General features: G+C 50.3%; 2 protein-coding genes across 2 annotated transcripts; one reads left to right on the top strand and one right to left on the bottom strand.

Moving 5' to 3' along the window:
* Positions 1 to 23622: 23622 nt before the first annotated feature.
* Positions 23623 to 35757, top strand: LOC104353413 (dual specificity testis-specific protein kinase 1-like). The gene is made up of 8 exons (XM_086475880.1): positions 23623 to 23814; positions 29029 to 29150; positions 29309 to 29357; positions 30105 to 30254; positions 32234 to 32407; positions 32982 to 33065; positions 34098 to 34184; positions 35656 to 35757. The coding sequence occupies exons 1-8, from the start codon at positions 23626 to 23628 to the stop codon at positions 35755 to 35757; spliced, it is 957 nt and encodes a 318-aa protein (XP_086332006.1). The 5' UTR covers positions 23623 to 23625.
* A 6864-nt stretch (positions 35758 to 42621) lies between these two features.
* LOC104353412 (ficolin-2) lies at positions 42622 to 51497 on the bottom strand. Its single transcript, XM_086475525.1, has 9 exons — positions 51419 to 51497; positions 50484 to 50597; positions 49855 to 49908; positions 48013 to 48048; positions 46628 to 46663; positions 45011 to 45138; positions 44451 to 44580; positions 43764 to 43898; positions 42622 to 42869 (listed from the first exon to the last, which is right to left on the bottom strand). The coding sequence occupies exons 1-9, from the start codon at positions 51495 to 51497 to the stop codon at positions 42622 to 42624; spliced, it is 960 nt and encodes a 319-aa protein (XP_086331651.1).
* Between the last annotated feature and the right edge of the window lie 15459 nt (positions 51498 to 66956).

Genomic DNA, 66956 nt, shown 5'->3' with positions numbered 1-66956 from the left:
AAGGGACAACCCGTCTGCCCCTGCTCAGGCTAGCCAGCAGGGATGTTATCGGCCCTCAAGGATGTTCAAGGACGAGGTCCTGGAGGCAGCTGCGAATGGCTGTGCGTGGCCAGCACAGCTGTGCAGCAACCTGGTGGGAAGGGGACGCGTCGGTGTGGGACAGGGCTCAGCGGCAACCTCAGGCTTGTTTAAAGGACCAAAGTAAGCCACAGTGCCTGCAGGGTGACACATCAACCAGATTTTTCCTCCTCTGGGTTGTGAGAAGGGTTTGTGCACACAATTTCTCAAGCTGTAAACTGGCAGGACCCAATCTTGTGGTGCTCTATTCAGTGTCGACAATCTCCTGGTTGCCCCATGTTGTTGCATGTTGGCAAGAGGAGCCACAGCAGATATTTTGGCGGACATGGGCAGTCCCTGTGCTGACTAGGGGCTCTCTTCAAGGTTTTCTTCCAGTTGGGTATGCTTCTGTGCTGTTCTTGGCGTCTAAGAAGGTGCAAGCTCCTACCAGAGCCTCTACCATGGCTAGACCTTGAGGCAGTTGTTCTGGGATGTGGACTCTTAAATGCCTGCTTAAGGCTGCAGCACCTCCTGCACTGGGAGCACCAACGGGGTCTCACTTCCCCATGTGCTGTCTGTTTTCACAAAACCAAGCACCTCTGAGGTCTTGGCCCTTCTGTCAAATGTGGCTGAAATGACAAGTGAGCTCCAAAACTGTCCAAGGCAGGACAAACAGGTGGAGGCAGTGTGACTGCACAAGTCTTTTCTAGAAGATACCTCCCAAGGAGCACAAAGGGAACAAATATCTTGCGCTGCATTGAATGACCTACAGAGCAATGTCAGGCTCTGCTTTGGAGGACAGTGTTTCCACGAGTTTGAGTCTGAAAAAGGTGCTTAGACCCATCTCAAGTCTCTCTCTGTTCCTCACTCTGTTGTCCTGGTCTGCAGGCCCAGCTGGGGGTCCCTTACCCAGGGGCAAAGTGGCTCTCCCAAGATCAGGGCATTCACTGCAATGCACCTTGGCCCCCATCCCTCCTCTCAGAGGCATTTTCCACATGCTGGACCTTTTCTGCTGGGCTCTTTTGCACCTGCCAGAGGCTCCTTTTCAGGCTGATACTTTGGGACCAAATTCTGGCTGTGGCTCTCACCCCTGTGGTTCTGTCAGTGATCTTTCAACATCCACCTGCAGAGACCTCCAGCGTTTGGGACAGGCAGCCGTCACCCCTCAAGTTCCTGATGGGGCAGTATGGCTGCTGGCTGGCTTGGAAATGCCCAGAACTACTTGGCGTCCTGGGCTGGGCTTCAGATGAGAGGCTTAGCTGCCTGCTCAGCTCTTCCAGGGACACCCTTTGACCTTCATTTATTTACTTCAGTGATAGCAAGCACACAGAAAAGAACATCCGTGACAACGTCCCAGGGTCTTTGATAATCCTGTAGTGATTGTAAGCAGGGGCAGAGGGAGGTGTTGCAAGCCTCCATCAGAGCACAGAGTTGCTGCCTGATCGTGCTGCCGCAGACACGCTGGAGCCCCTGCTCCTGCCCGCTGTGCCTGGGGGCCATGGACATGCTGGCCTGGGGGGAGCTAGGGGCACCAGCAAGGCTGGGAGAGATGGTGGCATTGTTTAAGGCCTTGCTAGAGGAGAAAAGCACTTGAACAAGAGAAGAAAATTCTTGCGAGAAGAAACATAAGTGGCACTTACACCTGGGTCTTCTTGTGGTGGTCTTCAGAGTCATGGAGGTGCTTCTCAGTCATCCACACTGTGAAGTTTGTTGCTGGCACTGTGTCCCCTTGAAAGTGGTGTTCCCAGTGGGTTGCCTTCTGGCGTTTGTTTGCCTTAATGGTGTGGACACTGGGGCCACTGAGCCATCCAGCTGGTGTTGATGGGGCTGCTTGTGCATGTTCAGCTGGATTTGGCCTCAGCCCGGGGACAGCACCTCTCTGCTTCGACACCTGCTGATGACCTCTTGATAGCTCGCAGCTTCCCTGCTAGGGCTGCTCTGGGTGCTGCTTGTTGCAAGGGATATGATCCGTGCTTGCAGGTGAGGCAGGACGGCGCAGCAGGGTGCTCTGGAGAGCGTAGCTGGCCACAAGCTTGGCTGGGTGCATCGCACAGGTCCGCAGCCTGTGGAGGGGAGTGTGTGTGCTGAGAAACACGAAAGGGGAGAAGGGAGCTGGGGTTCTCCTCTTACCTTAGCACTGAATGTGTTGCTCTTGATGGACATTGGAGAAGGAGCAGACAGGAGGGAGGGCAGGGAAAGCAGGATAGCTGGCTGGGCAGCAAGCCGGGCCAGCCATACCTGAAGCAGAGACTGCACTGCAGCAAGGAGAGACGTGCCTTGGGCTGACCACCAAAGAAACCGGGGGTGCATCTGCATCCTAATGTGAGCTTTTGGTCACAGGACCACGAATGGGCTCGCCTGGCCAACCCATTTGACTTGCTGAGATTGGTGACACATCTGCCCTGTGAATGCAGTTGGGTTTAGTCCTGTTAATACCTTTCCCAATTTCTGCTAAAGGAAATGGAGCCACGGAGCTGTGGGCACCCAGAGCACAGCCTGAGTGACAGCCCTGGGCTGTCAGTCTGCTGATGAGCAAACCTGCTTGTTCCCACTGCATTTGAGGTGTTGGTTGTAAGGAAGATGTGCCTGACATGGGAGGAGTTCGTAGCCCCAAGTTGTAGCCCGACTTGTGAGTACAGCTGCACCGGGGAGCTCTGCAGGTCTCTGCTGCCCTCAGTCTCGGTGCAGTAACTGCCCAGGCAGCTGCTCCGCAGTGGAAGGACACTTCTGAAGATGCTTTCTCATTGTACAGCTGCATCTTAGCAACCGTGTTTACAAGAGAGCAGTAAATGGGCAGTAAAAGTCAGGTATCTAGGAGCCATTAAGAGCCTTAACAGCTAGTGATGACTAAATGCTGTCTTTCCGTAGTTGAAAGCGGCTTTGAAACTGCATCTTGTGCTGTGATTGGCAGAACCGACCTTTCACATGGTGAACTTGATCCCTGGACAGCCCAGAGAGAAGGGATTTCTGTTGCTTCCCGTGTTGGCCGTTGTCACATAGGAGTACAAGGGGCTTTGAAACACCATGTCTGGGGCCTTGGGTAGATGTGGGCAAAACTTGCTCTCTGTAGAAGCTGGATGTTGCTCTCCACATGTCGGTGCCCTGTGCCAGCTCTGATAGAAGGCATCTACGGTGCTTCAAGAGAAGAGGATCTGTGACACCGCTAAAATTAAGTTTTCTGTTGTATCCAACCAGCCATCTTTGCTCCACCTGATTTTGTTCTTATTGAAGGTTAATCCCCTCTGCAGAGGGGATTTAAGGACTCTCACCCAAGAGAGCCTGTGTGGCTGCTCCAAGCATCTCCCATGCAGCCTGCATCGCTGCCTGGGTAAATGCTGCTCCTGGCTCCGTGCACCTCCAGCAGCGGCAGCATGGGGCATCCCCGGGGAACCGGCAGGGCCGGCGAGGAGGCAGGGGGCTAGCTGCCCCTTCTTGCCTGCGCCTCTCCCTGGCCCCTGCTGTTCGGTGGGGACAGGAGCGCTGTGGAGGGGATGGAGGGCTGAGCACATGCCTTGGTCACGCATTGCTGTCCTAGGAGCCCTGTCCTGCTCTGGAGCACACCAGTGTCACTGGCGGAGCACAGAGGTTTGGCTGTGGCTGCCCGGCCTCTCTTATCACCAGCTGCATTCCTCAAGTCCCAGCTGCCTCCTGCTCCTGCATGATCCAGATTTTTGTTGTCTCGTTCTCATCAAATAACCTAAATGAGTCCCGGGTGCTCTTGTAGTGGGGTTGCTGCAGCCCCCAGGGCACCCTCACCCCGTGTCGCAGCAGCATTTAGATCGATGCAGAAATGTTGTGGTGCCCGTCGCACAAGTGAGGGGGTTGCCCTGCTCCTGCCCCGTCGGTCCATGGAGAGCTGGAGCGCACGGTGGCGGGTGCCTTATCCCGGGGATGAACGGGTGGGAGAGCAGAGCGGAGGCAGAGCTGGAGGAGAGACGAGAAGACTTGGCCCACCGGCAGAGAAGGTGCTTCATTTCCTCAGGCTGGGGTCGCACCAGCTCTTCTGGCTTCGTGCAGGTCCCGGTGCCAGGATCTGTCGGCATTTAAGGGTCTGGGGTCTGACAGCGGTGTCCTTGGCGGGGCGGGCAGGGGCAGGTGCGGCGTCGGCACCGCCTCTGCTCTGAGGGAGCCGGCGTGCTGCCGGGGCAGGGCAGGGCGGTCTGACTCCGAGAGGGGCGCGGCCGTGGCGGGTCGCCTTTGCTGTGCTTCCTGGAGAGGCTGGGCGTGGGGGGCGCCGTGGGACAGGGGCGCAGCTGCCCCGGGGGCCGCGGCCCTTTGTCCCGGGAGGGCTGCGGGGGTGGGGAGGGAGTGTCCCGGGGAGACGATGCCCGCCGGGGAGGGGGGCCGCTGCACAGCGCGGGGGGCGGTGCATCGCCGGGGCGGGCGGGGCCGGGCCGGGCTGCGCGGGCTCACGCCGGGGCTGCGGCGAGCGGAGCGGAGCCGAGGGCAGCGCGTCCTGCAGGACCAGGGCCCAGCGGGGCCGAGCCGCAGCAGGTGGGTGTCCCTGCCGGGAAGCTTCGGGCCGGGCGGGACCCAGGGCACCCCCGCCCCGCTCCCCCAGCGCCCTCGGCTCCTTTCTCTTGCTCAGGAGCCGGGCCGGGGCAAACGGCACCGCCCGCAGCCGCCGCCCGCGGTACCCGGGCAGGCAGCGGGGGAGCCCCGGCGCGCCGGGAGCCTCCGGCACCGAGACCCTGCGGCTCGCAGAGCACCGGAGCGAGCTGCAGGGCGACGGGGCTTATTCATTGAGCGCTGCCGGATGCCCTGCGCCCTCCTTCAAGGGATGGAAACCGAGCTGATCCCGAGGGCTGATGCCGAGAGCGATGCCGAGGAGGAGCAGCTCCAGGAAGGAGCGGTTCGGTGGTTCTCCTGGCCTGGGCTGGTCCTGAGTGGAGCCGGAGGTTGGTTTCCCAGCTGCTGCCCGTGGGAGCTGCTCGGTGGTCCATGGAGGCGGATGTCTCTAGCACTGACCCTGGTTTCAATTCGGAGAAGGGCTCTGGGCTTTTTGGAAGACGGCAAGAAAAAAGCAGATCCCAAGGAGGGATAATAGAGTTTGTGCTTGGTGTGGAGTTCCTGGGCAGTTGCTCTCTGTCACCCTTCCCTATGTCCAATCGAGTACTTTGCCTTTGGTGCTGCTCTGATGCTGTACACATGCTAGCTCAGATCGGTTTGCTGAAGGAGAGACGTGTTTTCAGCCCAGTCTCTGCTTTGCAGAAAAGGTCCCTCTTCCCCTGCCCTTTTTCGGTACACCCGGCCTGGAGACACGGATCTGCCCCAGAGCAGCCCTAGGAGCAGGGCCCTGCCGTGGCAAGGAATGGCTGAGGGCAGCTCAGGCAGGATTCTCCCACACTTGTGGCCCAGTAGCTCCAGAGTCTCTTTCTTCCCCTTCCCGGACAAGTTCAGCAATTCCAGTACAGAAACAGTACCCCACACACTCGAGCTGCAGGACCCTGCCTTCAGCTTCCATCCCAAATGTATCTTGTTTTTCCTTAAAAAAAAACCCAAACCACTCAGACAACAGGGAGAACTTGAGTTGGAGGCTATGCAAAACCCACATGCAAAGTGTAGGTAAAGCTGTGGGGTAAACAAACAGTGAAAAGCCAGCACAGAGTAGGGAAAGGATGGCTGTTATCATGCGGGGTCAGTCACAGCATGGCACCAGCCTGCAAGGGGCCGAACAGACGCCAGTTGGAGCCAAAGTGTTTGAAGCAGAGCTACCTGCATGTGGATGGTTATAAATTACAAGGCGAGAGTTACAGTGCTCCTGTCCCCGAACAGAAAAGGAATATAAACCAAGCTGGACCCAAGCAGTGAGGCTGAGGGATGCACCAGGCTGGGGTGTCAGCCCCGCACAGGATGGGCCCGTCAGCGTGGGGAAGACCAGGCAGCACTGAGAGCCCTGCAGAGACCTCGCTGGGGGGTCCTCACCTGCCCCACGGGCCTTCCACACACACGAGTCAGGCCTGGGTCACTCAGGGTACCTGGCATGTATTTGCTTGTCCTTTTCCCCTTGAATCTCACTCCACCAGGAATGGGCGCTCTTGCAGGAATGTCGCTGCTCACACCTGGCAGGGAGGTTGTGTGGGGTGAGATGCAGCTTTGTTTCCAGCATCTCTTGTGCTGGTCCACCAGGCAAGGTCCTCCTTGCGCAGTGGATCCCTCAGCAGTCCCCCCTGCTGATGCCTGCTGTTGGTACACTGCTGTTGCTGTCTAAGTTTCTAGTCCTGTGATCATCGGGTTTGGTGCTTTCTAGTGATGTTTCGAAGGATCCCAAAGCAGCGTGTAAGCTCATGGGCTGAAGCTGGAGATCCTCTCGTAACCAAAACACCTTTCTCCACCAGTTGGCAAAACTTTCGGGAGTGTGTGTGGTATCATCAGGCTGCACTCAAATATACCTGCACCTGGGGACTGGCACAGAAATTATCTGGAGATCATGGGGCATAAGTGGGGAAGTTGTGATTTTTCTGCCACCTCTCCACTTCTTGCTGTATGGAAAAACTGCTGCTTGTTGTCTGCCTTGTGAGCACAGAAGCTGGTTTTCTTCTGCTGGGGACTGGAAGCCTGGTGGTTTCCTGCAGAGTTTAAAACATCAGGGCCTTTAAAGAAAACCCTTTCAGGGTCGTTCTTACTGTTCAAATGAAGTCTTGCATAATCTTCTTCCCCAAGGGCAGATTTTGCAATGAAAACTTTGTGTAGCTTGGCTTTACATAAAGTAAGGCCATGGTGTTTTGACTTGGAGCACAGTTTCTGAGGCCACTTTCAACTTTGAGTATTGATAGCAAATGCTTTGGCTACCCCATCTGATCCTCAACATGAGTGCTGACGGCTAGAGGTGTACATCTCTTGCCACCAAACACCAAGTGTTGTGTTGCTGCTATTTAGCAAGTGGTTGGCCGGTGCTGTGCTCCTCCCTGTCCTCAGTGCCAGCTGTAATTGGGTAAAGTGCAAGTACTGCTGGTCAGCTCGGTACTGCTGCGAGTTTAATGAAGCCGCTGGAGTTACAGTGGGGTGGGAGTGGGCCTTGATGTCCTGGGAGAGGTAAGCTGCATAAACTGCATCTTCACCAGCCTCCTGCTCCTCAGCTGCTGCCATTCCTCTTTGCTGCCCTCCGTCTGCGGTGTGGAAGTGGGCAGCAAGCGAATCGCGGTGGGCAAACCTGGTGTGGGCGTGAGCCTGCCAGCTGGGGCGTCTGCTCACCACCCTGCTGCTCTGCCGGAGCTGGGTTGGGGGCTCTGCAGCGACGTTAGGGGATGTGAGTGCCCGCTGCAGCGGGCGGTGGGACCAGAGGCGCAGCTTGGGCTGGTGTGCAGTCGCAGCAGGTCTGATTCTTGCTCCTGGTGCAGCAGGCCAGGCTACCAAGCTGGGCAACTTCTGGCCAAAGTATGTTCTGGGGTGAAAATCCTGTGTAGTTTCAAAAGCTTTATTGTGCAGATTCATAGAGGAAAATCATACATCGAGAGCTATTCGCTGTATCCCTTCTGTGCTGAGCTGCAAGTGGGAGCCTGGATGGCAAATGAGCAGAGCTGGGTCTGTGAGCCCAGGGGTGACAGGGGCTCCTTCTCACCCCTCACAGCTCAGACTTGACACCCCACCCTGACGCTGACTTCCCATGTGGCCTTGTGCAAGTCACTTAACTTTTCTTATCTGTTGGTGATTGCCAAGTCTTCCTGCTTTGCAATAGTGGACTGGTATGAGAGAACCTCTGTAGGGAGCTGGGATTGCTTTAGGGGCTCAGTCTGCTGTGCTACATTGATAAGAAAATGGTCATCTCGAGTGCAAATCTATTTCTCTTTCCTTGGTGCTTTGGGAGCTGATGAGTGATACCTCGTTCCCTGGAGAGACTTTCCTGCACTCAGTGTCCCCAGCATTAGCTGGCTGTGACGACAATGTGTGCGGAGCTCTTGGAAACAGCTTGCTTGCCTTGCGAAGCTTCTTATAACATGTGTTGTTGTGCAAATACTGCTTGTTTATATAGCATTACATGGAGAAATGGATTTAGTGGGGGTAAATGATTGATTGGTTTCCCTAGCAGGGGTAACCTGACTTTCTGAGGCGTGCAGCAGAGCTGGGCAGCTCGTCAGCCAGCTGAAGTTCAACTTCCCACGAGTCATATGGGTTTTAATAAGCCAGTGGTGGATTCCATACAGCAGGCAGTGGCAAGAGGAAGGCTTGGAGTGGAGAGGGGGGAGAGCAGCCCTGGATGCTTGAGGGAAACTCAGCTTGGGGTACTGCCCCCAAGGCAGACAGACAAACCCTGCCCTGACATAGCAGGATTTGAGCTCACCTGGGAAGGACTCCTGTCTTGCAGGATGTATCCTGGAGGCTGTCGGAGCTGGGACTGTCTGCCCTGCATCCACACAGCCTGGCTGCAGGGGGCCGGGATGAGGGCCAAGTGCAGGGCAGGGATGTGGTGCCCAAAAGTGCTGTGGAGATGCTGAACTTCTGAGAAAGCACTCGCCTGCCATGCTAAGATGGGTCCAGTTACCTCCATCTCAAAGCAAGGGCCTTTCAGTTATTTCTTACCTACTTACCTCACGCAGGTGGATTACCGTGATTTTAGTCCATGTGTACAGATGGGATGGAGAGGTCCAGTGCCCATGGGGTGCTTCCTTGCTGGCCTCCCATGGTCAGCAGCTGTTTCTTGAAGTAGCTTTTTTTCTGAGCATGAATTAATCTGTTGCAGGGGGGAAAAAAAAAGTGAATTAATCTGTGGCTGCCATTTGAAAACCTTTGCCACCGCTGAGACCTGGAGCCTCAGTCATGTTTCTTACAGCACAGAGTCTTGAAGCCCGTGTTCTCCTTGTGTGCCTGTTGGTGCAGCTGGGGTAGCAGAGGTGTGCAGTTGGCCATAACGCCAGCATTGGCTGTCACACCAGCTCCTGGGAAGATTTGGGTGGCAGAGACTGAGAAATGGGCTGGCTGAAACAAGCCCTCTTCAATGCTGGTGAATCTGGGAGGATGCCTCACCTCCCGACTTCGTCTGTATGGTGTGAGGTGGGGTGGTTTGTTTCTGTGCACAAGCTGCATAATGCAATGAAAGCAGGTCTGAAAATGGGCTTTCCCAGGGTTGAGAGAGCTTCAAAGCACGTCGATGTCTACCAAACCTGTTGAAATAATTGTGCTCTAGCTTTTTGCAGGAAGGGGGCTGAGAAGCAGAAAAGGGGTTTTCTGCCCCTTATCTGTGAAAGGTTGAGAAAATTTGCTCCAAATGCTTTGTCTTTCATTAATTTGTTTTAAGCTGCTTGGAAGGACCAATTGTTTAGCTGCTGAACACCATAGCTCTAGCGTTGGGGACAAGCCAGCTGGAGTCGATGGGGGGGGCTGCTGTGATTAATTTTCCACTGCTGGGAAAAATGAAGTCTGAGATGCTTTAATGGGATTTCAGCTTTATCTGCTGGATATTTACTACAGTCCTGCTTTGGCTGGAGAGTGGAAAATGTGCAAGGAGAAATGTGCTGGGGGCTTCTTAAGCTTACAAGGGGCAGAATTTGCCCAGGATGACCCCTCTGAACCAGCAAGGTCCTACACCAGGTTTACCAGTCTGTCTGTGTCCTCTGCTGGATTCAGGTCTGCTGCTGAAATGCCTCTTGCTTGGGGACCCACCACCACCTCGTCCCCGTTGCGCTGCCCTGCCTGGCACAGGGGTGGCTCCGTATCTGCAAAGGTGCTGGAGTGAACGCGGCCATGCAAGGGCTCGGGATCTTCTCCTCCTTGTGCAGACTGGGAAATGGGGCACAGAGAGGGTACGGGGCATGGAGTATTAGGCTGTGAATTATCTGGATAGTGTCCCAGAGGTTTCTGTAAATGATGGAGGGAGAGAGACACATCCAGAGGGCGATTTGGGGCATGTAAGGTCCCTGTTCTGAGTGACTGCCTCTTCACTCTGGAGGCAGCCGAGCCGAAAGCGCTGGGGAATGTGGATATTTTGGCACGCCTCAGCCCAGGGGAAGCTTTGCCCTTCCTCCGTGGCGGATCAAGAGTTAAAGTTACACTGGAGCCATCGCCTCAGGGAGGCACACGCATCTAGCCTGGAAGCAGGAGTAGGAAGCATGAGTCAAATTCACTGCTGAATTATGCAGGCTTTAAAATTCAGCCAGCTGGGGGGGCTGCCTGCTTTCATGCCCAGTGCCCACCACTTGCCGCTTTCCATCCTCTCAGCAGCTCTTTGGCATAGCTTTTTCCTTGAACTGTGAACTGCAAATGTGGAGAGGGGAAAAGTGGTCTCTTTAGGAAGGGAACAGAATGAATGATTTCTGCTTAACAGGAGGATGATGCTTTGGGTTTGCCTTAAATCTTGCAGAGCTCGGAAGACGAAGCAGAGCCCAAGTATCACTAAACTGGGAAGGGCATCAGGGCAAGGGTGGGAAGCTGTGATGGTGGAGCGAGGGAGGGACATGCAGCGAGGCTGTTTAATACAGCTCTGTTGTGACCAGATCCAGTGGGTTATTCATTGGTGTGAGCCCGAGTTAAAAAAGCATTGCCACCGCTCTCTGGCTTTCCCTGCATGCTGATGCTTCTGGCAGATGGCTGGTGCATCTGCGAAGCCCGCGGGCAACAACAGCAGGCAGTGCTCCCTCAGCTGAGGGACTGTCCTCTGCCAGAATGGGGGTGGCCCTTAAATTAAAGACTGATTTTGCTTTGGTTTAATTCTCAAGTTGTTTACCTCAGGTGTCTCTCAGCTGCTGTTGCTCTCCACCCAAATGGCTGCTATCAGCAGAAGGGCTAACTAAGGCCTGGAGCCTTGAGGGTATTTGGGGCCCAGAGTCACCTCCCACCAGGTTTGGTTCTCTGCAAGTGGGGTGCCTGGTCCAAGTGGATGTCCCTGGTGGTTTTAATAGTTGCTGGAGGAAGACCAGCATTTCCCAAGGAAGACCGATCCCACCTCCTGGGTTATCCTTCTGTGATGTCCTCAGCACTGCTGGCAGGGCACGGGGTGTGTCCCACCTTGCCCAGGTCCTTTTGGGTCCCAGGGGCAGGTGGGCACCATCCCTGTGGCTGAGTGTTGGAGCACAGCCCAAAACTCGCTTCCTCTGCCCTGGAGACTTGGGTGCACCCATGGCTGTGCTCCCACCATCAGGAGCCCTTTGTCAGCACTCTCTGAGCCCTGCAGGGCAGAGCAGCATCCCCCCTCTCCAACCAGTGTAATGCTCAGACTTCTAACACACACAGCCCTCACTCTTCTGTTGGTAGCTTCAAACCTCCTGGCAGCCCCAACGCACAGGATCCTGAATGGGCCATGTCTTATTTCAGGTGCCCTGTTTCAGGACAGCTGCTGCAGTTGTTTCTTGTGTTATTGTTTCTACTGAACCCTCTGCTGTGTCTGCGTCCTGCCAAAGAACGGCATGGAGCAGTTCAGAGAGCTTGTTCTGATTCCCATTTGCACTCTGTTTAAATGCTGAGCAGTGCCTTGTGCTGGTGCTTGGTGCTGTGGTGTGAGAGGTGGGCCCGTGGTGATAGTGGTCCTCTTTGGGCAGTCTGGACTTAAAATGAGAAACTTTGCTCACCTGACAGTGCTGAATGGGACATGCAGGTGATGAATGAGTGCTCTTCATGGCTGATGAGCCAGGGGTTGATTTACTCTCCCTTAAACTGATCAAGCCCCTGAGATGTCTGGAAAATGTACCACCTTCCATCCTGCATTGCTGCATCCCAGAGGTGGTAGGGAGTGATGATTTGTAAGTGGGTTGTTTGGAGTCAGAAAAGGGGCACAGCAGATGCTCCTTCCCTGGCTGGCTACAGCTGGTGCGAAAGCCCCTGGTCCAGCCCCAGAGCCAAGGATGCCCTGTGCTGTGTCAGTTGCTTTCCACCTCCCATCTTGGCTGCAGGACACTGCAGAGTGTGGCTTTCCTGTGGAAACAGGGCAGCAACATGTCCCGCAGGGCTGTGCCTTCCTCTCCATCCTGATGCACATAGGCTTTGGGTGAATGTCAGCAAAGAGCTGGGGTGGGTGCAGTACCCTGGCACAGGGTGCTTTTGCATTGATCAGGAAAAGAAGCTCTATAAAGACCCTGCAGCTGGGCTGTGCTGGCTCTGCATTGATCCAGCCTCTGAGGGGCTCTGTCCGAGGCTGCTCTGCCCTGCCTGAGTGTGGACCAGGCCAGGAAACATCCCCATCCTCAGCTTCAGAGCTGTGGCCCCCTTTGCTCCGGACTAACACTGCGGTAGATGAGAGCACTTGCCCAGTGCGAGTCCAGGCTGCAAAGGGGAGGGCAGGTCCACCTCCTGGTTCTGGTGGTGAGGCACTTCGAGGACTCATCCAGCTGAGAATTAACCCTGCAAAAATGGTTTTCAGCTGAATTGATGCCTAATTAAAGCAGTCAGACTGTGTATCAAAGCAGACGTGGTGGTGGCTAGCATACCTCCTGCGTCGCAAGGCAGGCGGGCAGCTGGGCAGGATGCTTTTAGCTAGGCAGTACCGTGGCCTTCATCCCCAGCCCAAGTACAGGGTCCTTGTGCTCAGGGGGTTCCAGGCCAGACTTTCCACTGTGCTTGGGGTCACGACGAGAGGGAGAAACAGTGGGAAATGGTTGTCTCTGGGGCAGCTGTTCCTCATGAGCCTCTAGCTCTGGTAGCACTTGCCCCATTTTGCAACCTCTGTGCAAGTTAAGAGCTGGTCTCTGTCCTGAAGGGCTGAGAAAAGCCAAGAAGAGGAAGGAGGAGGAGAGGTGATGCCAAGGAGATGCTGGCTGGGGCTATGGCCCATGGGTCTGAGTCAGCTCCTTACTCACTGGGCTGTGCCGCTTCTGCAGGATTTTTCTGTGCGGTACATGAATAATTTCATGGAGCAGCATGGTTACAGAGGTGACTGGTTTCTGCCCACCTACAGATTTCACAGTCCTTAAAACGTGTAATTCGTGGTTGGTGTTTTCCTAGGAAAAGCCTCAGAAGAGCAGGGGTTCGTGGTCCCTTGAGGCTGTCTCTGTCCCCAACAGCAACCAGCACCACAGTGTTGGAGGATTCCACAAGGACCCATTGGGCTATTCTTTCAGTGATTCACTGGGAGTCTGTTGATATACCAGTCAACAGGAGGTAGGTCCCCGTTAGCTATCTTCTTCACCCAACTCAACCGCTTGTCTTTAGATAAGGCTGGAGCATGGGTCTCGGGTCCACTGGGTCCTCTCTGAAATGGTGCTGCGGCAGTTCTGTGACTTCGAGGCATCTCCATGTGTAAAATCAAGTTTCTCCCCATCTGGGTCCCAAAGGGCAAAGCCCAGTTGATGCCCCCTAAGCATCCCCTAAATAAAGTGCTTTCAGGGCATTTGGTGCTGTTTCTATTCTGTGTTTTTTGTGGCTGTTGTAAGAACTGGCAGGAACCGAGGGATGTCCAGTGATTTGAAAAGAAATAGTCCAGGTTTAGGAGGAAAACTACTTCCCAGATGAGGTGAGACCTTGTGTGGGAAGCTCAGCAGGGGAACTTTTGCATTACTCAGAAACAGCTGGCAAAGACCATGTTCCACTCCAGAATCTTATTGAACATGTAGAGCACTGTTAGTGCAAGGTGTTACTGCTGTGGTGAGCTGCCACTGCACCCGCCTGCGGCCATCTCCAGCCCAGTGTGTTCTTATGGATACAGGTAGCAAATGCTTTGGGAGACCAAGCCAGATGTGCAGGAGAGGACCCGAGGGGCAGGAAACCATGTTCTCCCCGATGAGGAGTGATGCTGGTTGTGGCAGATGGGGTTTCCTGTGCTGAGATACCAGAATGTCTTGCAAAGCCAGCAAAGTGCTGTTACTGCCTCTTGGCATTTGAGAAGAAATGGACAGAGAGGCTCATTCACTGTGGGGTGATCTGCCAGCAGTGCGTGGCAGGCAGCCTGAGCCTTCATTCTAGCTTAGGACTCTGGCCATCTGCACTGAGAACAGTCATTGAGCTAAAAATAATCCCTTGGCTTCTGGGAACAACACAGAGTGGTTGAGATTTAAGATTTATCTTAAATTGGAAACTCCAAAGATAAAGGGCATGGCTTTCATCTGCCGTAGAGCACATTTGGGTTTGCAAGGAGACCAGCCCTTCACGGGCTGTTTGGCAGTATGGCCCCCACCTCCCTCTCCGATCCCTCCACAGCCTCCAGCCTTTGTCTCTGGGCTGTGACAAGAAGCAAGTTACAGTAATCACTATCAGATGATTCCTCAAACATTTCAGCAGTACGGTCACGGTATCTTTTCTCATCCTAATGTGTTTTTCTCGATCGAGAGGGTGGGCTGGGGTTGTTCTAGCCAGCTCAAATGCTTGACAGTTCCCACACACTGAGCTTCCTTTTAAACACCCACGTGCCCTACTCTGCTTTTTCATTTGTATAGCGTCAATTAACTATCAGGGGAAAATGAGGTTTATATATGCTCATGAAATAAGTGCCATATGACATCAGTTAGGGGTCTTGTGCCATGAGTCTTCAGAATTAAAATAAAAATCACAGAAAATGCATGAAGAGTGTAGCAAAGGGAACAGAGACAGTGAATGTGTGGGATTAGGCTTGTGACTGCTGAGTTGTTACAACTGTTTTTTTTTCCTTACTCTTTTCTGCACCTTTCCATCTCGAATTCTTGTGCCTTGTCGATCACCATCCGTTCTGCAAGGTGAGCCAACACAAAGCCTTCTTGGCTGACTGCCCTGGAGAGTGTGTTTTCACTTGTTCTTGTCTTGTTTCTCTTCCTTCAAAACCCCCAGTCATTTCCCATCAGGCAGGCAGCGCAGTGGCACTTTCTGTGCATGGGGAGCGTTACCAGTGAGGACTCTGCACAGAGACCTTCACAGGTGGTTGGGTGAAACTTGCCCAAAACTTAGTGCAGAACAGCCAAGTTCTTCTTGGAAGATTTAGGTGCCTGACTGTCCTTAACCCTGCTAGAAGCCAAACTGCATCTCAGCGGCCTAAATGTCTTTATGCACCATGGCCTGACAAGTCTATCAGTTTTGTGAAAGCTATTTTGAGTGGGACTCAGTTCACTGGGTGTGGGCACAAGGGACCTGGAGATCAGGGCTCTTTGGATGAGGAGAGGACCAGCTGTGTCTTCATTCCCCTGTAGACTTGTCCTGTGGGGAGGGGGCAACAGTTGCTGGAGGAGTTGGTACCTCTCCACTTGTCTTCAGAAATGTTCATTGCTAAAGCTAAAGTTAGAGAAAAGTAATCTCTTACTTGAAAGCCTTGGGGAAATACTGATTTTTAGGGCCAGAAGATCTTAAGAGCTTGTCTCTCCCTTGTATGTAACATCAGCCATAGATCTTCATCTGGAAACTTTATGCTTTTTGGTTAGGTTGTTTTCTGTATAACATGCATCTTGTCTGTAAGTTAGGTGGAATAAAGACTGTGTTCTGATCAGGTTTTCCAACACTTAGGTGCTCTCTCAGCATAACGTGTGTGGAGTTTTTCAGATTTCGAAGGGGATTTATGCCACATGGTGGCCAGTTATAACAAAGACCTATACTTACCTGTGCCAAGAACTTGCTGTCCTCTTGGATCACCTGAATTCCCATTTGCTGGATCTTATAATGCCCCTGTCCCTATTACTTGGCATTTTCCCCCAGCAAAAGGATACTTTAGCTATCAGTTCTCTCATGACTTTCCTTTGTGTTTAAATCTCCTGGTGAAGCAGATTTCCCAGATTTTAGATCTTCCCTAAGGCTTCTTTCTTACCTGGCAAGGGATAGGTTTGAAATCAGAGCAGCTAAATCAAAGCTGGGATTGCAATCCAGGGTATGATCCCAGCCCTGTGAGCATGATACCGTCCCAGGAGCACAGGATTTCGTCCAGGTCTGTGGCTCACAGATGTCCTTGTTGACCACAGCATAATAAACACTTGAATTTGCAAAGTGGAAATGATTTATCCTCCCAGTAACTTACCCTGAGCTTTTTAAGTCTTACTTTCCAGGCTGTATTTATTATTTAATTTTATGAAAAACGTGTTCATGCTCAAATGAAATGCAAGTATCCCTGCTGCAGAATTTACTTTAACTTGCCTTCCTGTGGAGAGAGGCATTTGCCTTCCTGATTCTGTTTTATTATATTTGTTTTAGAACACAAAATTGTCTTTTTGACTGGGGAGAACAAATATATTTGGGTTAGCTTGAGGGGAAACAGCCACGCTTAGACTAGATGTTCTCATGTATATGAGTATGTATATGAGTATGTCTACGACAAGCTAATTGCTAACTTGCGTAACTACAGCATCCAGGGAAAGCCAGCTGGTCCTCATTGATGCTGGGAGCTATTTGCTGCAGGGCTGTTCCTGACATCCTCACACTGGTGAACGTCACTGTTTTGTCTGTGGGAAATCATCCTCTTGCTGAGCAGTGGGAGCTGTGGTCTGTCTTTAGTCTCCTCCCTAGGCTGGGAGTATAAGGGAAATACTTTTTCCTTTTTTTTTTTTGTGGGTCAAGAACTCAAAAATACCAGTGACATATTTTTAGGGATCTGCAACATAGTACTGGTCTGCAAATCCATTTTGGTTTTGCTTGACCAACTGCATTTTCCTTATGTTACAAGAAGGTTTGTTGGTGTCTATTCTAAAAAGCCAGAATAGAAGAAAGTCCATTTCTGTTGACCGAGACAGATGCTGAGTAACTCTGCTGAGGTGTTTTGTTCATCTGGCTTAGACAGATGATCTCATCTAATGTTACCATTGTGATCTGGATTTGCTCCGTGTTTTCATCTGGGACTGGGGAGCGCTCGTCCAGCCCCCTGCGAGCCAAGTACAGGCAGGGCAGGATGGGGAGCTGCAGGGAACGTTGCCCATACACCCTCCCCCCCCCCCCCCCCCCCGGCATGTGCTGCGGGAGAAAACCACTTGACTCCTGTGGTTTAAACCGCGTGGGACTGGAGTGATTTACTGATTGGTTGATGAGGTCTAAACAGCAGTCTGTCAGTGCAGCATCGGGATCATTATCGGCAACACAACAGGTAACCCCTGGTGCTGAGGCGCTTACAAAATGTTGATAAGCACCTCCAGATTTCTAAACATCCTTCTGTACCTTGTTATGTGTTAGCTCGTCCGAATAATTGACTGGACAGAGTTAGCTAAAATCCAATTCAAGTTTTATTAAATTCAAGCAAGCGATAGCAAGCAAACAGTGCTGGGCGGCCGGGGAGTCCTCGCTCCACCAAAGGCTCGCGCCTTTCCCCCTGGAGTCCTTGGTTTTTATACTCTTCTACTTCCTTGTACCACATATACTTCTGCTGCTTTCTGCGCCTGTGCATTGTGTTGCTAGGGGGTCTTTCTCTGCCTCCTGGTAGTCGTAAGGATGAAGGCTGAAGGTCTTCCTCGTTGCCCTGTGGGTGAACTTTTGCAAAAATGTGATTACTCAACTCCCCTCAGCTACGGGTCTTGTTTATTTTGCCGAATGTCCTTCAGTTAAGCTATCAAGCCTTGCGAGCACATAAATCTTCCATACATAAATTTTCCATACAGAAATCGTCCATACCCTCCCATACAGGTTTAATGAACAAAGCACAATATGTTACCTATTACATACCTGATCCCCCCAAGGCCGAATCCTACACCCGTGTGTGCACACATGCACAGTCAGTGCTTGCCCCTTCCCCACCAGGAGGGTGGGTTCCCCTCTTTCTGCACCCCAGCGCTGGCACCCTGCTGTCCTGGCAAAGATACCTTGTTTACAGTGGTCTCGTTCACAGCAGGTTTTTGCACGTGTGGTGGTTTGGTGTCTGGTCGGATTTTGGCGCGGTTTTGGTAGCAGGGGAGGGGCCTGCAGAGGTGGCTCCTGTGAGAGGCTTTGAGAAGCTCCCCCGGCTCCAATTTCGGACCCACCTCTGGCCAAGGCCAAGCCAATGGCACCTCTGGGAATAACTATTTAAGAGTGAAAGAAACCGTTGCTTGCCTCTCTTAGTTTTGGTTTGTGTTAGTGAGCGAAGGGGGATGGGGGAGAGACAGCCCTGCGGACACCTGGGTCAGTGAGGGGGCAGAGGGCGGCTGTGCCGGAGCAAAGGTGCCCCTGCGGCCCGCGGTACGATGGCGGCCGAACCCCTGGAGCCCAGCGGCGGCCCAGAGGTCGCCCTGCAGCCCGCGGAGGGCCCCGGGCCGGAGCAGGGGCCGGGCCCGGAGCAGGCCGTGGCTCCGAGGCAGCCCGCGCTGGAGCCGCCCGTCGGTGGGAGGGCGGCAGCCCCGGGAGGGCCCCGCGCTGGGGGGTTCTGGGGAGCTGCGGCCCCGCGGGAAGGACTCGCGTTGGGGCGGTGGGCGGGGGAATGTCTGCCGGGAGAGGGACCCCGCGGTGGGGCAGGGGAGGGCTGCGAGGGCCCCTCTGCCTGCGGGGGAAGGAGCAGGGAGACCCCTTGTGCCAGCTGGGCTGGGACCCCCATTCCCTGCCCCTGCGCTGCTGGGGGGAAGAGGGAGCAGAGCTGAGCCCGGAAAGAGTGGAGGGGTGAGAGGAAGCTGGGTTGGTTTTAAGACCTGATTGTATCTCTTGTTACCCTTGATGGTGGTGGTGGTTTGTATTAAATGTATGTTGTTATCCCCAGGTTAAGTCTGTCTGTTGCCCGTGCCCATAACTGGTGAGTGGGCCCTCCCTGTCTTGGGTCTCGAACCTCAAGCCCTTTTGGTTGTATTTTTCGCCTCCCCATCCCTTGAGGGACGGATAGGGGTGAGTGAGTGGCTGCGGGGGCTTTTGGAGCCAGCTGGGTAGGCTCAAACCATGACAGCATGACATGTTAGTAGGCCCTAGATAAGCTTTTATATGCTGCTCTGCAGGGCAAGGCTCCAGCCATCAGGCACTGGGCTTCCTGGTCCAGGGAGGTCCCTGGGGCTGCTGTAGCCTCCTGCTTACTGGCAGAGGAGGCTGGGGAGAAGCACTCTGCTTTCCTGATGATGGGAAGAAAAGTCCTGGAAACAGTGGCAGGGAAGGCAGGTTGGCTATCTCGTGGGTGAGGGGAGGAAGGGTCTGTTCTTCCCCTTTTTTTCAGGAAAGTTTGATGTCTAGAAGAGGGGTTTGAAGCCTGGGGTTTGCATCCTCACAGCAGAGCCTGGGCCTGGGCAGATGCTTGAGGCGGTGTCCAGCTGTGCATGGGTCTGGGACAGTCAATCTGCTGGGTGGGTGGTGGCTTACTTGGAAGCCATGGGTGCTGCATTGCTGAACAGAGGGAATAAACACCCCGTCTGCCTGCTTCCCCGTGCTGGAGCTGGCCATGGCAGTGGGGCTGGAGCCATGCTTTTGGCTGTGTGATTGCTTTCGCGGTGCATACACAGGGCTGGTTACAGCCTCTCTGCCAGCCCTGGCAGCTGCTGGAGCCTCGCTGAGCCCATGGCGTGGCAGCAAGCATGGGCAGAGCCCTGCTATGGAACCAGACTCTTCCCTGTGGCATATGGGTGCCTCTCTGATGTCTGCAGATGAGGAAAGCCCAGAGGAAGACAGTGCTTCAGGTCTGCTTTTCAAAATGACTGCTAATTTCATGGTTTTAATCCAGTAAGGAGTGGGTTCCCTGCAATGACAGCTCACGGCATCCAAACGTTTCCCAGCTGCCCGTGAGCTGCTTCCTTGGTGCTTCTTGCCACCCTGGGCAGCTGGGAGGTTTGTGTTGGTTGCTGTGATCAGAGGAAGCTCCTTGCTCACTGCAGGTGCAGCTCTAAGCTTGGGGACATGGGCAGCGGCCCCAGAGGGTGGTGGAAGCCAGTGGCTCCATCTCTCCTCTCCCTGCAGGGAGGGCAGCCTTGAAGGGGTGAAGCCTCCTCCTGTGCCCAAGCCTGGTCTCCTCTGCCGTGGGCTGAATTTGAGCTGGGAGCATTGGGGATACAGGCAGTGGCCCCCACGCTTTGCCTGCTCAGACAAAAGCATGGCTTTCGGTGCTCTAAGCCTTGCTGGTGACGCAAGGATACAGCCTGCCCTGCTGCCTGGGGCTGCAGGCTGTCCCCCGAGACTGCCCTTCCCGCTCTCCATCCTTCTCTCACCCTCTCCCTTTCCCTCCCTGGCTCCTAGGAAGCCTTCAAATAAATCTTGGCATTTTGCAAGGCCGTTTTCTCCCCCAGCCTACGTGTCAGCACTAATCTGGGGACAAATAGCCGTATTTATAAGAAGAAAATAAAGACTCAGCTCCCATTCATTGGCATAATGCGAGGGGCCGTTCCCGGCGTGCTGGGGATGCCACAGGGATTCTTTACTGGACAAAGAGGCAATTGTTGAACTAGGTCATGGCGGGAGGAGATGGTACGTGGGAAAAGCGCTGAACAGAGAGGCCTCTGAAAAGGAAACCATCCACTGTGGAAGAGGCAGCCCCAGGCACCCTGCCTTGCCTGAGGGGACCTGTTTGGCCCCTGCCAGGGTCACCCTGCAGGCAGGAGGGGCTCCAAGGTAGCTGGGGATCAGGGCACCTGCTGGTGTACTGCTCTGCCCAGGAAAGGTTTCTCTTTCTTTCATTACTGAAGGATGCTAAAGTGGAGGGAGAGCCTTTCGGAGTCTGCTGGGTGTGTCTCTGATGGCTGGAGCAGCAGTTGGGGGTGCTCACCACAGCTCCTCCGGTGAGTGACCAGCACTCTGGGATGAGGTTGTGGCTTGCGTTGCTGTTTCACCATCCACACAACAGAAGAGGATGAACCTGTGTCCCAGCATTGGGGGCAGGAGTGGATAAACCCTGAGAGCGCATCCGCAAAGATGGGTCCGATGCTCAGGGTGACTCTTTTGCCAGTCTTCCTCCCTGTTTTGTTGGTGGCTTAGGGTCAGCAGGATCCGTCAGACTCTGTCAGCATCCCCTGATGTCCTGGCCAGTTGTGTGGGATGTGGAGGAGCTCCTCTGTGTCTTGCTGACTGATTGTGAAGCACCACTTGCTTGGCCTGGAGCTGCAGCACCTCCTGTGTCTGCCCTCTGGCTCTGCGGCTCTGCATGCTGAGCATGACCTCGGGCAATAAAAGCCCTTTGCTGCACCCTCCCACTAGCTTGTGCCGGTGCCTTGCAGTGCTGCACCCGTGCCCCAAGCCCTGCCAAAGCTGGGCTGTTTTGCACAGCAGAGAGAGAGATCCTTGCAGAATCTGGATGAATCATCCCTGTGGGAAGGTAGTGCCTTCAGTGACACAGCCAGAGTGGGGTGGCTTTAGCAGCGCTGAGTGTGGTTGATGCGAGTCCTGTCCCCTCCTGCTGCATGAACCTCTTCCCTTGTGCCAGTGCAAGGCGCCTGGGTGCAGCCCGGCCGGGAGGGCGCCGGGCACAGCTGCATTTGAGATGGTGCTGGCTGTCAGGGGCGGTGAGCGTCCCAAAGCAAAAGCCTCCAGGCAGGTCGCAGCAGCTGCGTCCCATGATGAGATGTTCCTTGGTTGCCTGTCCTTGGGTCAGAGCAGGGGTAAAGCTGTGGCCCTGTAACCTCTTTCATGTGCCCTGCCTGATCCGAGTGCTCTCCCCTGATCATGGCCACGGGCTCCCGTGTTCATGAGCCGTTCTGGGGCTTTGGTCCTGCAGGTGTTTGCCATGCAATCAAGAGGCCATGTGTCACAGAATGGTAGGGGTTGGAAGCGACCTCTGGAGATGTTGTTTTTGCTGGCACAGGATTCCTGCAGTCTGTGTGGGACTATCCTGTGGTGGCAGCTTTGGGGTCTGGCTGCTTTCACAAGTTTGTTCTGTTGTTCTCTTGTGTTGCAGCTCCCTGAATCTCAGCCTGGAGCCTGCCTGCTGTTCATGTCAGGAATCCTTGCCCTGCTCGGTACTGCCTGCCTGCCTGCTCCCTGTTCCAGCCCTCAGCTCTTCCTGAATTCCTGCCCTGACACCACATCTGTCTGTCCCCATTTGGCAGCTCTCTCTTTGGGTCTTGGCTGAACTGTGGGTAGATGAGATGGCCAGTGCAAATATTTTATTCATGTCTCGGTGCAGATTTTGCCTCATCCCGTGGAAGCAAAGTAGCTGTTAAAGAAGTGCAGTCTGGTCCAGGTGTCCGGTGTTAGTTGCTCCGCAGTCTGAACCCTAGGTTTCCTGAAGTAGAGTCTCACGCATCAGATCTCATTAAAAAAAAAAAAAAAAAATTAATTGAATGGTACAGCAGCAGGGTTAGCTGGGTGCCTCCAGAGAGGGATCCCAAACAAAGAAACCCCTGGGCATTTATACTCTTGCAGACTATGCATCCACCCTTCACGTGGTCTTCACGTGCCTTTCACGTGCCCCTTGATCCAGTGGTATTCTGGCCTCAGATCCTCCGACACCTTCTGACTCTGTGCTGGATTCCTTCACTGTCTCCAGGCAGGCCGTTGTCTTGCCTAGTTGCAGCACCCATTGATGCTTGTGCCCTGCATATCTTCAGGTTTGTCCTGGCTCTTGGAGGCGTTGTCTTGCTTGAATAGATACAAGTTCTGCAAGTTCAGTAAATATAGGGGAAAGTTTACAGCTGGTGGCCTAAGGCTTCAGCAAATCTAGCTGCTTGTGATAAGTCAGTAAAGCCAAGAAAACAGTGTACTAAATCACACAGCATTATAACTTTAAGTCATTAACTCTATTTAAAACATTTAAGCTAAACAACTAATATCTCTTAACAGTAGCCATGAAATAATCCATGGGATCAAGGGATGCTGATAGAGCTTCTTGTTTGATGCAAGACCTAGGACAGAAACTTAGGGAGGGCAGAGCTTACCTTTGCTTCAGCTGGAAGCATTGAAGAATTGCCCTTTGTTGACTGTTGTCTCATCTGGTTGCAGTCTGGCAAAGCATCTCGCCAGGCCCCTGGTAATCTGAGCACACGGTGTGAGTGGAAGGTGCATAGGCAGCTTTGTAGCGTACCAATCGGTGTTTACAATTACCCAGAAGCAGGTGCCTTATTCACCTCGTTCAGGGTGTCAGAAGCCCATTTTCCACTGGATTTGCCTCTCCTGCGTTTTTTGGAAGTAACTAGAGGCAAGTGATGCGGGAGAAGAGGGTGGGTGGCATATGGCTTTGGAGGGGTGTGAGCCTGGTGCTATAAAAGGCAGAAAGGGGAATGGAGGGTGGGGGCTGGAGAGGAAAGTGTGAGAATCAGAGCAGTGGAAAAGGAAGACAATTTAGCAGAGACAAATGGAGGGCTTGGAGTCAAATTCGGGATACACAGGAGGAGGGTTGCTGGAACATTTCCTTGTACTGTGATTCTTTAGGGCTTATAGTGAGTTGTAGGCACCTGCCAAGTGAGGACCCTTTTAAGATTGAGTATTTCCTCCTAGCACACTCTAGCCATGATCCCCTGTCTGCAATAGTAGCTAAGCCCTGTCTAGAGAGATGTGGCATTAGCGTGTGGCATGTGACCTCTGTGAAAAAGCCCAATTTGGACACAGTGGCTTTTAACCCAACATAAGCTGGCTGAGCAAGACCAAGTCCCTGTGACTTTTCTTGAGCTGCACTATCATGTGTTGAAGGTAATGCGTCCTGTCTGTTGTAAACCTTTCGAAGGTGTGATATATGCCAATTTGACATCTTTAAGTCCTAGTCCAAAGAAGTCCAAATGCAACCTGGGATGCTTCCTAGTGCAACGTGTGCTGCAGGGTGCGTCACCTCGGTGCCTCGTCTCCTCTCCCTCTGTTCCTGACGCTTTTTCTAGTCCTGGTCTCTAGTGCAGGTATTTGTTGGCTGTCCAAACGCTGCTGTGGGCTCACTGTGAAATACACTGTATTTTAGCTGCTGCCCTCATGATGTGCGAGGCAAGGCTGATCACACCGGAGCCCATCAGCCCCATGCAGTACTATGGTGAGTCGCCTGACACCTACTACCACGTGGACCGCTGGCAGAGGCTGCGCACGGCTGTCAGGAAGCTGGAGTTCTGGGAAAACTTCAATGCTGAGCTGATAGGCAGCGGCTTCTTCTCCAAGGTCTACAAGGTAAACTGACATGGAGGCAGCCTGTGATTAGATGGTGCCTTACCTGAGGAACCTGTCCCCAAGCTTATTTCCTCATCCTCATTCTTCCCAGCTCAGTCTGGCAGGTTGGATGGGGTGAGAGAGGAAAGGACACCCCTTCCGCACACGTAGCACATCACCTTTGATGCACATCTCCCCTTCCATAGTGACAAAGGAGATGGGAGGTCTTGATCAATCAGAGTTCATTGTCATCTAGCCATACAACAGGCTTGTCAGGGAGCTAAACTGGCTGTTGGATGAGATTAGGGGATATTTATGCTCTGTGCAGGTTTTGTTGTCAAAACTGTTAAAAAATATATAGAGGAAAAGAATGTAAAATTAAGCTGCGCGTGTCTCCAGAATACCTGCCACCCACACCTCGTGGAGACACCAGTGCTGTCACCCGTCTTCGGCTGCTGCCCAGTGTTATGGTGATGCTGGGGAACAGCAGGGGACCTGGGGCAGGGACAGGCTGCTTGTCCATCTGCTTTTGCCTCTGCTGCCTTCATGTCAGAGACCCGTCGCTCCCTGCAAGCTAGTGTATGATGTGGATGGTGTGTCACCAAAGTAAAACTCCTTTCCTCACTGGGGCTTTAGGAATCACTCCCTGCACCAAGCTCCACTGGTGCACGAGTTTGTTTAACCGTCTCTGAGCAAGCACAGGATCTGGGGTGCTGCTAGCTTTGCTCGATCTCCAGTGCTGTTCCTTGGCCCAGGAGTGCCACTGCTTATTTGGGGGGAGTGGATGGGACTTGGGGCACTTCCCCTGCAGCCCTTGGTGATCACTGCTGTATGAACAGCAAAGCAAAAGAAGGTCCTTGACGTTAGGAAGTGAGACTCAGCCTTCATCTCTGGGAGCAGATGCCAGATTGCTTTGCAGTGTGGCCAGGTTTGCCCACCTTATCTCTCTTCCCAGCAGCCCTCCAGAATGTGGTTGCTGGGACATGACACAGACCCAGTGGAAACAAATCGGACCTGACTCTACCATTGCCTTCAGCTCCTTAGCTTGACCAGCCCCATGATAAACATCATGACTGCACGTTTCTCCTGGGCCAGCGTAAGATGCTTCTGCCAGAGGAGTACTCGGTCATATTCTGGTGAGATCCCTGGATGGTGTAAGCACCTGTGGCCAGCTGAAACTAATGGTGCCAGCCTAGCAGGATCTGGCCGTGGAACTGCAGAAAATACGCAAGTTGGATAGATGAATGCACATGGCTTTCTCAAGGTTCCTCCTCTACTGCATCTGAGCTTGGTGCTGTGATAAAGCCTTTGGGTGAACTGTCCAGGGACAGTGCACTAAAGCTGTTCAAGGGGAATCTCCAGCCAAAGGTCTATGGCAGCTCTTTGCAGTCTGGAGCAGTACACGACAAAGACCTCTCCCCACCACAGCCTCTCTCTAGTAATTGCTTTCCCCACCTACGCAGCATGCTGTTGCCATCGCTTTCTCTTTCCTTTACCTAGCAGATTTTCATCGTAACAGTTGCTGTTTCCTCCGTGCATGACATTTTCCTTCTGCCCTGGTAGTGAATGAAATTCCAGCAGTAGGCAGGCTGGAGACTTGGATCTAGAATGAAAATGAAAGAACTTCTTGAAGTAGAAGCAGAAAAAGAAATGTAAAAAAAATGAAGTTTGAATGAAATGCTGTGTGTCAAATAGTCAGAAGACAGCGGAGGAAGACTTGGGACAAGGACACTCCTTTGTGGGGACTTTACATTTGTCTGGGGACTCGAGTGCGACCATAACCGAGTGCTCTGATGACTTGTAATCCTCTTGGGTCAGCCAGTCCCATGTGGACTTGTAGCCCTGAAAAGCAAGACTCCTGCTGCGAAGCATCACTGGTGTGGTCCTTTGAAGCTCTTTGCCAACAGATGATGTCTTCCAAAGTGCTCCTGGAGCAAGGGCATAGACTTCCTGAAGTGCTGGCACTGCCTGTTCTGGCTGCCTGTTGCTTTTGCCATCCTTTGTCCTTTGGTTAAGCCCATTCTCAGGAGTTGTTATATGTGGGTTGGCTGAAGAAGGAGGATTCACTTGATGAGTCAGACTCAAGAGGTCTGGGCACAGCCTTCTGCTCTGTGGGTTATGTATTGCGTGACCTGGGCGCAAGGTACTTTTATTTTTTCTCTGCCTTAGTTTTCTGATGTGCAATAAGGAGCTATTCAAGGATGAGTTTCACTCAGGGAAAGCATAAAGCTTCTTTCATTGGCAGCTTTCTCGTACATTGGGGTCTGAGGTGCTCAAAAGCAGGAGAGAAATGCAGCGTGACTTCTTTTTTTCTGAGGCTGGTTTAAGGCATTGCCCAAAGGGAGCCTCTGAGCAACCTCTTTCCCTGTTTGCCCTCAAAAAGCTTCATACACATTAAGAAGCACAGTCCCACTCCCTGTCTTTCTGTAACTTTCCAGTGCCAGATATTCACCTTTATTTCTCCACTCAAGGCTGACACCAGATCTTTACCCTCCATCACTCATCAGCATGAAATGAGAATACCTTGGAGGCCCCTCTGCACTTTCCTGGTTCTCACATGGATCAGGACAAAACTGGACACTTTGCATGATTCAGAGTGGACCAAGGGCTGCTCCAGGTTGGCCAGAGCAAAGAGGCCTTCCGAGCCTGTTACCTTTGCCCATTTCTCCCACTACCTTTTTTTTTGGGTGTGAGTCTACCCTTGGTTTTCAGTCATTTCTTCTCCAGATCAGGCTGGACTTTGCATTGCCCTGTGGACGGGAACCCTGCTGGCTTTCACCGGCTCCACCAGCCCAGGTAGTGTTTGTGAGCTCTGCTGGTGTCCAGCTGGGACATGCAACCTTGCCTGGAAGCTCGTTGTAGCTCAGTGTCTCCACCAGAGTTTGTGCGGAGTTAATAGGTCTCACTGAAACCCAGCATTAGCTCTTCCAAAAGTTTTTCAGGTCTTCCAGATTTCAGCTGCTCCCTGTACTCTGTCCTGGGCATAAGGGCACTCAGTCTTTAGGCAAAGATGGTTGATAGCATCTCTTACATTTACATCTGTGCAATTACAGTTAATAATCAGTTACATCTGATTAGTGACCCACAGTCTGTGGTTATGAAGTCCTGTCAGGTGAGGGTGTCAGAAGCCTGGCTTCCTTACGACCTGCTTGAATAGAGAGGCAGAGTTATTCTAGCAATAACATTGACTATCAAGTTGCCTTCCTTCAGAAAGGAAGCAGCAGTTCATGTTGCTCCAGGACAGTTTATTTTGTGACCTGATTATAATGAACCTTTCTCTCCTTCCAGCCCAGCTAGGTCTTACATGCAGCTCTTTGTTCTCCTTGCCTGGGCTAGTAACCTTATCCGTAAAGTGACCATCACAAAGGGCACTGGGTGAGACTTTGGGACTCAGAGTGCTGCTCTTAAGCCAGCTCATGCTGTGTCTGAACTATTTTTCCCTTAAAACAAACAAGCAAAACACCATAAACCTCAAAACTGAGAGAAAATTAAACACGTGACTGGATTCTCTGCTAGCCCTGCGGCAGTCAGGACATCAGGACACATGAGTGTCCTAGGTTACAGTGTAAGATGTGCCCAAAAGGAAAAAAAAAAAAAAAAAAAAAAAAAGGTATTCTATTACCATCTTCAGGAGCTGTTGAGACCAGGTTGGGGGCTGCTCCCTGCCTGCCCCCTCTGGACTATCATCTGTCAATGGGCACAACAATGCCTTATCGCCTGACCCATCGATAACTCCCTCCTGGGCTATCTCCTGTTCATGGCCCATCAAGGAACTGCCTCACGACTCCCCATCCCATTGTGAGATGCTCCGCCCGGGGGGAAGGAGACAAGCAGTCCATGCCAAATAAAAACAGATCTCGAACCCCCTAGCAGCCTTCTTCCACTGGATTCCCAGAGGAGTTTTTTCCCCCCACTGGAGTTCCAGAGGACAAGAGCTACCTACCTACCACTGGACCTTCGGAGGAAGACCAGACCCTTTTACAAGATCGCTGCTTCCACAGAACTACATCCATCGCTTCAGAAGGACTGCAGCCAGCATCTTATCGGACTGCTACTGCCCCCCTAACAGGGTGTCAGGTTGTATTCCTGACTCTGTCAGTGTAAACCAGTGGGGTTTTTTTTTTCTGCCTTGTGTTATTTATATATATATATATATAAAAGTAAAGAACTATTATTCCTATTCCCCATATCTTTGCCTGAAGGTCCCTTAATTTCAAAATTATAATAATTTGGAGGGAAGGGGGTTGCATTTTCCATTTCAAGGGAGGCTCCTGCCTTCCTCAGCAGACACCTGTCTTTCAAACCCAGACAATGAGTCTCCTTAAAACAGATGTTAATTGAGGGTGGAAATGTTAAAGCACAGTGCTCTGTGATGTGGTCTGGAAACTGCTATTTGGATCATCAACCCAGATAACATGAGCTGCAGAGCATGGGCCCTGGATAGTTCTGTCAGGGCTGAGAGCCAGGGAACCCCTGCGTTCAATACTGCCCAGCCCTGGTGTCTTCACAGGGGACAGCAAATTTCCTCCTAAAAGTGCCGCCTCAGTCTGTTCAGTGTTGTAAGGTGGGGTAAAAGCATTTTGTTTTCTGTTCTTCAGCTTCCAGTATCCCTGCCTGGGGGAAGCGCTAGGAATGGTGGTAAGCCATAGCAGAGGTTCAGGTTAGCATGTGGCTGGGAAGCAGACACGGGACCTCCCTCCTGGGATGTGGGGGAGTTGTGAGCTGGCTCTGCACTTTCTTTGTTGTGTCTGCCTGGCAGAGCCTGGGTGGCTGGAGGCTGGCTGTGGGCAGGGGTGCGGAAGGAATTGGGGATGAGGAGCATGGCCAGCAGCCTTGTGCAGTGATCAGACCCAGGTGGGAAGAAGGGATGGGAATGTGGGGCAGGCTGCGGTTGGGAAGGGACATTGAATGCAAGGCATGGGAGGGGAGAAGGCCAGCTCAGTGTGGGCTGAGAAACTGCTCCAGCCCAAGGAACACGCAAATTTTGGCAGAGAAATAGTGTTGTGTTGTGTTGGGACAGGAGGGACCTAGCTGTCCCCAACCACCCAGGCAGACATCACTGGAATGGAGCTTACGTGGAACGGACAACACCTTGCACTTTTGCAATGACTGTGCAAAGCTCTGGGCAGTAGGGAAATGAGTTTGAGGCCTTTGACAGGGAAGGGATGCTGTTGTCCAGAGGGGCTGGCAGACCTCTGGAAGCTAAGAGATGTCCTGCTCCAACCTTGGCTCCAGGTGACCCAGGCTGCTGCTTGTAAAGTGATGGTGGTGAAGATCTACAAGAACGATGTGGACCAAGAGGTGATTGTGCGTGAGATCAGCCTGCTGCAGAAGCTGTCCCACCCCAACATCGTCAGGTGAGCACATCCTCCGGCTGTGAGCAGCAGGCACTGCAGGGGCTGGAGTTGGGTTGGTATCTCTAAGGCAGTTCTGCCGTGAGGGGTTGAGCTGAACCTTGGTGACTTATTTTCTTCTTTTTTTCTTTTCTTTTTTTTTGGTGTGTTCTTCTGCTTAGGTACCTTGGGATATGTGTGAAGGATGACAAGCTATACCCCATTCTGGAGGTAAAGGTTTCTTGCTTGCAAGTGTGCTGTGGGCAGGCAAGGACCCCGGGATTCTTTGGCAGGGAGGATGTCAGACACCCTGTAATGTGTATCTATGCCTCTCCAACTCCTGCGCCTGTGAATGGCTCTGGACTAGCAAGATTGCTTCCGAGAGGCTTCTGGTCCTTTCTGCCCCATAGCTGGAGTGTGGCACAGTTGCTGCAGGGCCATAAGATTCAGGCAGGATAGCCAAAACGTGTTTTAGATTGGCTTGGTACCACCAAAGTGACAGAACAGGCCAGTTGGTGGGGAGAAGAGGAGCCCGGGGATGGAGGGCAGGAATAGAAAGTAAAGCAAACGGAGAGTGGCAGGAACTCCAGGGTGGCTCTGGAATGGTGGCCTGGTCTAATAGAAAAGCCTGGGCTGGTACCAGGGACGTCTCACCTTGTTCCTACGTTGTTGGTGTCAGGCTCTGACTGAGCCACTGTCAGGCTTTTTTCTAGTTCACTGCCCATGAGTGAGGATCACAGATTGCTTATACAGCCGTCTCTGCAGTGGGGCAGAGCCCAGAGACCAGCAGTGACATGCTGTGCGAGGCGGGGTATTTGCACTGTACCACAGACAGGGACGCTTGTGTGTGGTGGCATTCCCAACCTCCATCCTGAAGGAGGGGTTCCGGGGTTGGTGAGGGACGGTTCAGCACCCAGGAAGGTCCAGGGAAGCCTGTGCCCGGAACCACAGCCACCCACTTTTTGTCTCTGTTCACAGTATGTGAATGGGGGTTGCCTGGAGGAGCTCCTGGCCAGCAAAGACATTGCTTTGACGTGGAAGGAAAAAGCAGACTTAGCTTCTGACATCACCAGAGGCATGATCTACCTGCACTCCAAGAACATCTACCACCGAGATCTCAACTCCAAGGTATGCAGCTGGACAGGGGATGTCACCCACAGACTACTGAAGGGGACCCTGTTAGGGGGCCATACAGGGACCCCTTAGGACTGTAACCAGGAGGCCTCAGGCCTCGTGCTGGTCCTCTGCTCCTTGCTAATCCCTCTGCAGGCAAGGAAGCTTTCTCAATAAAACCTGTCATTACATTGCATTCATTGCTTGCCAAGCAGGAGACCCAGACAGAGATAAAAATATATTGCTCTTAGTGCTCTTTCTGTCAGAAAAGAAACCAGATGGAGACGTGTGCAGGATTGCACATGGTTTTCTTTGCCTATGGTTGCAGGAGAGGCTCTGCCAGATTTAGAGATTTCCTATCCTGCTCAGAGCAAGGAGGAAGCTGTTGCTAATAGGAGCTGGTCATGGGCTCTGGGAGCAAGTGCCATGTGAGATGGTCCCTGTCTGCATGCAGAGCACCAGTAGAGCTCAGGAGATGTGTGTCTCCTCACTCAAGTGCAGGGAAGTTGTTCTTCCTTGATCCAGAGTGTCCGGGTCACCAATTTTAGAGTGGTCACCTCCACAGGTTTCACACCCCAGCAGCATGCCAGCTGTGGTGACTGGCATTTGGAGACAGGCTTTGGGTGTAATGCGCAGGCATGTCGCGTTACTGGTGTGTTGGCCCTCTGGGGGAGGCTGCTTTCCTCAGCATGGCCTCATGCTGTTTGATGGAGGCAGGAACAGCACTGGGGCTTTGCCATTTTCAGGTTTGTCCATGGGGACAGGCTTTGATGTGGCTCTTTTTCTGCCATTGGTATGGCAGTAGGAATATGGTGGGGCAGTGCCTTGTTGAGCTCTCTTGGGCAAAACTCTCCAAACCTCAGGTGGATCTGCGGTGTCTCCATGATATCACAGGGAATGTGACCTGAGGGACTGGCCACCAGCCTGGATTATATCTATGTCAGCTGACGCCAGAGGCTGGCTTGGTGATTCATGAAAATGGAGCCTGCAAGCCTTTGCATGCAGTTGATGCTGGATAGGTAGTGGTGTATCTCTTGCAAGGCATTTTTGCTGGTGCTTTGTGAGCTTTTTAAGAGGAACTTGAAATACCGATGAAGGTTGGCCCTGGGGGAGCCAGTCAAGCATTACAGTTTTGAGAGACAACAGCATGGGAACGAAACTCAGGCTGTTTACTTGGCTCAGTTACTAACCATGAAATCACAAACACCAGGTGAGGACAAGGCAGCAGCCTGGTTCTCTATGACCACAGGTTTCTTGGCCAGTGTGCTCTGAAGTCAAGTGAGATGTAATTTCCTGTTTGGTGTTGGCTGATGAGCTCGAGAGCTTCCCAGATCTGCTTGTGGAAAAGTGCTGTCCCTGCCTGTCCCTTCTGTCTCGCTATGGTGATCCAGCCCTGAAAGAGGTTCATCCTTCCCCAGGGAAACCTAGGAAACTTGCAATGATGATGGGTGAAGATATGGGAGAGAAGTGTGTACGTGCTCACTTGAAATCTAGATGTTAGTGAGAGCAATCTGGAGAAGGTGCCTGTCATCTCTGCTAGTTCCCTGGGAGCAGTTGCCAAGGAGGAAATCCTGGGGAACTGACCAGGCTGAAACCACTGGCGTTTTGAGAAACCTTAAGATAATTCTATAGGAATTCCTCCAGAAAGCCATGTTAGGGATATATAGCTGTGGGCAGTGAGAAGGGCTTTGGCTGTGATCCTGCCCACCTTCAGCTGAACAGTGAATAAGGTCAACACGCACATTTTGAGGTCTCTTTCAGATAAAATCATCATGTTAATTGAACAGCTTCTTCAAAGGAATTTTCCTTGCTTCAGATGTTATTGGCCCATCCCTAATCTGTCCCACACACTCTGTGTGTTCTGCCAGGATGCAGGTCTCTGGCGAGGGGAGAGCCTGTCACAGTGAGGTGAGGCTGAGGGCTGGTGAGGTGCTGGAGTGTCCAGGCCCTTCCTTGCTGGGCCTCTCATGCCATGCCCCATGGTCTCCTTTCAGAACTGCCTCATTCGAGTGACACCGCGGGGCCGCGAGGCACTGGTGACTGACTTCGGGCTGGCCAGGGAGGTGGTGGAGCCGCCTGTGAAGGACGTGGAAAGGAAGCTGTCTCTGGTGGGCTCTGCTTTCTGGATGGCTCCTGAGATGCTGCGGGGAGAGCCCTATGACCGGAAGGTATGGCACTGCTTCCCAGCTTCTTGTTCATCCTCAGAGCTCCCGAGCGAGCATGGGAGATGTCTTCTCTGCTCACTGGTGACAATGTCCCAACAGCAGAAAAGCTCTTCCCCGGGAAACATTGCCCAGCTGCCTGGACCTTTGCTCAGTAGTGCTGTGTTTAGCAACTTGGAAGTTCATTGTGCGGCCTTGTTGAGTTGAACTTTTAGGGAAATGGATTGCTGCTGTGGACAAACAGAGTGAAGCCTCTTGGAGGAAGATGCTTGATGAGTTACAGCCCGATGAGCCTGTTGCAGGATTGGGGAGGCGCAGGGCAGAGCTGTGGTAGAAACACCAGATACATTCAACAAGAGCACGGGGCCAGGCTTCCTGAAGATGAGGCTGGACTTCAAGTGGGGCTGTGGTATTTCTGGGTGGGTTCAGAAGCCTGGAAGATGTTTAGTTACGCTGCCTCCGTGATGGGCTTTTTTGATGGGCTTTTGTGTAATGGAAGGATCTTATTGATACTCCCCTTTCTCACGCTTTGCTTCTGTGCATGCCTGTCCCACTTCCCTCTCTCCCACCCCTCCTGCAGGTGGACGTGTTTTCCTTTGGCATTGTCCTCTGTGAAATCCTGGGCAGGATGCCAGCTGACCCTGAAGTGCTTCCCAGGACTCAGGTAATGATTCCTAGAGCCAAATCTAATGATGTTTATACCATGGTGCCAGATTATGGCTTCTCTCTGGACAGACACAAGTGTGTGTGTTCAAACTCAAGTTTCTCTCTAGAGGTTTTTCCATGAGAAATTCTAATCTCAAAATACTTGGTGCACAAGAGTTCAGTGCATCAGTAGTTTCAAAACTTTTGTTAGATCAACAGTTTGAGATGAAGTACATCTGTTTAAAGGCCTTAATTCCAAATATTTCATTTCATCTTGACATTTCAGCTTCCATTGAAGTGGCAGGTTGAACACAATTTTCATCATGAACTTTTAGTTTCAAATACGTTGCAGTTAATACATAATTCATGTGAAAACAGTGGGCTCCCCTGAAAACATGGCCTTTTTCGTTTCAACATTTGCAATATTGTTTAGGGAAAGTTTATCCTGAACAGGGATGAAAAATCCAGCAGGAAAACAGCAAATCGTTGCTTTCCAAGGAGCAATGCAAAGAACCTGCAGTGACCAGAGCTTATTCCATGTTTCTGTGAGACTGGACAGGAACTAATGTTCCATCTGTGTTCACAAGATGGAGGAGAATCACGTGTCAGAGCTGAAGCCTGGAGGGACAAAGCTGTTACGGAAACAGCTGGCTGGATCCCTTCGACTCAGCTGCTGTTGGAAGACCAGATTATCTGTGGTTCCTGTCCTTGGCAGCCACAGTGCAGCACCAGGTGCTGGTTCCTCTACTGGTTTCTGCTTTTGTGGCTCTTGTTGCCTTAGTCTGAGCTTTTCCGGGAGGACACACACTGCCGCGCAGAGCAAGCAGAAGGATGCTGCATTCTCCCAGCTCTGCTAATGATCTGCTGTCTGTGCAGTCCAACCACAGCTGATGTTGCCCTGGTACCTTTGCATAACCATCAGTAAAATAGCTGTGATGGAGACCCTAAAAGCTTGAGAATTTTGTGCTTTAACACCTTGAGAATGATGAAGAACTTTGAAAAGACTTTATAGCTGAAAGCTTTTCTGTGTATTCTTCCCCCATCCTCACAGGATTACGGCTTGGACGTTGCTGCCTTCCAAGGGATGATCAGTGAATGCCCCAAGCGGGTGGTGGACCTTGCTGCTAGCTGCTGTCGGGTAAGATTCTTGCTAGTTCGTTGGGTTTTTTCCCCTTTGGTTTTATTTGGTTTGTATCACACTTGTATGACAGAGATCAAAATTGGTGAGAACCCTGGAGACCTTGAACCTGGTGGTCTCAGTGCTGTCACAGAGGGCTCTGCCACTTGAGCTGTGAAGTGGTGAGATCTTCCTGGGCCAGTAGGATGCTTTCATCTGCTATGCAGTTTTGCCCCTAGGAGAAGCGTTCAGTTTGTGTACTACAGCCTGAAACATCCCAAGGTCTTGCCTGTTCCCTTGCATGTTGGCCCCAGAGTGGGAAGCAGGTTGGTGATGATGTCCAGTCCCTCCTTAAGCCAGGCTGCAGGCAGAGGCATAAGCTGATCTTCTCTGGAGGATGCTGCCTCACTGTTACCAGCCCTGGTGTTACAGATATCATCAGAACATAGGCCTCCAACCTTGCTTGCTGTAGCATAAAAGGTAATGGTGAAAGCTGGGGGGCCTCCCCATGCTGCCCAAAGCCTCAGGAGGCAAAGCAGAGAGAAAGCAAGAATTCAAGCTAATCTCTGAAAGGAAGAGAAAAACAAAGGCTACTGCCTTTGGCAGAGAGTGGAGAAGTAGGGTGATCATAATGCACCTAATTGCTAGGAGCTCAAGGCAGCAAATGGTAAGTAAATCCTTGATGGGTCCTGAGGATGGATGAGTAACTTGCCCTCAATCAGAGGAGTGATTCACATCAGCAGCTGGCTTAGACTTACGTATGTTCAGATCTTGTATATCTTGATGGGCAGTTTCCTAATGCAAGTTGATATAATAATGGGCTTCTGACAGAAACGGCTCTTAGGACTGTTCTTCTCTGCCCTTGTGTGATGTGCAGGTTTGGGGAGTTTCTGGTGCAGCTCCCCAGGCTGGCTTCATGGGGTCAGGAACAAAGGGCAGGCCCAGGATGGCATGGTGGGGGTGTGGCATGGGGGTGCCCCAGGCGATGTCCCTCACTTTGGGTACACCCAAATGGCACTGGGAGGGCTGAGGGATCACAGCCCACTGAGGATGAGCTGCATCAGAGAGACAAGACAAGTAGGTCCTGGCTGTCATGAAAAAGCTCAGGGAATGACATGTCTGCCTCCTGATACCTACCTGCAGCCTTTCCCTGCACAACGCCCAGCCCTGCACCATTTAGGTGGGCTTTGGAATGAGCAGTTCCCACACTCTGTCCAGTTCAGGGTGTGTCAAGCTGGTTTTCAGCATCCCACTGCCTTTGCTTGAACTGTGCCGCACCATACAACCTGTCCTGGGGCTGCTCATTTGCAGCAGCCCAGGCCTGGATCTCCAAGTGGTGATGCCAGAAGGCTCCATGGGCAGGTATGTGACCCCGACCAGTGCTAATGATGAATGCATGCCGTTGCCCAGCCTTGGGAGAGCCAGCAGAGCTGCTGCAGAGCACCCACCTCCAGTCTGGGGTGTCACCTTCAGCTTTCCCTTCTCGTTCCAGGTGGAAGCATTTAAAAGGCCGTCTTTCTCCGAAATCCTGGATGAGTTGGAGGATGTCGCAGAGAGCCTGGAGCCTAGGAGGGACAATCAGTTTTTGGGCTGAGCTGTCTGCCTCCTGTGAGGCTTGCAGAGAATTGCCCAAACTGTAAATTAACTGTCTGGAGTGTCAGGAGTGAAGAAGGAAGGTGGGGAAGGGAAGAGCCAAGTGATGAACTGGTCTTTATTTAATCATAGTCTCGGTCTCTGATTTCTCGAGTAGAAAACATGGTTAAAATGGAGAAGGGATTTACCAAGGGTGTATTTTTCCTAGCTAAGGTTTTTAACAGATGTAATTAGGACACCGAGCAGCCTTTGTCTCTTTGCTTGTTAAAAGCAAATGATCCTGGAGGCACCTGAATTCCCTTGAGCATGCTTTCCAAATCCCTGACAGAAACATCATCCTTTCCTGCTTCCTCATGCCCTCTGGACCCAGGGCCTTCCCCTTCTTCATCCCCATGGCCTTAAGGAATCACCTCCTGGGGGGCTGGGTGTGCAGTGTAAAGGAGAGGGGCTTTGGGGTGCTTGGTGAGCCTCAGAGTTGCCTTCTGTTTCAAAGCCTTAAAGCCCCTGTTTGGCAGCCTTGCAGGAGCAGGTACGCTCTGTGCGGTCTTGGCTGGGTCTCCTGGTATCACAGTCAGGGCGCACCCAGGTGCGGGGGCATCTGGCCAGGTCTTGGAGAGTCAGCTGGGACCACCTGTGGGATGCCGACCTGCGCTGGCCAAGGCGATGGGGAGGGTGTGCCTTATCGAGATATGAACTAACCAACTAATATCTCCTCTCAGAAAATCTTTGTCAGACACAAGTCCCGGCATCACAGCAGTCTGGATTTCTTCCTACTGCCCTCGACTGGGGTTCAAAGATGGAGGGGTCTGCCTCCTCCCTTGTTGTCCCACTGCAAACACAACAAGCGACAAGCACAGTGCCAACAGCTTGTGAGGCTGAAACGGGAGAGCTGAGTCCAGCATCATCCAGCATATCCCCCCCATTTCTCTGCCTGGCCCAGCACCTATCGCCTCCTTGGCAATGTGGGACGCCCTCATGGGCCCGAGGGCTCAGGCAGCCAGGAAAGGACTTTGTTTCGATACCATGTTTTCTTCTGTGGGCCAGAGGAGGGTGCTGGGGCTGCAGATCCAAACTGGAGATGGAAAGAATAACTGCTAGAAATGGTCTGGGATTGCCAATTAAGAGAGAGTTGAGCAGTCGAGTCCCTGCGCCCAGATCATCTGATTGCTGGGCTGTTGGTCTGAAAGACATGTTCTGCTGGGACCAAAATGTTTGTGGGTGTAAATATGTGTAATGTCTGTATGGTGGTGGAGCTGTGGATCTGTTCTTGTAGACTGTAAGCTCTTGCAGCAAGGATCATTCATCTGTCCACCAAAAAGTGTTTGTACAGTGTTTAGCCCAATGGGCCTTCAACCTACAGCTTGAAGGCTGTTCTCCCATGTAATGGTAGACCTGCCTGGAGGCCTCATCTCAAGCTCTTGGAGTCGGATTTGGTGTCGTATATAGCCCAACGTCTCTGTGCCATGGTGCCTGCACAAAGAGTGTCAGTGGTGTGCTGGGACAGAGATGTAGTGGAGGACCGTGGTGCATTTTCACCAGGGATCATGAGGAATTGGGAGCTGGCATGAAATGCACTGAATGGCACCAGGGTCACCAACTCAGCCACATCTCTAGGGGGCATCTGCAGTTCCTCATTCCCCGGAGCTGGTGTTGTGCTTTTGTGGGATAGTGACTTATTTGCACAAGAAACCTCCTGCTTAACAGTTAACTGCCCAGCAAATAGGTTCATCCCAGCTGGATACTGCCAGCAGGGAGGAAGCAAAGCCTCGAGAAGTAGAAGACTGAAAATAAGAGAACCTTTTCAACTTGGAGGAGGGAGAGTGGCCACTTTTTGACTTGCACCAGTTTGGGGACTTTAAACCAGTGGAGTGAAATGGACTGCAACAGCAGTGCAAATAACACTGAAGTATGTGTGTGTCTTCAGTGAGAGACAGCGACCACCAGCATCACAGCAATGTGTTGGACTAAATTCACAGGGTGTATATTTGGCTACCAGGAGATGGACCTGAGGAGCTAACTGCAATCTCCCAAGGCTTCCCAGGCTCCCCATGGCTCTTCTTCCATAGAGGAACAGGCTTGAGAATGAGGAATCCAACCGTATGTCCTAACACCCAAAGCATTAAGGATACAAAGCCTTTTCAAAAGGTCACTATGGCTGACGGGTGCTGTCCAACTTGGCTCAGTCCCTGGCTGGGTGAGTTGCATTCACAAAGTCTTTCCTCAGCCTTTCCCACGCTGCCTGGTGTGCCAAGCTAGACTCTGTTCTTCCTCTGCCTGCCCTGCACAGACTAAAGGAAGATCCCTCAACTTATCAGTCCCTCAAGTGGCTTGTTATGGGGCAAAGGTGTCTTGTTCCAGGGGCACTTTCCTACAGGGCTTGGTGCTGGTGGTGCCCTAGCCCAGACTGGGCTGATCCTTCCTCCAGCTGTGCATCTGACTCTGGTCCTGCAGAGCAAGAACCGTGACGCTGGGACACGGTGGAAAAGGCATGTGGAGTTGTGTATACTTGGTGATGCTGTGGTATGAAGGAGGACCTTTTGGTTTTATTTATCTGCTTGGGGGTAAGAAGCCTGCTCGAGGATTAAACAGACCGGGGGGGTGGGGTGGGGTGGGCAGGGCGGGATATGTTCTTCACAGAGCACAGAGGATAGCATTAGTCAGCACGCCTTGAGCTGCAATGGATCAGAACCCTGTTTCTTCTGGGCTTGCTATGTGCTCCATCTATTCTCACAGTGAGGCCACATGCTGGATCTCAGGTGACCAAAGGATATCAGTTCCTTGCTAGAAGGACCCTTAGTGCCTGCTGCAGGGGCAGGTGGGACCGAGACTGTCTACAGGCACCATGTGGACTAGAAAAGCCAATGTTGGGAGTCGGCAGAGGACAGAGGTGGTCTGGGAATTTGTCTGGTGCATCTCATGGATTAAGTTTCTCCTCACTGGTGAGAGCTGGAGGGAGAGGCGAGCATGTGAAACCTGCTTGGGAGTGCAGGGCCTGGCTTCCCTGCACCAGTCTGACACAAAGTCCAGGTCAGTGGTTGAATTTCATGTCTTGGAGTCCTGGAATTGAATTGAAGCAACCACAATGGTGGGTGGAGGGTCTGGTTGGTGCAGCAGACTCGCCTGTGCTGGACCTGACCAGGAGCTGCCTCCTCTGCCTCTTTTCCCTCTGTCGGCTGCTTGCTCCACAGATGCTGATGGCATGGACCTGGCCATGCTGCACCCCGTGGGCCATGCATTTGCACATCCTCCATTGTGTTTTTGTTTGTTTTTATAAATACCATTTGGGAATAAAGTCTAGTGGTTCTTTCCCACATCATCCCTAGCTACCGTGTTTCATCATCCTGGGTCTGCTGAGTGGTGCTGCCAAAATGCCGTGTTTCCAAGTGCAGGCACCAAACACAACCAAATGGACAGCTTCATGCTCTATCAGCATAGCTGGTATAGTAAACCTTTAGTTAAAAGTAATTTACAGAAGAGTATTGCCTGCGAGAGAGGGGTATTCTGAGTCCATTGCCTCCCTGTGCCCTCGGTTTGCGGCAGGTTTGGCTGGTGTTTTAAATCACCCCTTCACTTTGGTTGAGTGGTCAGAAGGTAACAGCAGCAGTACAGGCATAGTGCAAAGGGTGTCAGATTCATCTTTTCCACCCCAGCAGCCCATAAGCCAAAAGAACCAAACCGCAGTGAAATGATTTCCCTTCCCCATCTGCATCTTGGTTTATGCTTATACATGGCATTAGTTACTCTTCAGATGCAACCCTCTCACAAGGACACCTCAGAAAATCAGAGAAAGGTGTTCACTATGCTAGGACCACTGCTGCATCCAAACACAAATCCTAGAACAGTGCTGCAGCTCGGTTCTCTGAGCTCCTCACATAGTCATTGGCATTAGGTAGGAAGATGACCTTTCCTTCCGAAGTCCAGTTTCTTGAAGTCAGTCATCTTTCAGATTTACAGCTGTGAAATCTCTGGGCACTTGCAGATGGCCAAAGTGCTGTGTTCCTTCCTGCAAAGAGCCTCTGTGCAGCCCTCGGAGGCTGGCAGTAATCCCATGGGTGGTTTAGACTGCTGGGTCTTCCCGTGTCTCAGACAATGCAAGCAGGTATTGCTGGAGGCACCTTGATCTGGGCAGGAGGCTGGCCTGGGTGGGACCTGAGAGGACTAGTTTGGCCCCGCTTTTGCTTTCAGATAGCTATGCATCAACAAGCCATCAGAGATGCTTCCAGCCTCTCATCATGTGTTTGGCTCCCATATACGGCAAAAAACCAGGTCCTCTCCCCACACCCCATAGCCTGGCCCATCCTCCTGCTCTGCTGACACACACCCCCCACCCCCACCCCCTTTTCATTATTTGCAGAAAGGAAAATGTCTGGAGAAGCTCCAGAGATGTTGTCATTTCTAGGCTTCAGGGTTGGCCCTTTTCAGATCAGCTAATGAGCAGAAGAGGGTTTTCAAACACAAAATGCAAACCTGATCCATGAGCTTTCAAGGACACAAAGAAAAAGCCCTGAGACGAGCAGTGGCCGGGATCAGTCACAGATTGACTGGGGCTATTCTGGGGACCCTTGGCAAGAGGACGGAAAGCAAGAGGGACTGGATGGTATCCTGACAGTTTGTGGAACATACTCCTTTAGCGCATCTCAGGTCTGTTCCTTGCCTTCCCCCCGCCACTGGTCAAGTGTGAGAGCTTATGGAGGAGTGGGAGCCCTTCTGTTGAGGGGAGATGGGAGCTCTGGGGTAGTAGTATGTACATGTATCTAGGGAACTGGATCCTAACCTTAGTGGTTGGATTCTTCCTGGCTGGAGTAGTTGCAAGCCCTCTCTGACAGCTGCAGGTATCGTGCCTGGGATGGACCATCAAGCCCAAGGACCTGCTCCTCCACATGTCTGTATCAGCACAGGGAGCACTTTTCCTGCCTTGAGGTGGCTGGGGCTTGTGCTGGACGGGATGCAGCGCCAGTCCATGGCTTACTGTGCCAGCTTAGGGGACGCAGGAGAATTCAACTCTGCAGCCAGGTCCAAACCACCTCACCTAGCACTAGTGGTGGCTTGTCATACCCGAATATTTCCTCTATGGTTTCAGGTGGTGGTCTGGAAATACCGACCAGATGGACTTGGGTAAACTGTTTGTGGTGTTCTCTTAATCCTTCTAATGTCGGTGTCCTTCACAGATGAAATTTAAATGTTGAAGGTTTCTATGTAGTAAGAGGAGAAGATAGAGGGGAGCAGAGAAAGGGGATTCAGCACTTTTGTCTAGGTTAAAGCTGAGGATGTCTGCACCAGCTCATACATCTCTGCAGAGGAGTCTGTGGTTCTGCAGCACTCTCTGTGGCAGCACCTTGGGCCTCTCTGAGAAGCTACTTGTGGACAACAGCATCAGTGGCTGATGAGGTGAGACACAGCTGGACACTGTGGGACCTTGCTCCTCCTCCTGCTGAGGGTACATCAATCTGACTGGGAGTAGGAGAAAAACAAAACACAGCTCCTGGAGATGGAGAAATGACTATGGGACTTTCAGTGTGTGCTTCTCTACTCAGACACACACTTTCTTGCATACCTGAAACGGAGAAGTGAGCAGGGACAGGACCTAGTGAATAGCGAGATGCAAAACTTCAGGTTTATTTTTTAGCACATCGTTTACCTGCTGTGGTAGCCTCTTCACTTTTCTCGCTCACAAGGTTTGGCTTCAGTGTTGTAGGGCTGGAGCTGCCCTTGCTACACTACACACAATAAGCAGTGTGACAAACCTGTGACCGTTAGGAATATAACACAAATAAATACTCTGCTTCCACTGACTCCAGTCTGTTGCTGCAGTGAGGAGTTAGAACTCAGCTCTCCTCCCCTGTGTCAGCTGTGGGGACAAGTCCAGGAGCAGGAGTCCAGGAAGAAGAGACCCTTTAACCAGTTCTGCTAGTAGTCAAATATAACACCACATAAACTTGATGAACTGCCTCCATCTGCCAGTGGATTGCCCATCTTCAAATGCTACTGGAAACAAAGTGAAATGGAAGATACTGGCACCTGCTGGCGATTTACATGGTGTCCACTTGTGCAAGGCTTGACTTGGGACTGTTGTAGTGTCTTGGTACCACACGTGTTGCTAGACAGACTGTTTTGTATCCAGCTCTTGGTTCACAGCAACTAAAGAATGAGTTCCAGAAACATGACCTGGAGGAGCGGCTGACACTGGCTCTGGGCCTGGCTGCGGCTGTGTTGTGGCGGGAAGTTCTGGGCAGCATTATTGTGGTTCCAGAAGCTGAGGTCCCCCCTGATGTCTTGGAGCAGTGTTGTGTGAGGCACAGGGGAGGCAAGGAGCGAGGTGACAGTGCTGACAGCCCTGTGCTGGAAGCTCAATCCTTTCCATGCTGGTCTACATTGTGGCTCCATCATAGCCTGCAGGGAGTGGGGGTGTGTGTGCATGTGTGTCAGGAATTCAGTGCCTTTCAGATGGCTCTTGTGTCCAACAGAAAAAGAGGCTGCAAGAACACTGGAGGCTTCATATACATGGATTAGACTGAAAATTACCAGTAATTACCATTTAGGGTAATATCTGAGAGCTTTGCTGTGATGCAGTAGCCTCACCATCACTTGGTCTTTAAATCAAGGTAACACACTTTTCAAAAAAAAGATGCTCAGGCTCAGTCAGCATCTGTGGGGCTGCTAGAGATAGCCCAGGGTGAGAGTCTGGTGCTTACAGAAGCTTAAACCTGCACCAATCTCTTCTGGTCTCTAAAAGTCTGCTCTAGGCTGAAGGCATAACCTGTAATGTCCTTCCTGGTCCAATTTGGCCTGTAACAACATTGTTTTGTGTCTTCTCTTGGCTGTTGAGTGGCAACTGTTGGTGCTCGGCAGACACCCTCTTGCCATGTTAAACTGGCCTGAATTTCATTTCCGTTCGCTTATGGGAGTAATGGTATTCTTTGCCCGTCTTCCAGTTTATGCCATCAGCATAGCTCCCGTGAACGCCCAGCCAGTACATCCCATTCAGGTTGGAGTAATGGCAGTCATTGTACCACCACGCTCCCTTGTATTCTGTGGCACAGTTAAAGGAGCTCATGTCGTTGTCCTGGTCTGTTGTTGAAAATGGCATGTCCTTGTGGTATGATAAGGAGTCTCCTGCACAGAATACATGCTCACAGTTACTGCAACAGAGAGCACAAAAGGGAACCTAATGTGTCTGTGCACCACCGTAGGGCATTGGTGGGACTTGCTGGGTGCAAGGCAGATTCTATAAATCCTGCTGTTCTCTTTGTTGCCCAGATTTCCTCCTTGGTCCTGGAGAAAAGGAGTATCCTGAGCTCTGCCAGGACTGCTAAAACACACAAGGAACTTATCTATGCCTGTGAATCAAATGGGCCAGGTTCTCCTCACAGCTACGCAGATGTCACTTCTCCTGCACCATTCAGATTCTCTGTGGACATACTGAGGTCTGGACTATCAGACAAAGTTGCAGTGTACAAAGCCACATAAACCCAGAGCACTGCTATCTCAGGTGTTGGGTTCACTCATTTCTGCATGAGGGTTATTGAATTTTGCAGAGGATTTGTTTGCTTTTTAAAGAAAAACAAAACACCAAGCATTAAGAGGATGCAGTGCTGATGCTGCAAGTATTGAACATCACCCCAGCCCTGGAAATGACAAACCTCGTGGGCAAATACTTCCTTCCAATGTAACCAAAAGCAGAACTTGGCTGGTCTGCTGTGGAGCTGTTAGGAAGGTTATGAGGGATGAGGCGCTGCTCAGGACTAGGCTCCACATTTGCTGCTAAACCATGTGGCTGGGACTGTAGGTGGTACTCTGGGTCACACTTCTGTGGGTGATGGGTGTCCCTGCCCTTCCCTACCCTCAGAGGTCACTCAGCATCTGAGGTACCATGGCCAGTTTTAAAAAATTGACCCAAAATGTAGATGGTACGAGGAGTTTGCATGATACAGCTCTGCACTATAATTGTTGAACACTTCTGAAATGCTCTAGAAAACATCCTTTCCCAGTGAGCTGCTGCTAACTTACCAGCGTTTCCACCAAGGAAGTCTCCTAGAACCAGTTTGTATTTCTGAGATTCTCCTAAAACTCTGAATGAAGCATACTTGGCAAAATAGTAGTTGTTTTCAAAGTCTCTCAGGTCAACACGGAGTTCACAGGGTCCTAGAAAAGAAGGTGGACAGTGGTGGCGCAGGGCTGATGGTGAGTATGCACCTGGATTTCAGGGTGGAGGGTTTAAGGAGCCCTGAGCTAACTTGAGAGGAGCTTCCATTACTTGAGAGATTATGATTTATTTTAAATTCATGCAGAAACTCCTGTGCCTTTGGTGGCTTTCTTGTGAAGCCCCTTTTCTTATCCCGTGTTGGATGGTCATGGGCACTGAGAGCTACACGGCCTGGAGTCCTGCACAGAGCTGTGACTTCAAGAGTGCGTGTGAACAAGATGACTGCCATTGCAACCAGTCTTAGTAAGAAGTTGTGTTGGCCTGTCTCCAGGATAGGTCAGGCAGCCAGCTTGTTCTCTTCCCTAGGTTCTAGCTTTCCTTTTTTAGAGTGCAGCTTCCTGCATGCAATGGGCTGCAAGAGCCTGCATACTGTTTAGGATTAACCGTTAGGGCCTCAGATGGATGTGAGAAGTCCAGAGTCCTTTAATGACCAAGTGTGGTACAGGGGTTGGACTCTCAGTGACCCAGCCCGGGACGGAGGCAGACCTTACCCATCGAGGTGAGGAAGTGGATGTTGTCATTCCCCAGCCAGAACTCTGTCAGCTGGTTGCCAAAGCCTCGTTTGTATGAATCCCAGTCTCGTAAGAAGTTCACTGACCCATCCCAGCGCCTCTGGAAAACCTGCAGGAAAGGAGAGCCTCAGCCCCACCAGGCCACCCCACCTGAAAGCATCCGCAGTGCCCAGGTGGCACAACCCCCCACAGCAAGCGCTCCCCCTGCATCAGGACACTCCTGTGGGTATCTGGGGACTGAACCCCAGGGGCATCCCCCACTCGCAGATCTCCTCCATCTGCCCTGGGAAATGAGGAGGAAATGATGTGCTGAATTAAGCAGGGAGTGGGTCTGTGGTCCTCACCCTGCTCCCAGAGACATCTACTGGGGCAATCCCCTGCATCCACAGGGATTCACCCAGGCTTTGTGACGTGAACCTCAGCTGTCCCCTCAGTGTGTGCTTTCCTCCCTTTTGGTTTCTGTTTTGGTGCCATCCTTTTCAGCCTTTGTAAAAATCACTGTAGGGACATAGAAACCTCCCTCTCCTCATCCTACTCACAATCCATCCTCCACCATCTGTGTCCATGTCGCAGAAGACACTGGTGGCATTGCAGCCTTGGGGGTAGATGGTGTACCAGCCGCTCAGGATCTTCCCTTTACTCAACAGCTCTTGGCAGTTCCTGGCTTCTGTGAAAACCAAGGAAAGAGATCAAGTGGAAAGAGTTATAACACGCTCACTGCATCCAGAGAGTACACCAGCCTCATTCCCTAAACCAGAGGCTTTGAGCCCTTCAACCTCCCAGCTGGCCCTGTGCACTGCAGGACTCTGGCACACACCCACTGGGAGCCAAACCCCACTGCAGTTTCTGAGTCTATGTCACAGGGGAGATGGGCACCTTCTAAGAGGTGCTCTAAGGTGCTCAGTCTCCTCTCATCTACAATGACACTTTTGGGAGTCTGGATGATGGTGCTGCTCTGAGTGGGATGACAAGCTCATTATTCAGGAATTTGTCCAGGCTCAGGAATGTATGGGGGGCACAGAGAGCCTGTGGGTAGTTGGCAGCAAAGGAGTGGTGACACGGAAAAACACCTACCTGCAATACAGAAACAGTGTTCAGATCATCCTCTGTGGATTGGACAGATGGCACTTTTGTATATCTACATATATATTACCTATAATTTTTCCTTGCCTGAGGAAACCCATGCCTGATGACAGCAGCTCAGATTCATAGATGCCAAAAGATTGACTGGAACGGCCCTTATCAGACATCCCAGCTTACAGCAGTGGCTGTGGCTTTCTTAGGGGAAAGCCCTGGGAGATGACCGGAGACAGTGATGCTGGTGGCGCGGGTGTCTGAGTGTGCTGTATTCGTTGAATGGACGCATAGCTGTGCCAGGCTGTCTTGTGGGCATGGCAGTCCTTCCTAACGGAGAGATGGTCCTGGACGTGGCCTGTTCCTTATTAGTCAAATGTTTTTACTTGCCCAGGAATCACAAAGGGCAGAGGAGTGCTTGGGGCAGCAAGGGGCCAGTTCAGTGGCATCTCAGTCTCTCAGCTGTTACAGCAGCTCTGAACTGCCCAAGCCTCTGCACGTGACTGGGGCCTTACGGCATCCAAGTAGCCAGGGCAGGTTGTAGCTTTGCTTTGGCTTTAGCTCATGGAGACAGATGGGTCAACTGAAGCTTGTTTGTTTTCTTTCTTGCTTGCTTTTTTTTTTTTTTTTTTTTAAAATGACTAAGTTAATCTGAGAACTATCATACACATGAACTCTGCATCTACTGAACCTGCCACTGCCAGCATGGTGGTACAACTGCCTTTGAAGTAGCAGCATGTCTATAGAGGTGTTTCTAATGGTTTCATCTTGGAAAACAGGACACTGAGGCTCTCAAAACCTCAGACAGACCTCCTCCAGGACACAGAGAGGGCAGGTGACTTGAGTAGTGCTCAGAGGACATGACTTTCCTGGTCTGTGCTTGATTACAGAGTAGACACACAGAAGCTGCATGTGACTTGGAGAAGCAACTGTGTTAACAGTGACATTTCCTTACTCTGTCCTTCAGTATCACTCTGAACTTGTTTTTATTGCTGCCCTGTCCCAACTTCTGAGGTAGGGAGTTCACCACCATCTGCTGTGCAAAGCCAATGGTGGCATGAAGGACCTAGGATGAAACTCACCCCATGTTTCTGGAAATCCAGGCTCTCCTTTTGTTCCTGTTGGACAAACAACACCATCAATTGCTCTTCACCTTCCACACCCTGCCCTCCCCTCCTCCAGCACTTGTCATCATTTGCTTTTCAAGACAAATCCCGCTGCACTGGTGGAGTGCTGGGGAAGCAGCCTGGTAGATGTTAGGGGAAGTGTTTACCTCATTTGCACACACAACAGAGGTACAGAGAAATGAGGCAGGAGGAGTAACTCAGTGTATGTTCTGCCCTGGCTGCTCTCTGGCCCACCAGAGGATACCCACCAGCCCACCAAATGCCCAACTGCACAGACCCAGGAGAGTACAGAGGGACAATGGCAGGTGGGAACACAAGTCACAGACTCCTGTAATTACAGTGGTGACACTCTCAGTCCCTGGGAGCAGCTCTCCAGGTTGCCTAGCAGGCACACAGGGTGGATGCCAGGGTGGCGGGACACATTATAGATGCACAAGGAGCAGCAGCTTTGCTGTTGGGCCTGGCACAACGTATTTTCCCGACAACTGATTTGAGGCTGGCAGGTCCAAATGGCAAGACCGACACAAGATGTGTCTCTGTTGGACCTGGCCACAACGCCTGCTACTGCCAGCCCACAGAGCTGGGTACCAACATTTTGTGCCAGTGAATTCCATTGGGCTGGGACGGGAGCAGGTGGTGTGGGAAGGAGAAGAGATGCACCCGCAGGAGGCAGGGACAAAAGCCCCTGAGGGGGGAATGGTTGCTGCTGGTAGAGGGTCAGTCAGTGGTTTGGAAGCAACTGTGACAGCTGAAGCAAATGTGCTGAACTAGCCACTGGATCAGCAGTGCTTGGCCAAGCTCCAGTGAGGGAAGCCGCAGTGCAGGCTGTGCTCAGCGACAGGTGCCAGTGGCCCCTGCATGCAGGATGATGGCATCAGGAAAAAACCCTTGTTTTCCCTCTGCCCTATTGCTGGTGCCAGTAGAGAGACATGTTCCTCTGGCACTAGCAGTGATTGAGATTCCTCTGAGCCTCTGCCTTTTGCCATAGCACAGGAAGGGCAGAGGTCTGCCCAAATCTGGCTGGTCCCTCAGGCTGGAGCATGTGAAGCCCTGCAGTTTCTGTAGCAGGAGGTGCTGGGCAGCAGCAGCATCAGGTGCCTGAGCTGAGGGCAGCCCCTGTTGCTGAACAGCTGGGTTGGGAGCGGGGCTGCTAACACCCCCCAGACTGGGGCTGAGGCTATAATGGGGCACAACTGTCACCAAACAGCCCCATCCAGTACCTGGTAGGACACTTCTATTTCTCTATAGTTGCTCCCACCCTGTGTGTTGTTCCAGAATAGTACAACATGGAAGTTTAACTAAATCAGTCCACATGATAAATGCAGCGCAGCATGTTTTACCTTTCAGTCCTGGGAAGCCAGGCTCTCCAGTTGCTCCTGCAACAGACAAGAGGAAAATTCTCATCACAGATGATTCAGTGCGAGTGAATTACTGTGGCTCCCCAAGTGGCTGCTCCAGGCCCTCCACATGTCTACAGGAGAGACTGCCAAGTGATGCAAAGCCACAGTGCTCTGTCGAGTGTCCCAGCTGGTGCTGGCATCCTGGCCTGGCTGCTCTCTTGATCAGCAGCATCTTCCAGGAAGAGCAGGACACAGGGGAGAAAGAACTGTTGCTCTGTCTGCTGGAGTGTGTGGGCGAGTCACAGCTCTGTCTCAGTGACTTTTTGTGAGGGATTTCTATTTTCAGTCAGGCACCTGTGAGATTTTGGGTAACAGCTATATTTTCAGTGGGTTCATCCATTTCCTGCTGGGGTTGTAGCTGATGTCTTGGGGTGCTTTTGGCCAGGAAACACCTACATGCAAAGGGGCTGTTTTCCCAGCTAGTCAGTGCACTGGTGCTCAGTTCCTGGGTGCCACCTTATGCTGGGAACTGGTTTCTTTAGAAGAGACATTTTTCCAGTGTCTGCAGCACACAGATCCTGCTGAAGACCTTAAGCACAGCCTGGATGGAGTAAAAGCTGATTTCTCAGCAGACTTCTTCCTCTCTTCAGGGGCTTATCTCTTTGCAAAGAAACCTCCATTCCCTCCTTGCTTCACCCTGTGCCAGATGTTTCCTGGTGGTTTGATCCCATTCTTCTGGTCAGGTGGGCTACAACCACATGCCTAGACCAGGCCTGGAGGCTGCTGGAAGCACTCAGTGCCATGGCTCTGCACCAGGCCTCTGAACATTTGGGCAGCTTTGTTGTGGTGGAGGCCTGTTGGGGTAGGAGTGGGGAATGGGGAGAGGTGTGATTCTAGAAGGCTGTGGCAGGTGCACCCGCCTCCGCCCCAACCTGAAAACAACCAGGGCTTGCTGAAGACCCAGTAATGACCAAGCCTTTCAGGAGTCCAGACAAAGACCCAGAGATGGGGGCTTTTGGGACGTTTGGAACTTAGTTACCTTGTCTTCTCCTGATGGTGCCAACTTAATTAAAATGACCACAGGCCAGACTTGACTTGGGTGTAAATGGGGCTCCGCTGGAGAGCCGACTGGAGTTGGTCCTTCTCAGCGCAGCGAGGCTGCAGTTGGGGACTCTCCCCTTGGGTTGGGATGCTGCCTGAGGAAACTCCCCGGGGTTGAGTGCCCTCACCCCCCATCTTGGGTGAGTGATTTCTGCTGGATATAGCCTTGAGTGAGCCCTTGCCCTTTTGGGGGAGTGATTATAGCCTCTGAGTACCATAGCCTCAAGTGAGAGATTTTCCCCCTTTCATGGGTGAACAAGTGCACATTTTGGATTGTTTTCCTAGAAGGCCTCTTTGAATAATTCAGAAATTCTTGAGACAGCTGTGTAGTAATGTATTCGAACCTTGCTTTTGTCTACCAGAGTTGGAATAAATCTCCATTTTTAGAGTAGTTTCTCTGTCTGTTTTGTGAGTGCCTCTGCCTGGCACCTGTGCTTGCGCTACGCTCAGGTCTGTAGGGGTGTTCTGAGTCACTGTTCTGTTTGTTGTGTGGGTGCCTCTATGACAGGGGCTGGTAAGGATCAGTGGGGAACTTCAAGAAGAAGAGTAGTATCTTCCTCTGTGATGTGGTCCCACTCAAGGACACTGTTTCTAGTATTCATCCCATGCAAATCCTGCTTTGCTTATGCTACTTCGGGGCTGTTTCTTGGACTACAGTTCATCTCTATAGACCCAGTCTCCCAATGCACATCCTGACCTTGGGTAGATTTATGGATTAGAGATAAATATGTTATGCTTTACCTTTTGCACCAGGTGGTCCTGCTTTCCCGGGGCGTCCCTGGGCTCCCGTTGCACCTGCAAGGAAAGACCCGGTTTGTATGTGCACATAGCAAACTGACCAGAGGGGAGATGATACAGACACCCAGGCAACGGGGCCTTGGCTTTTGCAGAAACAGGTGGGTCTGCTCGCTCTGCTAATATGACTCACTTTCTCTGTGAGTTGTCTATGAAAACCCTGAAGGATCCCCATCTCCCTTGCTTCCTGGGGTCGGGGGTGCCAGTACGGTTCCCAAAGTGCTCCCCAGTAGACATGCAGGAGCATCGGAGCCTCCCTCCCACCCAGACCATTCAATAAAGACCCAGAAAATAGACGGATGTTTTTACTGTAGAAGAAACCAATGAGTTATGGCATTTACATCCCAGGACCACTTCAGACTTGTGACAGGACTCAGGGAAAAAAAAGGCGATTCCATGGGTGTGTGTTTTCCAATCTCTAGGTGGGATGTTTTCCACTCCTATTTGACTCTCAAGCTGCTCACAGAAGCTAGTGCCAGGCCAGGCACGGCTCCAACCTCAGCTTGCTTCCCCTACTCAAAGCAACAATGCCATCTTATATCACAGTATTCATTGCTGGCTTTCGGAGGCCTCACCTTCTGCTCCTGGGAGACCTGGTTCACCTTTTGGGCCAGAGGCACCTGGGATCCCTGGGCATCCTTGGAGAACGGCGAGCCGGTCAGCATCACCCAGTCCCACTATTCTCACCTCTGAGGAAATGAAGACAATCTTCATGGCAATTATTAGGGCTCTGAAATGTCTTGGAGAGGAAACTAAACCCTCTGGAGTTGAGGAACAGTGCAAGTAAAAGCAATGAGGGTGGGAGTTTGGAGGTGTTGTGTGGATTAACAGATGGCATTGAGGATCTCACTTATTAGAGGAGTTAGACACTGAATCTCTCTGGCTTCAGGGGAGTTCAGTGGGAGAGCTGGCTGTTATATATGACATTATACACATGAGAAACATACTGTAGCTTAATAAACCAAAAACTGAGAGGTGCCCTGAGGGGATATTGACAACAGAGTAAGCGACATTGACAGATCCGTGGAGTAATGGTTCTACTAAATTTCCTGACAGCAGTTCAGTTTGAAATCAAGCCTGTAGACTTCCTGAGGAATATAGACAGAAAGATGTGTTGTGCAGCATCCCCAAGCTGCTGGGGTGCCTGGCACCCAGCAAGCACTTGCCCAATCCTTTGTATTGCTCTGCTTCCTTTAGTAACTGGGCCAAGGCACCATGAATTAAAAAACCCTTAACCAGGATGGAAAACCTCAACTGGGACAGCCTGTTCCTGGAGATCCCACTGGTGAGTCGAGGAGGCTACATCTTTGGTTGGAGCCAGAAGTTTTGTAAAGTGGCCACTGAGACTTCAGCCTCCCCCTTATCCTCCTCCCACTTGCAGCTGAATTTAAAAAAAGCATAGAAGGAGAAAAATCATATCCCTCTCCCTTGCCCAAGCACCTTGTGTTATGGGCGGAAAGTGAAACAGGCTGACTCAACAGGATGGCAGAAGGATTTGTGCCCTACTCACCTGGGCAGGTGTCCTGGGCGTCACAAATGGTCGCTGATAGGCTGAGCAGTGCCAGGAGAGTTGGGGCTGCCCTCCCCATGGCCAGCACTGCTCTCTGCTCTCTGCGCAGCTCCCCTCATCCACGTCCCAGGCACTGTGGTTAGCATTGACCCATCTACGCCTTTTATGTCTAACAAAACCCCCCAGTGTAAGCTCCACCTCTGCGCTTGCCCACTGCCTGCTCTCGGGTCTGGGAGTCTGGCTGCGTCTCATGCTGTTTCCCAGATAAGCCACTTTCCAGGAGTCTGATGAGAAGTTCTCTCCTCTGCCTCTGTCCTCCGCAAATTTTGGATGCCTTTCCCCTCCCATGTTGTATTTCTAGAGGAAATGACCCAGCAAAAACATGGGTTTAGCTAAGTGCAGGCAGCTCCCCTCATCCTGCCTGCTAGTGGCCCTTTACAAAGAACAGAGCTTACTGTGTAGATGGGGAAACTGAGGCACTGGGAGATGAAAAGCCCAAGGTCAGCTGAGACCACTGGTGGAAAGAAGCCACACAGCTTGGCTCACGCTCCAACGTACTGCCTGCCAGGCAGCCCAGTGTCGCTTTTCAACCCTTCAAACAGAGGTTTCAGTTTATACATGATCCATGACTGACATGGAGTTAAAACTCTGTGTATCCAGGCAAGGTTAGGTGGGAAGAACACGTTTGATTTTCTTTTTTCTCCCCACCTGTTTTTTTCTCCAGTCCCTGTTCATTGAAATAGTGAGCAGGATTTGTTCTGCTTTGCTATTGCTATGCCCTGTGCTCTGATCATTTGTGGCAGCATTACTAGAGGCCCAAACTGCCTCACTGAGGTTGACTCCCATGCTACCTTTAGACACAGAGCCTGTAAAGTTCATGAGTTTTAGCAGAGGACAGAATTAGTTTTTTTCTCCTTATTGCTGCATCCCAGTTCAGAGGAGACTGTGATTTCTTGGAGTCTTTCCCAGCTATCAGGATATCAGAGGCAGAAAAATCCACCTCAAGCACTCACTTCTATCATGACATCCAGCATCCCAAATTCCAATGATATATGGCAGCCTACTTTAATGTTAAGCAAATGGGAGAAGGCAGGGGACAGATAAATATTTGGTTGTCACTTAAAGTCTGTGTTCCCCAAATAGACCATACATACCACACACATACACATTCTTATACACATTCATATATGTATGCATACAAAATAATAATCCAGTAGATGTTGTGATTATTGTAATTCCTACGAATCAGTTCTGGCAGGGAAATGCATGCCTTACTTTCCTGCCCCCATCTGAAAAAAGTGCAGGGAAATCAGGGGGATTGTGATCAGACCGGTTGCATTTAAGTCTGTATTTCACTTTACATGAGAAAAAGTATCTCATCCATGGCAAGCACTGTGCATGCAACTCTTGGGGTGAAATGAGAGCAGCTTCCTTCTTCAGCCTTTCAGAAGGAAAGAGAAAAAGGATGAGCAGAAGCCTCTGAGCTGCTAGGGAGGGAGAGGTCTATACAGGGCAGCGATAGGGTGACTGGGGACTTGTACACCCCTCTTCTCTCATCAGTACAGGCTGTGCTGTCCATCTGGGATGGACTTGTGTGTGCCCCATGGGGCAGGTGGAGATGAAGAAGAGTCTGCCTCTAGCACTGAGAAGCCTTCTCCTGCCCAGTGCCTTATATCCTGAGCTTTGTGCCTGGAGGTGCCTGCAATACCTTGTTCCAACTGTCTGGAGGCAAAAGCTGCTGCCCCCAGCTGTTTCCCTTGATGAATCCTCCAAAAAGCAATGGCAAAACTGGCCTTGCAGATTACTCCTTCGTTACAGTCTCTGAAGGGCTCCAGGCTAGATCTGTCCTACCAAAGGATAGGTTTGGCCAGCTTTTCCCAGTTGCTCCATTAGCAGGGTGGCCATCTCTGGGTTGGGCTGACAATGCATGTTGTGGAGGCAGCTCATGCTGTTGTCCAGCACTGATGCATCCCCTTAGGTGTTACCAACTGCAGGCTCCATCCAGCCTGATGGACACCTGGAGATGTCAGCCCACTTCCATCCGAGGAGTCCAGCAGTGTCCTTGTGGATGCAGCTACTTCTGGGAGCAGGGGGGAAACTGCCAATGAACAAGCCTAGTCCAAAGTAGGTTAGGCCCCCGAGGGTAGATTTTGAAATTGGCTCAGTGATCAATGTGTCCTTAATTGCTTTTCCTCATCCCGGGATCCAGTGAAGATGGCAGGCAGCTGATCATTTACACCACCAGCAATTCTTTTTTCTGAGTAGATTCTCCCTTGAGCCCTGGGAAATATTCCCTGTGAGCCTTGAAAGTCCAGGATTACCCTGGGGATGAGAAAACAAGAATTTTAAGCACACTGGGTGAATGGGGAGCCGCTCTGAACACTGTAACCCATCACTTCACCTCTAGAGACATAAATGCCAAGAGTGAGGTCCTCAGAATTGAACTGATCTGAAATCCTCAAGAAATTAAGCCTAGCAAATCAGAAGGCACAACCAGATGACAGAAGAGTGTCAAAAAGTTATGTGGGAGCATCATAAGTGTGTGCAGCAGGGGATTTAGCACTGATTGATGCAAAACTGCAGGTGAAATCCTGGCTCCTGGTGTGGTCCTGGGGCTTTGATGCCACCAGCTTTGCAGGGAGGATGGGGAAAGCTGCAAAAGCTGTAAGTACCTAAGACAACAAGCAGCAAGCCCCAGTCATTGCATTCCTCTGCTCTATGCTACCCTAAGGACATTGCCACGCAACTCCTAAAGCTGCAAAAAGAGCAGACAGTTGGCACTGAGGAGCTGGGAGATCTGACTTTAAGAGATGTGAGCTTGAGATTTGGCACCATTGTGGGCGCTCAAGGGAGCTTCCATGAACTTTGGAGACTTGCCTTGCTGGAAAGGAGTGATGTCAGTCTGCAAGGGTAGGTTATCATCCAAAGCAACAAGGAAAGGTATTCTTCTGGCTTAGCCTTTTGTGGGCTGTGCTATTTATAACTCTTCACTATCTGTGAATAACAAAGTTTTCAGTTCTTTTTTTTTTTCTTTCCTTTTTTTTTTTTTTTTTTCCTTATGAACACTTGTATTTCCAACGAAGAATTTCTTCAGCCCATAACCAGCCTTAGTATCTGTGGTGGGGACATTTGCCCAAGCTAAGATAGCAGTTTTTTCAAAAGATGCCCCTTGGTTTTCCCTTTCTGCTTCTGGGGTTTGTGAACACAGGGCATCTTGGAGTGCCCCAGCCCCTCAGTGCTAAGGGCCGTGCTGCACACCTCCACTGTCCTTACTACAAAACCAGTTCCAAGGAGTTCCTGAGGCTCCAGAAAGGCACAGGTAACTGGTAGAATTTCTAAAGACAATTGTCCTCATTAGAGAGGGGAAATGGGAAGCAAAGGGAGACCCCCCTGCTCACTGTTTGGGTTTCACATGCTGTCTTGCTGAACAAGGTTTCACTCTCTGCTTTCCCATGGCAGCTTCAACGGAAACTCCTGGCTGTGAGGAGCTCAGGCTGCTGGTTTCACTGGTTTTTACTGGTGCCCACAGACCTTCCCTGCTGGGCAAAGCAAAGCCAGCTTTTCCTATAGCTGGTGCTGGCTGTAGCACGTCTGAGTCCTGGGCAGCCAGGCAGCGCAGTGATTGATGAACACAGAGCACTCACTTTGAACCGGCGTCTAGGGGCTCCATCCCCACATTTCCATACACTGGTTTTGAGGCTCAGTGTTTTCATCATTGCAAGAGCCAGTTAGGACAGGTCTCTATCAGTTATTGCACACCAGCTGGACACCCTTGCTGAACATTTGGTTTGGCATTTGCTTAATTTCCTCCAGGAGCTGGTGTTCGGGAGCCTTTGCTTAACTGTGATGTATTAAGACAGCCTAGCCAAAAAGGATTTCATTTCAGTGGTTTCTTTCCTACCAGCCTCCATGTCAGCCTCTGCTTCAGCAAGATATTTCCTGCTACATTCCGTTCTTAACTTATTTTATAATCTCTGGCAACACCTCTTCTGATCTGTGAGGCTGGCAGATGTTCATCACTGAGAGCAGGGCAGACAGGCAGAGATCTGATTTATAGGACAGGCAGAAACTGCTCTGCACCTTCCCTGCTCAGATGAATCCTGAAGAGTGGAAAGGCAATGCCGAAGCCCTTTTTCTTTGCTGTTAATTCTCCCATGTACAGAGCAGTGGAGACATAGGTGGGACCGGTCGCTGTGGCACAACCGGTTGGATGAGAAATGTGCTCAGGAAAGCTGAGGCTCTGGCTGCAGGGGCATCCGGTGAGGGTATGCACGCCAAATGAGCAAGGCTGGCAAGACCTAAACAGCAGAATAATTTTTCCAACAATTTGCCTATTGTTGGACAAGACAAATGTCACACAATTGAAAGTTATAGCTGCATGAGGTGAATTGTTTGGCTCTTGGTGAAGGTTTTGCATATACTTCTCCTATTATCCCCATTCAGGCCTCAAATGTCCCATTTTTCAGTGACCACTGCATAATAATATTTGCTTCCTTCCTCTTTAGTGGGGGATTTTCATGCTGTCCTGACTCACCTCCAGTGACTTTGCAGAGTTAAGCAGATGGAGAGCTTAGAGTAGGAAACTATTTCCCACAACAGACACCGCTATCTGCAGTGCTGTAAGTCAAGCGCAGCTGTTAGCCCAGTCCGGATTTTCTGGCTCCCTCCAGACATTGTGCAATACAAGCCATAAAAACATGCTGGACTTTTTTATATGGAGAATAAGGACTGGATTTTCAGGAGAGCTGAGGGACAGACTTCCCTGGTTTCCTGTAGGGCTGGACTCTGTTGTAGTTTCTCTATTGTAAATCTTTTCAGGCTGGTTTAATAGCATCATCTAGAGTAATTGCATTCTCAGCAGAAACCAAAACCCAAGAAACCCAAGGCTACATCAAGATACTCTTCTGCTTCAGGGAGCATCACCACGACAGCCTGCAGGACATGGGATGCAGGATGCAGGAGGACTTCCCTGGAAGAGATGCCCAGTACCCATGCTCTGCTCAGGCACTTCCCATGGCACCATGGGCTGTCACCAGCAACAGGCATTGGGGCACTGAGCAGATTGCCCTGAAACTAAAATCAGAGTAGGGAATAACTTCATTTTACTAGCTTTCTCTTTATAAACCCTGAAGCTGGGTCAGGAACCCCATGGGAGATTCTGATTGTTTCACACGGTGAGAAATAAAAAGATCCAATGCCACCAACTCTGGCTGTTTTTATGGTGCCACAGATGGCAGCACAGTTGTTAAAGATGCATATTAGTCACCTGCCCTTCTTCATGCTATGGGAATTCCCTGACTTAATTAATTTTCAGAAGAAATTATCATCACAATATAGGAGTTGAAAGGTCCTTTGCTCAATTGTCATTACAGCAGATACAGACGATGACTGATAATAAGTAGACAAAAGTTTCTTTTGGAGGTATAGCTTACTGATGAGTAGCGTAACAGGTCTCAAAGGGGCCTTCCATGCCCTAAAATCCAATCTGTGCTTGTGGGTAGCTACATCAAGTGTGATCACCAGAGCCTGGCAGGAGTACATCACTCCATGCAACCAGCAGGAAAATTATTCTCCCAAGCACTTCCTGGCTGGCTGTATGCACTTCCCCTCCTCACTATTTTCCAGAAAGGGATGCAGCTAGCAGAGGACTTTATGGGGCTTGGAGATGGCAACTCTGTCCCAAGCTTCCCCAGCATCTAGCATCTCCCAGGGGTTGTGGTGGCCACCAAACCCATGTTAATGCATGAGCAGGTTGGAGCTGTGTCCACACTGGATGCAGTGTAAGCCTGTTCCCCCATGTGCAGCTGGTGGCAGTTTAGGAGCCTGGATGAGGACTGCAGACACTCATATTGCCTCTCCCCAGCAAGGACTTTCTGGACCTGGCTGTGTGGAGCTGTGAGCACCTTGCACATGGGCAGCCACTGCTGTCAAGCAAGGGCAGAGCCTGTCACAAAGCTCCAGCCCCAGCAGACATGCCAGTAAGGACCCTGCCAGTGCTGATCCAGCAGTCCAAGTGAAGGCTGAGCCCTGGCCGAAGCACTTCGGCACTGCACACAGTGTATGGCCGTTCCCTGTGCATAGTTTCCACTGGAGCCTTGTGCAAGCTCTGCCACCGTGTGCATGGGCAGCAAGTGCCTGGCTAGCAATGGCAGCCGGTGCGGGTCCAGCCTGCCTGTTCTTCTGGGGGGTTCTGTGATGCTGCTTTAACCCCAAGATGTCCCCCTTGTGTAACTTCTGGCTCAGAACACTGGAATCTTGCTCAGAAAGGCCTGGGAAGGTTTATTTGCCGAAAGCTTTCCTCCAAGGAGATCTGCTTCTTGTTCTGTGCTGCAAAGACAAGACATCTCAGGATGGGCCACTGGAGTGGGCTGAGTTGGACATAGCTTCAGAAGTCACCAGAAAAAAACACAGGGAGTATATTGAACTGTGACTCCCCAACCCCTCCCAGAGGTAGGAGGAGACAGGAAGAAGAGTGTGGGAAGACAAACGTGACAAGGATAAAGAAGTGCTGGTTATTCTGGTGAATGTGGGCAAAAATATTATTACTGAGGACTGTGGGAGAAGATGGCCATGTGTGTAAGCGGAGGAAGGGTGGTATTTGACAGGTCCTGAAATAACGGAAATAACCATCATGCCTGGTGAGGATTACAGCTGGGTCAGTTGTCCTCTGGGTGGTAAAGAAGACAGCTCCATTTGTGGGGAGAAAAATCTCATTTTCTGGAACCCATGAGTTCAGAACCCCTTAAAAAAGATCTATAGAGACTTTGAATAAGCTGCAGAAACAGCAGTTTAAATTTCAGCCACGACTCTCAAAAATTTATTTTGATGCTTCTCAATAATCAAGAATCAAAAGACAGATGCCACTTTAAAACATCTGACTCAAGAGAAATCACACAGGTGCTTGTTGCTCACACTGCAGCAGAAGCAATCAGATTCAGATGTGCAGCAGAATCTACTCCCACAAAAAGCTCAGAAGATGGGGAAAGTATTAACTTAGTTATCTGCTATGCCCTAAAAATGTGTTCAGCCATAGAACACAGCATTCAATCATAGCACAAGCATGGAGCCAAATAGGAAAATGTAAAAATGCAGATCCAGTATTGCCAATTGGATTTGCAAGACTGGATTGGATCAAAACGCCACCTGGTGGGAAGCCAAGGTCAGATATTTCAAGAAAATATGGATTGCGTGAAAATATGTGAATTCTTGAATTTCTCCTGGGTAACTGGGCTTTCATCATTCAGAAAAAAACCCACAACCATCATACTAAAATTCTCTAGACACGAAAAACCTGTGCCATGATGAGGTGCTGTGCAGACTCTTGGTGTTTCCTCTGGGGTACGCCTTTTCTAGGCAGAGGAAAACAAGTGGGTTTAGATCCTTCCTCCTTGATTCTAGGTTAAAAAAGACTTATCTTCCCAGGGACAGGGCTAAATATAGTAGCTTGCTATTCATTCTGGCCCTTATTTCTTGATCTTCCCCTTTCTGACAACTATCATCTGCCCACAGTATTAATTCCTCTTCAGCCCCTGCCAGTTATCAGCCAACACAGAAATTGCCCTACCTCTGCAGGAGGGCTTGTTCTGAGATAAGAGGAGAGGGATGAGGTTTCTGTGACAGCCAGTACTAGACGTTGAGGCAATGTGGGGCTGGAAAACAAGCAGCATCCATCTCTTGTTCTCTGTTTTCCTCCTTCCTGTTTTTCTCAGGATGAGGATTGGGGAATTCTCCTGGGAGCTGTGCCCGCTCCCCTGGCCTTTGACACCTGGCTGGAGTCAGAGGGACAGCGGATGTAAATGGCTGTTAGCATCCCAGCCCGCCACCATGACCTCCCCTGGCCTCAGGCTGGACCTGTTGCAGAGCATTTCAGCAGGGGAAAAGCATTCGTTTTCCTCTATGGCCAGATGTTATACAGGGAAGCCCACCTGGAAAAAGTCATATGTCTCCAGAGTAAAAGGATTTTGTCCTTGAATTAGAAGTCTATCTTGCCTTGAGTTGCTCAGCCTGCTAATCCCACTGGATATTGCTGAGAAAGGATTTAAGCAGCTGTGCTTGGAAGGGGAAAGGAAAGGAAAAGGAAAGGAAAAGGAAAGGAAAAGGAAAGGAAAAGGAAAGGAAAAGGAAAGGAAAAGGAAAGGAAAGGAGAAAGGGAGAGGGAGAGGGAGAGGGAGAGGGAAGGAAACGTCCTGCCTGGTCTGTTCTTGAAAGAGGGAGCTGTGAAGGGCTGGTGTTATCTGTGCTCCAGCAGTGACATTTTGCCATTGAGAAACATTTGCTACAGCCCCAAACTTGCCCAGGTTGGTGTCTGTTTCCTCCCTAATAAACTGCTGCCATTTCACTTAGCAGAGTAGGTTTTGCATTTGCCACAAACGTATTTATTTCCTTGCATCAGCAGCCACCATTTGACTCATGGAGCAACCTGTAATCCTCTGAGTCCTTCTGACCTGGAATGATCCACAAGATCAGTGGAGAGCAGGGCTTGCTTGCTCTGCAGTTTTCCCACCTCCCAACCACAGATGCCTGGTAGACAGCCTGTGTTCAGCCTGCCTTGGTGTGCCTGGCAGCATACAAAGGTTCTGGTGTCACATACAGTCTCTGGACATGTTGGAAACCCAGCCAGGAGACTCGCTGCACAGGCACAGCACCCAGTCACGAAAAGCCTACATCTGTGCTGAAATATGGACAAAACCTCCGTGCCTTTGATTAGCTACAATCTTGGCGCCCTTCCTTTATAAAGTACTTCGATGCTTGCAGATGAAAATAGTGATGGTATGAGATGCCAACCCTCTGCCATGCTATAAGGTAAGTATTCTGTCCTCTTAGAACTGGAAGAATAAAACCTCCAGGAGGGAAACATTTTTACAGAAACTGACAATGAACTTTGGCATGGTCTCATCAGCAAGGTGAGGATACTACCAGTCATCACAGTAAGAGAGGCTGGTGCTGGTGTCTGGCTAGATGATGGGAGGTTTTAGACGTAAGTAGCAAAAAAAGGCACTAAAGTCAATATGTATGTGAAGAAAGAGCCTCCATTTATGGTCAGCCATCCTGTTCATGTCCATTACAGCTTTCTCTTTGCTTCCTTTGATGCTTTCTGTATAGGCTGTCAGAACCAGGGCAGTGACTTTTAACAGTGCATCAGCTAGTTCTGCTGTTTACTGGCCAGTGTCTAGCAGGAGCAAATAAAATTTTGTTGCTTTTGGCTTTTCTGCAACGGCAGAAATGCACGGTGATACTAACAATACTGTTTGGTACTGAATGTCTCTGCTTCGTGGTCTTAGTCCACAGCACCAAACTATAAAGTGCATGATTATGAATCCATTGGGATCAAGCCTGGTGCCTTTCTATCTGGAAATGAGATCTAAAGCTCAGTCTGTGCACTAGACCATGCTCAAACATATCCCAGGAGTTATTTGTCTAGCTTTCTAGAGCTTTTCCCACAGTTTTCCAAAAGACACAGGTGAGTGGTCAGATGTCTGTGTTAGTCATAAAGACCAGCTGGGAAGTGTAGAGACACCCATGGGTTCACTTGATCATCCCCATTACCCAGCTGAGTAAAATAAAATTAACCTTTTGAAAAGTCTGCATACTGAAAGAGTCATTTAATCTAGTTCTACATTTGTTATACAAACACTTTCCAAAAGAGCTAAACCAGTCCAAAAATCCATAACAAGGCATCTCTTTCACCCACCCCTATAAAAACCCTGCTATGTGACTACCTGACTCTTACTTGAAGAGTTAGCTATAAGGAGATTGCTATATCATAATTGTTTGAAAACCAAGAAATCTTGACATTTCAGAGCTTTATTTTTAATTTCTAAGAATGATTATCAATGAAAACCAGCTTATACAAGCTATTTAGATATCCCTAAATCTTTCATTCACTATTCTTTTCCTCTCTACTTTGTCCTGTACTGCCTTTATGATGGAATGGTGGTTAACAGGGATCATTGAGCAACTGCATTTCCAAATGGCTGAAATTTTAAGTCTGAGAAAGAGCAGTGCTACACTGACACAGAAATGGCAGATGAGGCTGACAAAAATAACTGGATCCAGATCAGTCCCTGCTGTACTACACTGGGTGCAATTTCATTTCAGTCTGTTTGTAGGAGTAATAATACCCTTTGTCTGTTTCCTAGATTACACCATCTGCAAATGCCTCATGTTGTCCATGCTGATACACCCCATTTAAACTGGAATCTGGAGAATCACTGAACCACCAAGCACCTTTATATGTTGTTGCACACTGATGAGCGAGGATCTTGCTCTGTCTTTATTTGAAAATGGTATTTTACTGTGGACTGACAATGAATCCTCCTGTTCTAAATACAGGACTGGAATCACTGGAGCCAGTCCAGGTTTAGCCAGTGAAAGGTATGGCCTTCTCTCACTAATACTGTACCATTATATCTGGCAGAACCATAAATACATGGTTCTGAACTTGAATATTGTTCAGCACTGTCTTGCTGATTATTAACTCATTCTGACCACCAGCCCTGCCCCAACACTCACAGTGTTTGCAAATTTAACTGAGGCGATGGAAGGCTGAAACAATCTTCAGGGCTCATGGTCCCAGCGTATCCTTCAGGAAGAGAAAGTAACTTATTTTGCTCAAGATCCCTGGTTTTCACTTCTGGAGACATAAAATGGCCACAGCTCTTGCATAGCCTGCAAGCTATGTATTCTGGAAGGAAGTGTGTGCTGCTTCTAAAATCAGGTGGAGTTCAGTGGTCTTGGCTAGTTCAGCACTCTCTTGCTGATTATTAACTCATTCTGACCACCAGCCCTGCCCCAACACTCACAGTGTTTGCAAATTTAACTGAGGCGATGGAAGGCTGAAACAATCTTCAGGGCTCATGGTCATGAAGTGATACATGTTGGCCATGGTCACATAACAAGCAAACACAAGTCAAACAAGTTTTACTTCCTCCCTTTCCAGCCACATCCCAGATATCTTCTCTCTTGCTCCTCCAGCACAGAGGACAGAGAGAGGCCTCAGAAGCCTCAGCTCTGTCCTCCTTTTTTGATCACACCTTTTTGACTAATCCTATTTGTCCTTTACTCCATCATTCCCTCCTAGACAGACATGAGTGTTAAGAGCTTCCATAGTTAACCCAAAAGGTGATTTGCATTTATCCCAGGAACTAAACCAAGTACATAGTTCTGTAAAGGAAGCATTGAATAGCAGATTTTTTTTTCTTTACCTAAACATGCAGAGTAAGACAGCCAAGTCAATTTAACAGCGATGTGCTATCAGAAGAAATAGTCAGACTCCATTCCTTATTCCCGATCTCTGGCCAGGATTATGCTGTTTTCCCTCTACATGAGATCCAGCACTCCCGTGCTCACAGGGGATGTCAGCTCAGTGGGCTAATGCACAGCAAATTAGAATAGCCAGTGACCCTCTGGCTGCATCAACATACAATGTAGTGAAGGAGAAGTGGGTGAGTGTGTAGCCAACAGCAGAGGAGGTTTGGTTAAAAAAAATGTAAAGCCTTCTGTGACTCTGACGTTCCTGTGCTTTTCGGAGCACTTTGTTACAGAGCTGCCAAGAGCTTTTTTGTAAAAGCATGTGATCAAGTGCCCTTGAATCACAGCTTCACGCTCTCCTAGCAGCTGGCAGTAGCATGAAACAATGAAATCTGCTGGTAGGTTTGTAATCGGGGTAGCCCTCAATCACTATTGCACAACAGCATTTCTATAGGCAGAACTGGAGGTACAGACACAAAAGGACATTTCAATGCAATAGGGCTTGAGCTCTCCTCTGGTTCTTGTCATTCTTTTCCAGGCTCTCTAGGGATGGGAGCACCCCTCCAAAGTATCCTCATAGACTCATGCCATTGCCCAGCTGTAGAAGATGTCCTCTTGCAGAAACACCACCTCACCCCCCCAGCACCGAGATCTAGTCACCAGTCCTGGTATTCTGATGACTAATGCCCTACAGTTTTGGCTGGAAACTTTCTGTGCAAATAGTGGTTGTAAATAATTTTCCAGTGCTGCAAAATATGAATCAATGAATAATTAGAAAATTTACTAGCACATGAAGGAACTTGCATTAAGCAACAAGTGGGTTTCCATTCAGTCCTTGACTGTTCCCTGATGATTTACCCTGGTGAGCTGCTGTACAGGATGGATGGGAACACGCAGGTATTCATGTTGCAGCTCTGAGGTGCACTATACACGGCATTCAAGATTCCTTGCAACTCCAGTAATAACTCGAATTAATCACAAACTGCTGAATACAGTGTGTGGAACCTGTGACTTAACACTGAGAATGTGATTATGCTGCAGGAGTCTGAGAGTCTGGGACAGCCAGCCCTGTGAGAGCATGCCATGGGCTTCTCATGGAGATGGAGGCACCCATCACCTCTGCAGTACATTCAGGGCTGAACAGCGCTGGTAAATTTCCTCAAATCCCACCAGGGAACAAATGTGGTTTTGGAAATATCATGTTCTATTTCCAAAACCTTTTTTTTCCCTCAGAATTGCCATTTGGTAGGGAACTTCAGAACACATAAATTTCAAACAACAGATTATTGAGATTGAACTAGCTCTTTCCCAGGGATCCTTCAAGACAGAGAACATATTTCAAAATATGATAGCTCACACCTTCTTTTCCAAACCTACCCACACATCTCAAGAGCAACCTCCAGCTGTACTGTGGTATGAAAGATGTGGCCTGAAGGGTCCTGTGAGTATGAGCTCTTTAGCAGTGGCATGCCATGAACCAAGAAACGTCTCTCCAAAACCACAGACTCACTCGCCTATGGTCCCCATGTGCTGGGATTCTCCCTCTCACACATGGAGCTGCTGAGCTCTAACACCCAATTTCACTAGCAAGCCATCTGTACATAGCCATGCCTTTTCTAAACAAGCATTTCCCTCAGACTTCAGCATTTCCCTCAACTCACCCAAAGGCCTTGCATGTTGCAAACTGAGTCTATTCAGGCTTTCAGCAGACTTCCTCTGTTTTGAGCTTAGGGTGCAGGTTTTTAATCTATTTGCAAGTCCCTTGTTTAATGAGCCCTACCTGATCCCTTGCTATCCCACTGCCATCGTACCTCGCTCTGTTTGGCTTAGCTTAGGCAGAGACAGCAGCTCAGAGACACTGACATCTACTTTACCAGCTGAGTCCTGGACCTCAGGTCTCTATAGCCACTTTCTGGCTTTCTTCTAGAAGGAGGAGCACACCTTCTCATTTCTTTTCTGTATGGAGGGAGCCCGTCAAAAACAACTGCAAAAGTACATAACTTCCTACCTTCCTTGTCTTAACAGTCTGTATTCTCAATTAAAAATCCACCTTGATTTCTTGCCAGAAATAGCAGACAGACCATTCAATCAATTGCAACAAATTACTATCTCTAACACAGCAATCAAACCTTATCAGTTACATAAAAGCACAATTAACTATTTCAGCTTTAATGCCCTTCCCAGCCCCCAGTTCTACCCATGAGCTTCACATTGTCACTACCTGCCCAGCTGCTGTTAGATTTCTGCTGATTTCAGAAGAAGGATTACTTGTGCATAAAGAAATTAAACATTCAGATTTGTAAACTTACAGAGAGTTTAATATGTACAAATCATAATACTAGGGCATCTTAAAACCACCTGATAAAAGTAAGCAAAATAAAGCAGAGGGGATCATAGCTGAGTCTCAAGACAACACCACAGTATAAATATAATGTAAGGAAAAATATTTTAAACATATTTTACATAAATGAAAATGCAATTAAAAAAATCATTACTGATAAGCAAAGCATTGCCTTCTTTCTGGGAAGCTGGCAGTAATGTTGTTGAGTTTTCAGGGCCTTGCAGTCCTAACAATCAAAGTGCTGTGTCAAATTCACCCACTGAAACAGTAATTTTCTGAAATCAAAGGATTTCAACGATATGGCCAAGCCAGAGCAGGATCGGGAGCCTTGAACTGAGACCTTGCTCCTTTTGAAACCTAAGGAGGCAGGCCTGCTGAACGTAGGATTTCCGGCCTCATAAAATCCACGCCTGTGTGACAGCCAGGAGCTGTCACTCAGGAAGAAGCTGCTCCTGTTTGAAACTTCCCAGACAGGTGCCACCTACACTCCTTGGCTGTTTTCAAGGATCAGAGGTAAGGACAGCAGTCACCTTCATTGGTGTATGATCTGTTGCAATATTCATGGAGAAAGTGGCCAATACAGTTTTGGTTTCATTCAGCATGGAAGAGCTCATCTCAGAGTATTTATTAGAAACATTTCTTAAGCTTTGAACATTTCTTAAGAAAAAACATGTTTAAATAATATCCTTAATGTAATGGATGCTCAAGCTAGTCTCTAAAAGGACCTTCTGTTCTTCCTACCCAGGCATCTACTACAAGAATGCTCTGAGCTTTCTATGCAATTCAGATATTATAATTCCAAAATGAAATACAAGAGAGTGTAGAAAATGTCACATAGTGTTCAAATGTCTCCATCTTCTAGAAAGAAAGAGGCTACTTTATAGTACAACATGGCTCACTGATGCTCTATAGAAAGGCATACTGACCCTTGCAGGAATAAGAATGACTTGCCAGGAAATAGAAAATCAAAGTGTTTCTAAAACTGCTCACTATCATTGATTTTATTGGTTTGTATTGGTGTAAATTCTCAAATTATTCACTTCAAAGGTAACTGCAAGACATATTTTCTCTCCAGATTTTTGAAGAGAGAAGTACACAGAGGACAAGGTTTACTGCATGCAATATGTTTTGGAGTAAGGTTTTGTTTTTCCTCTACTTTTTGTTATGGAAGCTGCAACAGCCCTGCTGAATTCCTCACCCTGGGGACTGCTGGTGGAAACACAAAACTAACCAGACATTCTCCAGGTCTCTGGTTCTACTACAGTGCTCAGAAATGACCAAAAGATGTGATCTACAACAGCAAGAATAACAAAAAAATGAGAAATTAGTCCCTCTAGATAGTCCAAATAAGTGTATGGCAGCGTTCCTTAATAGGATGGTATAAGACGTTTCACTGGACAAGATATGTGCTGTCCAGCAGCCGTAGCTAAGCCGAGGAATGCCAGTGAAGCATCTTTTGTCAGAGTTTGGGGGCACCAGTAAGATTTAGCTTTCATTTGCTCCAAGCTCAAAAGTCCAGCTTGTGAGCCTGTGCAACAAGCTACATGTTGCTTTGTAGCTGGAGGGTGTGTGCTTTCCATTCGGAACACCTGGATCTCTGCTTTAAAAGTAGGATGAAAAAAAGTTATTTCTTTTGGAGAAATAACTGGAGAAATCTTTGTGTGTAGGTATTTTCTGGAAGATTGCAAAGGGCCTGAAACTGAAATAGCAATTGTCTGCTAAAAGAGTTAAGCTCACAAGCCATGTGCACTCTGAAGGGTCCAAAGCAAGGCCATCTGCTTTATCCTAGCTCAACTTTAGCATAAAATAGCAATATTCAACAAAATGGTAATTGCAGCTATCTGAAGAAAACTGCTTTTTGAGATACCATCTCCCTCCATTTAACAGGATCTAAGCTCCTTGTTTAGCTTGTTTCATAGGAAGTATCCTTAAGTTCAACAGCACAGG

Source organism: Leptosomus discolor, chromosome 19 (assembly GCF_034619465.1).
Source record: "Leptosomus discolor isolate bLepDis1 chromosome 19, bLepDis1.hap2, whole genome shotgun sequence".
NCBI classification, from domain to species: Eukaryota; Metazoa; Chordata; class Aves; order Leptosomiformes; family Leptosomidae; genus Leptosomus; species Leptosomus discolor.
This window is presented reverse-complemented; position numbering and strand designations above follow the sequence as displayed.

Excerpts from the sequence above, each read along its gene's own strand:
- LOC104353413 (XM_086475880.1), top strand. The coding sequence starts at position 23,626 with ATGATGTGCGAGGCAAGGCTGATCACACCGGAGCCCATCAGCCCCATG. Across the intron at positions 29,358-30,104 it reads AGCTATACCCCATTCTGGAG|TATGTGAATGGGGGTTGCCT; the intron begins GTAAAGGTTTCT and ends CTCTGTTCACAG. Across the intron at positions 30,255-32,233 it reads ACCGAGATCTCAACTCCAAG|AACTGCCTCATTCGAGTGAC; the intron begins GTATGCAGCTGG and ends GTCTCCTTTCAG.
- LOC104353412 (XM_086475525.1), bottom strand. The coding sequence starts at position 51,497 with ATGGGGAGGGCAGCCCCAACTCTCCTGGCACTGCTCAGCCTATCAGCG. Across the intron at positions 48,049-49,854 it reads AGGACCACCTGGTGCAAAAG|GAGCAACTGGAGAGCCTGGC; the intron begins GTAAAGCATAAC and ends TGTCTGTTGCAG. Across the intron at positions 42,870-43,763 it reads CTTCCTTGGTGGAAACGCTG|GAGACTCCTTATCATACCAC; the intron begins GTAAGTTAGCAG and ends TATTCTGTGCAG.